The following is a 72,089-nucleotide window of genomic DNA, read 5'->3' on the forward strand; positions in this document are numbered from 1 at the left end:
CATACTTTGGCTAAACAAAAAAAGAGTTAAAACCATCTTGCGGGGAAAGAACATTACTTGACTCACCTCAAAGCCTATTAGAAGGCCCTGGACAATATCGTTCAGTCGGGCATGGACGGACCGAACACCTCGAAGAACCGCACCCATAAGGGTGCGGTGCCCGTCAATAATAACTAAGTTGTTTACCAACTCCTCCATCGCGTTCGGCCAATCCGCCACCGCCTGGTTATTGGTGTCTGACGCGGGCGGCGGGACCTCAACCCTTCCCCATCGGAAGGTGGGACCGGCACCTGTGAGGGCCTTGGGGGCTCAGGTGCGGCCGGCTGGGAGGGTCTAGATGGTCTGGACTCTCCTCCCGCATTGGGTAGGAGAGATGCACCCTCCTGGTCTTCGGTGACCGAGGCATCAGCCTCGTCCATGACTGTGTCGCCCCCTCACCCGTGTTCAGGCGGGGAGGGGACCTTTGGGACAAAACCTCCGTGGCCTCTTCGGGGACAAGGGGCCATGCAGAGTGTGGTGCTGATCCGCTAGCCGCCAAGTCGGCGGGCGGAGAGGTCCCCTCCGAGGTTGGCTCGGTAGGGAGGCCGCGCGGTGGGTTGTGATATCACACAATCCATTTCTGTCAGTAAAGAACAAGTAAAAATGAAACAAGGAATGCGGAAGCTCATACCTTGTGGCGGGGGGCTTGACCATGCGGTCCTTCTCTGGGACCTCTTTAGATTCCACGGACTCCTCATCGGAGTCCGAACTGTCGGGCAAGACCAACTTGGGTCTGCACCGCCTCTTCTGGGCCTGAGAAGGTTTCACCTCCTCGATGTCCTTAGACGCCGCCCTCTTCTTGCAATGGGAGGAGGCGCTCTCCTCCTCATCTTCCTCCTCCCCCATCTTGGGCAGACGGGACCGCATTATCTCCGGACTTAGTGTCTGGACGGTCTCTCAAGCGGAGGCCTCCCTTGGTCTCCGAAAAATCCTTCTTCTTCTTTCCCTTCTTCATTGGAGCCTTGTAAGGCGCCTGATACGTTAGGTAGCATTCCACATCAAATTTTTTGTTTTTATCATTTACCTACATGAGGACGAGCATGAATTAAGCTTGGGGATGCTTGATACATCTCCAACGTATCTATAATCTTTGAATGTTCCATGCTATTATATTATCTGTATTGGATGTTTTATATGCATTATTATGCTATTTTATATTATTTTTGGGACTAACCTATTAACCTAGAGCCCAGCGTCAGTTTCTGTTTTTTCCTTGTTTTGAGTTTCACAGAAAAGGAATATCAAACGGAGTCCAAACGGAATAAAACTTTGCACCAGAAGAAACCTTGGACCAGAAGAAAACTGTACGACTTGGAGTCCAAGTCAGAAGACCCACGAGGCAATGACAAGGGTGGAGGGTGCACCCTAGGGGGGCACCCCCTGCCTTGTGGCCCCCTCGGGAGTCCCCTGACCTACATCTTCGTCCTATAAATTCACATATATTACAAAAACCTCAGAGAGAGCCACGAAAATACTTTTCCGTTGTTGCAACCTTCTGTTGCCGTGATATCCCATCTTGGGGCCTTTTCCTGCGATCTGCCGGAGGGGGATTCGTTCACGGAGGGCATCTACATCAACCCTATTGCCCTTCCGATGAAGCGTGATTAGTTTACCTCAGCCTATGGGTCCATATCTAGTAGCTAGATGGCTTCTTCTCTCTCTCTTTGATTCTCAATACCATGTTCTCCTCGATGTTCTTGGAGATCTATCCGATGTAATCTTCTTTTGCGGTGTGTTTGTCGAGATCCGATGAATTGTGGATTTATGATCAAATTATCTATGAATATTATTTGAATCTTCTCTGAATTCTTATATGCATGATTTGATATCTTTGTATTTCTCTTCGAATAATCGGTTTGGTTTGGCCTACTAGATTGGTATTTCTTGCAATGGGAGAGGTGCTTAGTTTTGGGTTCAATCTTGCGGTGTCCTCACCCAGTGACAAAGTAGGGGTAGCGAAGCACGTATTTGTATTATTTCCATCAAGGATAAAAAGATGGGTTTTCATCATATTACTTGAGTTTATCCCTCTACATCATGTCATCTTACTTAAGGCATTACTCCATTCTTTATGAACGTAATACTCTAGATGCATGCTGGATAGCGGTCGGTGTGTGGAGTAATAGTAGTAGATGCAGGCAGGAGTCGGTCTACTTGACACGGATGTGATGCCTATATGCATAATCATTGTCTTGGATATCGTCATAACTTTGCGCTTTTCTATCAATTGCCCGACAGTAATTTGTTCACCCACCGTATTATTTGCCTTCAAGAGAGAAGCCTCTAGTGAAACCTATGGCCCCCGGGTCTATTTTTTCCATTATATATTTTCAGATCTATAAACCAAACATACCAAAAATATCTTGCTGCAATTTATTTACTTTTACTTTGTTTTACATTTTAGCAATCTTCTATACCTATCTCTATCAGATCTCACCTTTGCAATTGATCGTGAAGGGATTGACAACCCCTTTATCGCGTTGGATGCAAGTGTTTGATTGTTTGTGCAGGTGCATAGAGTGGGGACTTGCTTGTACCTCCTACTGGATTGATACCTTGGTTCTCTAACTGATGGAAATACTTATCTCTACTTTGCTACATAACCCTTTCCTCTTCAAGGGAAAAACCAACGCAAGCTCAAGAAGTAGCAGGAAGAATTTCTGGCGCCGTTGCCAGGCAGGTCTACATCAAGCCTATTAAGTACCCATCATAAAATCTCATCTCTTGCATTACATTATTTGCCATTTGCCTCTCATTTTCCTCTCCCCCACTTCTAAAACGTTTTTAGAAAAATACAAAAATATTTGCCTTTTGATTTCGCCTTTTTTGTTTGCCTTTCTCTCATTCGATCTTATGTTTGCTTGTGTTGCCATGTGCCTTCTATTTGCTTGCATCTTCGCTTGCTAAAAATATATTGATATGCACTGGTACGCGTCGGTGCTAAACAAATGGTTTTAACCCCTTTCTGCGATGACATTTGGGACCGTCGCCAAGTGAGTGTGGGCGATAGAGTGTCCTTCCCACACGACCCAGAAACTGTCGGGGATATGGAGCAATGATCCAGAGGCCTTCCAAAATGTAATCGTGTGCGATGCAACACACACTAAATTCTTTTGCGCATGTGGTATCGGTGATTAAACGTTTCTAATAACGCAGTGAAACCATACGGTCTATCGTAATGAACCATTTGGGAAACAATATGTAAGGCACACGGGCCAACATATGAACTGTGTGCGATTTGTGCCCCATCGCACACGAGTTTTCTGCGTAACCCATCTGCCATACAAGACCCCATCGCACACGTTTCCCAACAATTACCATCTGCGATAATGTTCTATCACAAACGGTTCAGGAGCCTCTTCGCACGCATAAAAGTGCTGCAGACCGTTTGTGATTTGTTGGGTATCACCGACGGTTGCCGGAAGAGTGACGCGTGCTTTTCGTTTGGGATCCCACACATTTGCTAGAAAAATTACGACTGGGATTGTATTTTACACTGGGCACGGTTTACTCCGAGTTCTCATGTGTGATAACGCGATATCACAAATGGTTCTGGAGACCCTACGCACACGTAGAAGCGCTACAAATCATTTGCAATCTGCTGTGTATCACCGACGGTTCTGCTACGATTGACATATGCTTTCCGATGCGGATCGCACACACTCATTTAGTTGAACCGTGTGCAGAGCAATTTCCAGGTTAAAAAAACATATCCCATTTTGAATCGGCAGGCAAAAAGCAAATTCGCCACAATATTCAATTGAACAAATAAACCAAAATACCCCATTTTGAATCGGCACGCAAAAAGCAAATTCGCCACAATATTCAATTGAACAAATAAATAAAAATATCCCATTTCGAATCGGCACGCGAAAAGCAAATTCACCACAATATTCAATTGAACATTTAGTGTCCACAGGAAGAACATTCATCAGATTTTGCAACAATTGCAATTGAACATATGGTAGCTAAATTCCAATGATTTGTCCACACATATATGCATTACATAAGTAATCATATTGTACGAAATACGAAGACCTCATCAGATGGAAAACAATGGATCCATGTGTATATATGTTTAGCGGCTAACTCTTACTCAATGTTGCAGGAGAAGGCATCCTGAAATCTTCATTATCACCAGTGGGATTGATGTAGTGATTCAGGAAGAAGTCACTGATAAATCTCCGAACCATCAGCAATTCACCTGCCGGGAGCGGTTCAGGGGTCCTCGGTTTTAAGATGAGCTGCAGTGTTTTTAAGATCAAAATGTGCCATATGAGTGGAGTAGAAGATATTAATTAAGATAGACTTACTGTTACTAATTCGTGAGGATCGTCACTACTATGAGCATATTTGCAGATGGAGATCGTGTGTCTGCAAACATAGTATCCACAAAGGTTGGTCCCTGCTTCTTGCTGAGGACACTAAATTTTTTTGTATAGAATTAGTCATGTATTTGTCCTGTTAGGAACAACCTAACCGGTGTTAGATGTATTATTTTTTCTTTGGACGAAATAGAAAGAGGTTTATTTAGAAGCTTGAACATTTGACTAGCGTAAGAAAATGTATTTGCAGACTATTGGATAAATTATCCGAAAATAACGGATTTCAGTGTGTTACTGGGGAAACGATCTCGTGCTGCAGAGGTAGTTCCCTCTTGAACAGGTTCCCTGGTTTAGTTTTCTACAATGCGAGCACACTGCAAATAAAGATGAATTTTGACAACATCAATTATTGAACCAGATATGAATGCAAATTAATTTCAACATCACATAATTCAACACCTATCGATGAATTGCTGAAGATGCGTCAGATCCTGAGCGTTTGTTGACTCTCTGAGAGAATCGATGTAGTAAACCGTGTTCTTGTTTGGAACAATGAATACCAATATCCAGTGATTGCTACATATTAAGAAAGCCATGAACTTACGAATTATGTCGAAATCTGAAAGACAATCAGTGTATGCATGGTTGTTTACTTGACTTACCGTTCATGATATGGCCAGAGAAATGATTCTGCATGGGACGTGTTTTCGAAGAGACGGACGACCGTGTTAGCGGCCCAGTCCCGTAGGTCCTTACCATGTATTGTTGTGCCATTTGCTCATTCAAGATCTATGAAATACACACTCCATTTTTCTTCTCTGGGCGTTCAATCCCCTGAGAGGAATAAAATGCAGTTAGCTGTTTATTATTTACAGCCTTGTATGGAAAAGTTGATTAGAGTTTGTTAAGTACTTACAAAATCAGGCATCTAACAAGAGTGGCATCGAGCTCGTTGAAGTTTAAGAAGAGATGTAAATCCTCGAAACTCACATTGATGGAACCAGCATCGCGTCAGAAATGATCTCTGTTGTAGTGGACTAGCAAACCATGACGACCTTCTGAGATTAGATCCATGCAATGTTCATGTAACTCGCGGCAACTGGAGATGCACTCATCAAAGTATTCTCCAACAAGAAATGGCTGGCCATGGACGTAATAGCGTGCTTGAAGTACATCTGCTTTAATTTTAGCAAGCAAAAACCGTACTTCTTCATCATCCATGGCGCCAGAAATAATATTACTCCTCGATTCGAACAAGCTATTGTTAATTTGGTTCTGGGCGATGAGTGCTTTAAGTAAGAGGCAATCATTCTCTTTCCTCTTCACTTTCCCGCTGCGCTTCCTCGGGGGTGTAGCCTTTTTGGCCACTTCCTTCTTGGTACTTGAAGCATTTCTGGCAGAACGTCTGGTTGCTTGCAAGTTAGACTGCCGACCAGGCGGTGAAGCTTGGACGGACTGCTTAGCAGACAGTTTATCTATGCTGGATCACTGAGTTGGCGGTGCTGCTGTGACGGACTGCTGGGTTGTAGAAGCAGAGGCATCGGACTGCTGACCATGCATTGAAGCTATGTCGGGTTTCTGTGCAGGTGGTGCCAACTTGTCGGTGTGCTGAGGAGGCCATGCCAACGTGTTGGTTTGCTGAGCAGGAAGTGCTGACGCATTGGTATGCTGATCACGCGACTGCGGACCGACGGACTGATGAGCAGTCGGTTATGGACCTACAGACTGCTTCGCAGGCAGTTCTGAAGCATCAGACTGCTTAGCAGTCCGTTCCACCAGGTTGGTCTGCTGAGCATGTATTACAGCTGGGTCTCCCCCCGCTGCTTCAGCGGCCGACATCTGAACCGGTGGTGCATCTTCAGCAGTTGTTGTTGGGGAACATAGTATCTAATTTCAAAAATTTCGATCACACAAGATCTATCTAGGAGATGCATAGCAACGAGACGGGGAGAGTGTGTCCACGTACCCTCGTAGACCAAAAGTGGAAGCATTAGATTAACGCGGTTGATGTAGTCGAACGTCTTTACAATCCAACCGATCCAAGTATCGAACATACGACACCTCTATGTTCAGCACACGTTCATCTCGATGACGTCCCTCGAACCCTTGATCCAGTAGAGTGTCGAGGGAGAGTTCCGTCAGCATGACGGCGTGGCGACGGTGATGGTGATGTGATCCGCGCAGGGCTTCGCCTAAGCACTACAACGCTATGACTGGAGGAGTAAACTATGGAGGGGAGCACCACACACGGCTAAGAGAAATCTTGGTGTGGCTTTGGGGTGCCCCTGCCCACGTATATAAAGGAGGGGGAGAGAGGCCGGCGGCCAGGAGGGGCGCGCCATGGGGGGAGTCCTACTTGGACACCTAGCCCAAGTATGGTCCCCCCTTTTCCTTCCTCAACTGGAGGGAATAGGAAGGAGAGGGAGAGGGAAAGGGAAGGGGGCACCGCCCCTCCTCCTTGTCCTATTCAGACTCCCTAGGAGGGGGGCGCGCGGCCACCCCCCCCCCCCCCCCCCCCCCCGTGGGCTTCCTTCTCTCTCCCTTAGGCCCATGTTGGCCCAACATTTCCCTGGGGGGGTCCGGTAACCCCTCGGTACTCTCGAAAAATATCCGAATTACTTGGAACCATTCTGATGTCCGAATACTACCTTCCAATATATGAATCTTTACCTCTTGACCATTTCGATACTCCTTGTCATGTCCGTGATCTCATCTGGGACTCCGAACAAACTTCGGTAACCAAAACACATAAATCATAATAGAAATCATCATCGAACGTTAAGCGTGTGGACCCTACGGGTTTGAGAACTATGTAGACATGACCGAGACACATCTCTGGTCGATAACCAATAGCGGAACCTGGATGCTCATATTGGCTCCTACATATTCTTCGAAGATATTTATCGGTCAAACCGCATAGCAACATACGGTATTCCCTTTGTCATCGGTATGTTACTTGCCCGAGATTCGATCGTCGATATCCTCATACCTAGTTCAATCTCGTTACTGGCAAGTCTCTTTACTCGTTCCATAATGCATCATCCCGCAACTAACTCATTAGTCACATTGCTTGTAAGGCTTATAGTGATGTGCATTACCGAGAGGGCCTAGAGATACCTCTCCAATACTTGGAGTGACAAATCCTAATCTTGATTTATGCCAACCCAACAAACACCTTTGGAGACACCCGTAGAGCATCTTAATAATCACCCAGTTACGTTGTGACATTTGATAGCACAGACGGTGTTCCTCCGGTATTTGGGAGTTGCATAATCTCATAGTCAGAGGAATATGTATAAGTCATGAAGAAAGCAATAGCAATAAAACTTAACGATCATTATGCTAAGCTAATGGATGGGTCTTGTCCATCACATCATTCTCTAATGATGTGATCCCGTTCATCAAATGACAACACATGTATAGGGTCAGGAAACTTAACCATCTTTGATTAAGGAGCTAGTCAAGTAGAGGCATACTAGGGACACTCTGTGTCTATGTATTCACACATGCACTAAGTTTCCGGTTTATACAATTCTAGCATGAATAATAAACATTTATGATGATATAAGGAAATATAAATAACAACTTTATTATTGCCTCTGGGGCATATTTGCTTCAGTCTCCCACTTGCACTAGAGTCAATAATCTAGTTCATATCGCCATGTGATTTAACACCAATAGTTTGCATCTTTATGTGATTAACGCCCATAGTTCACATTGCCATGTGACCAACACCCAAAGGGTTTACTAGAGTCAATAATATAGTTCACATTACTATGTGATTAACACCCAAAAAGTACTCAAGTGTGATCATGTTTTTCTTATGAGAGAAGTTTAGTCAACGGGTCTGCCATATTCAGATCCGTATGTATTTTTCATATTTCTAAGTCTACATTGCTCTGCGTGGAGCTACTCTAGCTAATTGCTCCCACTTTCAATATGTATCCAGATTGAGACTCAGAGTCATCCGGATCAGTGTAAAATCTTGCATTAACGTACTCCTTACGACAAACTCTTGGTCACCTCCATAACCGAGAAACATTTCCTTAGTCCTTGATACGTCTCCAACGTATCTATAATTTTTTTATTGTTCCATGCTATTATATTATCTGTTTTGGATGTTTAATTGGCTTTACTGAGCACTTTTATATTATTTTTGGGACTAACCTACTAACCCAAGGCCCAGTGCAAATTGTTGTTTTTTTTGCCTATTTCAGTGTTTCGCAGAAAAGGAATATCAAACGGAATCCAAACGGAATGAAACCTTCGGGAGAGTTATTTTTGGAACAAACGTGACCCAGGGGACTTGGAGTGGACGTCAAGAAACAAACGAGGCGGCCACGAGGCAGGGGGCACGCCTACCCCCCTGGGCGCACCATCCACCATCGTGGGCCCCTCGTAGCTCCACCGACCTACTTCTTCCTCCTATATATACCCATATACCCCGAAAAAATCCAGGAGCACCACGAAACCCTATTTCCACCGCCACAACATTCTGTACCCAAGAGATCCCATCTTGGGGCCTTTTCCGGAGCTCTGCCGGAGGGGGAATCAATCACGGAGGGCTTCTACATCAACACCATAGCCTCTCCGATGATGTGTGAGTAGTTTACCTCAGACCTTCGGGTCCATAGTTATTAGCTAGATGGCTTCTTCTCTCTCTTTGGATCTCAATACAAAGTTCTCCTCGATCTTCTTGGAGATCTATTCGATGTAACTCTTTTTGCGGTGTGTTTGTCGAGATCCGATGAATCGTGGGTTTATGATCAAGATTATCTATGAACAATATTTGGTTATTCTCTGAATTCTTATATGTATGATTTAATTGTCTTTGCAAGTCTCTTGGAATTATCAGTTTGGGTTGGCTTACTAGATTGATCTTTCTTGCAACGGGAGAAGTGCTTAGCTTTGGGTTCAATCTTGCGGTGTCCTTTCCCAGTGACAGCAGGGGCAGCAAGGCACATATTGTATTGTTGCCATCGAGGATAAAAAGATGGGGTTTATATCATATTGCTTGAGTTTATCCCTCTACATCTTGTCATCTTGCTTAATGCGTTAGTCTGTTCTTATGAACTTAGTACTCTTGATGCATGCTGGATAGCGGTCGATGTGTGGAGTAATAGTAGTAGATGCAGAATCATTTCGGTCTACTTGTCGCAGACGTGATGCCTATATACATGATCATGCCTAGATATTCTCATAATTATGCACTTTTCTATCAATTGCTCGACAGTAATTTGTTCACCCACCATAATACTTATGCTATCTTGAGAGAAGCCACTAGTGAAACCTATGGCCCCCGGGTCTATATTTTATCATATAAGTTTCCAATCTATTTTATTTCACAATATTTACTTTCAATCTTTATCATAAAAATACCAAAAATATTTATCTTATTACTATTATCTCTACCAGATCTCACTCTCGTAAGTGACCGTGAAGGGATTGACAACCCCTTTATCGCGTTGGTTGCGAGTTTCTTATTTGTTTGTGTAGGTACGAGGGACTTGCGTGTAGTCTCCTACTAGATTGATACCTTGGTTCTCAAAAACCGAGGGAAATACTTACGCTAATTTACTACATCACCCTTTCCTCTTCAAGGGAAAACCAACGCAGTGCTCAAGAGGTAGCAAGAAGGATTTCTGGCGCCATTGCCGGGGAGATCTACATCAAGTCAAGACATACCAAGTACCCATCATAAACTCTTATCCCTCGCATTACATTATTTGCCATTTGCCTCTCGTTTTCCTCTCCCCCACTTCACCCTTGCCGTTTTATTCGCCCTATCTTTCTGTTTGTCTTTTTTCGCTCGCCTCTTGTGTCCTTGTGTGTTGGATTGTTTGTCGTGATGGCCTTACCAAAAAGTTTTGATCCTCACCTTAGAAGGTTGGAAGAAATTGAAAATAATGTTAGAAGTTTTATGTCCTTGCAGTTTGAGCATAATAATTTCTTTAGAAACGAGGTTAAAGAACAAAGAAGTTTTATGGGGTACATGAATAAAGAGCTCGATGATATGTCTAAAGAATTTTATGGTCTGAAATCTCTGTTCGCTCATCTTGAAAACTTAATAGCCCAAATTTCGGATAAGCAGGCCACCTTAGTTAATAAGATGGCTGCCAAACCGGAAGAACTTCATGATAATAAGGATGAAGATCTAAAAGTGATTGATGTGTCCCCTATTAAATCTTTGTTTTGCAATATGAACCTTGATAATGATGGGACTAGAGATGAGTCAACTTTAGTTAAAAGGCATCCAATGATTCAGAGTTTTTAGATCATAATGCTAAAATTGGTAAAAGTGGGATTGGAGAGGTCAAAACTTTACATAGCAATGAACCCACTATTTTGGATTTCAAGGAATTTAATTATGATAATTGTTCTTTAATAGATTGTATTTCCTTGTTGCAATCTGTGCTAAATTCTCCGCATGTTTATAATCAAAATAAAGCTTTTACTAAACATATCGTTGATGCTTTAATGCAGTCTTATGAAGAAAAGCTTGAATTGGAAGTTTCTATCCCTAGAAAACTTTATGATGAGTGGGAACCCACTATTAAAATTAAAATTAAAGATCATGAATGCTATGCTTTATGTGATTTGGGTGCTAGTGTTTCCATGATTCCAAAAACTTTGTGTGATGTGTTAGGTTTCCGTGAATTTGATGATTGTTATTTAAATTTGCACCTCGCGGATTCCACTATTAAGAAACCTATGGGAAGAATTAATGATGTTCTTATTGTTGAAAATAGGAATTATGTGCCCGTAGATTTCATTGTTCTTGATATAGATTGCAATCCTACATCCCCAAGCTTAGGGTCTTGCCACTCCTTATTCCCTTATCCATCACGATCTCACTCAAAACTTGAAAACTTCAGCACGCAAAACTCAACAGAAAACTCATGAGATCCCTTAGTATAACAAGCAAATCAGAACTTTAGGTACTGTTTGTAAACCCATTTATATTTTATTATTGTGTAATACCTATTGTATTCTAACTTCACCATGACTTATACCCCCCCCCCGATACAATCCATAGATTCATTAAAAGAACCAAACAATGCAACGAAAATAGAATAGATCAAAAATAGAACAGTTTGTAATGATCTGAACAATGACCATACTTCTGTAAATCCAAACATTATGAAAAATTAGGAAAACGTGGGAAATTTGTATATCAATCATGTGTAAACAATTTAGAATTTTATCATGTTCCGGTGAATTTAGAAAATTATGTTACTTGGCACAAAAGTTTCTGTTTTCTCACATAACCAAAGCAACTATCATCCAAATCACCCCAAAGGCTTTACTTGGCACAAACAATAATTTAAACACAAAAACACAACCATAATAGTAGCATAATTGTGTGCACACCGAAAAACAAAAAATATTGGGTTGTCTCCCAACAAGTTCTTTCTTTATAGCCATTAAGATAGGCTTGGGATATTAATGATGCTCACGTAAAAGACAAGAACTAAAGCGCAAAGAGAGCATCATAAAACATGTCACCAACACATTTAAGTCTAACATACTTCATATGCATAGGCATTTTATAGGAAAACAAATTATCAAGACAAGCAATTTCTAGCATATGCAAATAGGAAGAAGGAAGCATTAATAATTTCAACACAAAGAGAGGTAATTTAGTAACATGAAAATTTCTACAACCATATTTTACTCTCTAGCTAACATGTATAAAAAATGATGAACGGTGGCTGAGCCACAAATACTATGTCAGCTATATTACCATGCAAAGCAATATGACAATGATGATATGTGTCATAAAAACCGAACGGTGGAAGTTGCATGGCAATATATCTCAGAATGTCTATGGAAATGCCAAGGTAGGTAGGTATAGTGGCTATTTTGAGGAAGATATGAGGAGGCTTATGTGTGATAGAGCGTATCATATCACGGGGTTTGGATGCACCGCGAAGTTTGTACCAACTCTCGAGGTGAGAAAGGGCAATGCACGGTACCGAAGAGGATAGCAAATTGCGGAAATGTGAGAGTGCGTATAATCCATGGACTAACATTAGTCACAAAAGAACTCATATACTTATTGCGAAAGTTTATTAGCCCTTGAAGCAAAGTACTACTCGCATGCCCCTAGGGGGATAGATTGGTAGGAAAAGACCATCGCTCGTCACCGACCGCCACTCATAAGGAAGACAATCAATAATAAATCATGCTCCAACTTCTTAGCATAACGAGAGACTATATGTGCATGCTTGGGGAATCACAAACCTTAACACCAATATTCTTACTAAACCGCAATCATTCACTAGTACCTCCCACATATTACCATCTTAATTTCACAAAACTACTGGAAGGGGTGAAACTGATCATATTCAGTGATCTACATGAAAGTTTTTATTATATCCCTCTTGAATACCTATGTTATTAGGACCAATTTCATAACCCGTGCATATTGCCATTACTATTTACCAAACTATCAAAATAATATAAGTTGTGCAACTATTTCTTTAAATTATAACCATCGTCGTGCTCTAAAGAATACAAGTGAAGCACTAGAGCAACTGCCTAGCTCAAAAGATATAAGTGAAGCACAAAGAATATTCTAACAAATCATGAATGAGTGCGTGTCCCTCTCAAAAGGTGTGTACAACAAAGATGATTGTGGCAAACTAAAAAACAAACAAAGCAAAGACTCATATAATACACAAATCCAAGCAAAACTCATATTATGTGATGAATAAAAATATAGCTCCAAGTAATTTACCGATGGTTGGTAGAAAAAAGAGGGTTTGCCATCCGGGACATCCCCAAGCTTAAACGCTTGGGTCTCCTTGAATATTACCTTGGCGTTCCTTGGGCATCCCCAACTTTAGGCTCTTGCCACTCTCAATTCCTTCATCTATCGTGATCTCACTCAAAACTTGAGAACTTTAGCACACAAAACTCAACAAAAACCTTCATGACATCCGTTAGTATAACAACCAAATCACAAACTTTAGGTACTGTTATGAACCCATTAATATTTTATTATTGCATAATACCTACTGTATTCCAACTTCTCCATGACTTATACCCCCCGATACAATCTATAGATTCATCAAAACAAGCAAAGTACGCAACGAAAACCTGTCTAAAATAGAATAGTCCATGGTAATTTGAAGAATGATTATACTTATGCAACTCCAAAAATTCTGAAAAAATTGTAAAACATGGGAAATTTGTATATTAATCATGTGTAAAACATTCATAATTTTATCACGTTCCAGTGAATTTAACAATTCTGCTACTAGGCGCAAAAGTTCTTATTTTTTCCAGAATCAAAGCAACTATCAACCAAATCATCCCAAGGGCTCTACTTGGCACAAACACTAATTAAACCACAAAAACAAAACCATAATAATACCAGAATTGTGTGCACACTGCTACTTATGAGCTGCGTTGAGATTTCCCCGAAGAAGAGAGGATGATGCAGTACAGTAGAGATGAGTATTTTCCTCAGTTAAGAACCAAGGTTATCAATCTAGTAAGAGAACCACGCGACACCTCGTTAGCAGTATCTACACACAAAATAACAAATACTTGCACCAAACGCAAACAAGGGGTTGTCAATCCATTGGCGATTAATTGCAAGGATCAAATCTCGTAGTGATAGATAGTTAAACAAAAACATAAAATAAAGTAAAGGTAAATAAATTGCAGCAACGTATTTTTGGATTTTAATATATGATAAAGATAGACTCGGGGGCCATAGTTTTCACTAGAGGCTTCTCTCTTGAGCATAGCATGCGGTGGGTAAACAAACTACTGTTGAGCAATTGATAGAAAAGCGAATAATCATGACGATATCCAAGGCAATGATCATGTATATATGCATCACGTCCGAGACAAGTAGACCGACTCTTGCCTGCATCTACTACTATTATTCCACACATCGACCGCTATCCAGCATGCATCTAGAGTATTAAGTTCATAAAGAACGGAGTAACACCTTAAGCAAGATGACATGATGTAGACAAAGTAAGCTCAATCAATATGAATAAACCCCATCTTTTTATCCTTAATGGCAACGATATAAATACATGTCATGTCCCTTTCTGTCACTGGGATTGAGCACCGCAAGATCAAACCCATCACAAAGCATCTCTCTCATTGCAAGATAAATCAATCTAGTTGGCCAAACCAAACGGATATATCAGAGAGAAATATAAAGTTATAACAATCATGCATAAAAGAGTTTAGAAAAGACTCAAATAATATTAATAAATAATTTGATCATAAACCATAATTCATCGGATCCCAATAAACACACCGCAAAAAAAGATTACATCAAATAAATCTCCAAGAACATCGAGGAAAACATTGTATTGAAGATCAAAGAGAGAGGAGAAGCATCTAGCTACTAGATATGGACCTGTAGGTATGTGGTAAACTACTCACACATCATTAGAAGGTCAACAAGGTTGATGTAGAGACCCTCTGTGATCAATTTCCACTCCGGGGAGTGCCGGAAAAGGCCTCCAGATGGGATCTCGTATGAACAGAGCTTGCGGCGGCGAAAAAAGTATTTTGGGTGGCTCTCTTTTTGTTTTCCGATTTTAGAGAGTTTATAGAGTTGGAATTAGGTCAAACGAAGGAACGAGGGGCCCACAAGGTACATGGGCGCGCCTACCCCTAGGCACGCCCATGTGCCTTGTGGCCTACTCCTTCACCTTCTGGCCTCCTACCGAAGCTTCTAGGGTCTCTTATGTCCAAAAAAATCATCAAAAAGTTTCGTGGCATTTGGACTTCGTTTGGTACAGATTTCCTGAAAAACCAAAAACAGACAAAAAACAACAACTGACACTTGGCACTAAGTTAATAGATTAGTCCCAAAAAATGATATAATATTGCATATAATTGTATACAAAACATCCAAGATTGATACTATAATAGCATGGAACAATAAAAAATTATATATACGTTGGAGACATATCACAATATCACTAAGCACTTGAGCAATAACCTCATCAACAATACCTTATCCCCTTTTAATAGTATTGGCTTTCCTAAGGGACTCAATGTGATCTTGTATCACTAAACCAAAAATGAAGAGTCTTGGAGTAGCCAATTCTTGTCCTTGACATTTTGAGGGATCCACATCCATTAGTCCTTGCCATGCCAATCATTGATTTTTTCTGAAATCTATCATCAATGTTTATTAGCTCAATGACATTTATGTTGTTATTAATTACCAAAACCACCCCGGGATTAGTTGCACTTTCAGTTCCGGACTCGGCAAACCCATTCGACCTCTACTATGGTAATAACTATGTCATCGCATGGTCCAAGGAGCCAAGGTTGGTGGAAATATGCCATGAAGGCAATAATAAATGTATTATTATATTTTCATGTTCATAATTAAGTTTATGTTTTTGTGCTATAATTACATCGGTTCTCGAATGTGATATTCAGAGGAAAATTCCTTTGTATGTGTAAGGTTGGTGGAAATAGGTTGAGTAAGCCACGGTTGTGAATGAACGACTTTCACCTTTACTACATCCTAGTCCAAGGGACAGCGATCAGGTTGACGTTGTGGTCGAGAGTCGGTCGTATCTCTGACTTGGACCCAACCAGATGCGTACATGACCAAACGACTACTCCTGAACAGGGGGGTCGCTTGATCTATACATTTAAGTTTCAAGCCACTAGGGGAATACCCCCTAATGTCATGGCGCATAGCATAAACAAATCCCCCAAGTGAGCTACCCCTATGTGCAAGTATAAGTGGTGTGGCGAATGTAGAACCAACTTGTGACTTCTACATAGTATGCAACTACAAGTAATGGTGGAGGGGCCCCATAAAACACCCGCGTATGGTTAGCGCGCTCATTCGTAGAACAAAATAGCAAGATCCCGCTCTAGGGGCTTGAGTGGAACAGAACACCAAGGCATATCATGCATGCGCCTGACTATGTTTGGCTACATGTCGAAGACAACCTTATTGCCTCCCTTTGGCAAACCCCAGATCATGTCAACGCTTGCAGCATCAATTGGAATCTTTCCCCTCTTTGGAATAATAAACCGGGACAACTCTAGGCCATAGCACTTCGTGATAAACTTGACAAGGTCACCTTTCATGGTGCTTGTGCCAATGTCAAGCACACCTCCAAAACTCATGTCTATGATGGCATCCTCAAGAAAAATGTTTAACTTGAATGGCCTTGTTGGTGATGTCTTGTTCCTCAGTGATGATGTACTCCTCCCAACTGGCAACCACAAAAGAAATAAAAAAAGCAACTACTATTTTGGGTTGGGCAACTCCCTCTAACCACAAAAGAAATATGGATACACACATTAACACATATATACATTGCAAAAAAAACTATTATTGTGGGTTGGGCAACTCCCTCTATCTTCTGATGCAACTTATTTTGCTGCTTGTGTCGTTCAGAATATAAAAAATGCCAATGTGCCAAGTTTTTTTTACTGCAATAACGTCTACTAACAAAAAATCATGGGATATATAAGATGGGCCAAGGGTTTCACTATTAGCCACCTAGAAAGGAAAACCATCCACTATTTCAAAAATCCTATTTATTTTGGGTGTGCCTGCAATGACATTCATATTTCCTCTGTTTATTCAACAACTACTGACCTCGATTGACCAAATCCATCTATATTGAGATGAAACTACCTAACCCCCTGCCCCTATTGTTTCTACTTTTAGAATTACCTCATGTTGGCCTTTCTTCGCCCGTTTCGTATGTCTTCCTTCTTCAACTTCATCGACATCATCCGCATCCCATTTTCCTACGCGTACCGCGGTTTGAATTCCATTTCGTGTGCCCACCCTTGTGTCCGACATTGCTGGTCATTGGTGCCACCTAATTATTTAAAAAACGTAAAAAGTAAACAAAACACGTGCTTAATATATGACCCCCCAAAAGAAAAAGAAAATGTAAAAAGAGTACCTCCTGCTTTGCGAGATCCTTTTACTTTTGAGTGTCATTATGTAGAATCAAAAATTGAGAGAAATTTTAGTACCTGCTAAAAAAGAACAACTATTGATGGAGAAAATAAGAGCAACTCTTGCTCCTTCTTTAAGCAGTTGTCTCAATTAAATAACCCCGACCCAAAAAAATCCATCAACACACAAGCAGTCGTTGTCATCATGAGAGCAACTACTGTCAGCAACCGCGTTTGTGAAAAAAACTCACCCCAAAACACCCAAAAGCCCAAAACATTCGAGCAACTATTGATGATTTGAGACAAATTCCTGCTCGTATTGCAAGCAAAAACATCGCTGAAAAAACCCGAATAACCTTAATTTCATATATATGTTCAAACCATATTACCATTAAGTTCGCTACTGATATAGAAAAAGAAGGCATGCTCTGGTATACGAAAAATTTGCTGAATTTCTAACCTCCTAAACTCCTATAACTTATACCGGGGGCACATCCAAAAATCATCCAGAGCTCATCTACTCTCCTAGAAGAAGCAACTAAAACTACAAAGATGTTGCATCCAAAAATAATATATTGGTCGCAAAAAATGTTCAGAAAATCAAATTCATATTTCCTGAGCCGTGAAAAGATGGAGCACTGTAAGGTACACGACCTACATCAGAACAAAGCACACGGAAAACGAAAAACATGCTGGTAGAACATGTAGCCCCCCCTAAAAACACGCGAGCGACTAGCAGACGAAAAAAAATGAGCAACTATTGCCCTATTTTTGAGCTACCGTCTTTGTGAAAAAACAACACCCCAAATCCTTAAAATCCCAAACGCGAGCAAATATTGGACAAAAAAGAGCAACTATTGCCATATTCTAAACAACTGCCCATGTGAAATCGAAAACCTCACCCAAAGTACCAACACAAGCAACTACTTATGAAAAAAAATAGCAACTCATGCGCCTATTACAAGCAAAATTTTATCATTGAACAAACAACCTTACCAAAAAAAACCCAAAATCTCAACACGAATTGTACCACCCCGCTCCCTCCTCTCTCGTCTAGTTCATGCCCTTCCACCGTCGGCAAAAACCACCTGACCGCACCTTACCCGACTGGGACGCCCGCTGCACCCCCAGATGAACTAGGTATTCGACCCAAAAATGAACGAGCACGACGTCACCATAGACATAGCTGTCCTTCGCTTCATACACGCGTCGGCGAACCCCCGGCCCACCCCGGCGATGAGCACCACCTAACCCTAGCCCCATCGAACACGCACCCCAGAAACAGATGCGAGTGGATGCAAAAAGAGCATGTAAAGGATGGGGGATTACCTCCGGCTGTCGCCGCCGACGCGCGCCCATGGACGGCCTCACGCGTCGGTGGATCTCCGGCGAACCCACGCCCAAATCGTGTCGTAAACCACTGGGGAAATGGAGGGGTGGAGAAAATAATGCGTGTGTGTGAGAGAGATATAGATAGATAGGAGGAGCAACGCGTCTCTCGAAATTTCAAACCAAAGGAGCGAAGAAGAAAGATGATATCATGTGAAATTACTGTTCGGGCCCACCATCAAGCGTACATAGGGTGCGTCTCTCTGTCGCCACATGTGTCGAGACGCTTAATCGTTCCACTAGACGCGGAACCGTCCATTGACATCGGACGGCTCACGCGTGTGTGCTCAATTACTGCAGCTGCGTTTTCAAGCATCCGGGATTAGGCCTCTTTTGGTTTAGAGGAATTTCATAGGAATTCTAGAGGATAGGATTCTTATAGAATTTTTTCCTTTAGAGCCCTTTGGTTCATAGGAATGGATTCCTATTCCTACATAGGATTGGTTCATATCCTCCACATTTTATAGGAAAATAAAAAAGAGCCTAGACTCAATGGAAAAATTTCTTTGGTGTCAACCAAATGACATCTTGTTTTCTATTTCTACTCATAGAATTTGAGATACACGTCATCTCATTTCCTACAAAATTCCTATTCCTATGATAATCCTATCCTATGAACCAAAAGAGGCCTTAAAGTCTCATGGTCGGCAACGCATATCCAGCCATTTTGACCAGCTCACCATTCCTTTAGACCAAATTACACTCCGCCCATTCCAAAACCACCGCAGAACAGCACAAGCAAGCCAGCCAGCCAGCCAGGCGGCAGCACAGCCGCCCCGGTCGTTGTGTACGCCTGCGAGTGTTGGAGGCGAAGAAAAATCTCGCTTCGTATAAAACAAAGCGAAAAATGGAAGCATGAGCTGCTCCACACCCTCCCCCCTCCGCTGATCCCCCGCAAACCCTAGCCCCGGCCTAGCCACTCCCTCCTCCTCGCCGGCGACCGACCGGCCGCGCGCCCGAGCCCGAGCCCGAGCCCGCCCCTGCGGCCGAGATGCCGCCGCACGGGGATCTGGACCGGCAGATCGCGCACCTGCGCGAGTGCAAGCACCTCCCGGAGGCGGAGGTCAAGGGGCTCTGCGAGCAGGCCAAGGCCATCCTCATGGAGGAGTGGAACGTGCAGCCCGTCCGCTGCCCCGTCACCGTCTGCGGCGACATCCACGGCCAGTTCTACGACCTCATCGAGCTCTTCCGCATCGGCGGCGAGTCGCCCGACACCAACTACCTCTTCATGGGCGACTACGTCGGTACGCCTCGCCTCCTTTCGCCTCTCGCGTGTGTTCGGGTGGCCGCTATCTCTGGGGGTTGCTGCGGCAAAATATGGCTTCTTTATAGTAGATCCTACACGGAATTCAGCCGGGGGTTCTTCTTGTCGGGAGAATTCGTTTCGAGAACTGTTGTGCTGGTTATTAGTATGTACTCTATGTAGCTTCTATTACTTCTCTAGGTTCCCATGGCGGTATCCTGTGCTGGTTACGTGTCTTATGTCTTGTTTGGACCTATAGCTTACAAGGATTTTGTGCGAGTCCTATCTTTAGGTCCTTGTAGATACCGCTATAAGGGCTGTAGGCTTGTAGCTAGAAAGAAGTTAAGAATTCTCATTAAATGATACCAGGTGCTTGAGAACGACCAAAAAAAAGGTTCACACCATCTCTGTTCGGTGTCAAAAATTTCCTCAAGACGTGAAGATTTATAATTTTGTTGGCAATTAAATGTAGTTTTAGAAGCACTTAATGATACCAGGTGCACTCCATCTTTAGTTTTAGATGCACTCCATCTTGTGGCATTCCCAATATGGATAAATCTATAATATTGCTCTTAATGCAGATCGTGGCTACTATTCGGTGGAGACTGTTTCACTGTTAGTGGCTTTGAAAGTTCGCTACAGAGACAGAATTACGATATTGAGAGGAAATCATGAGAGCAGACAAATCACCCAAGTGTGAGTTTATGCCCTTCTAGACCTGGATTGCTGTTTTCAGCTCCTTATTATTGAGTACTTCCCCATATGAAGTAACAACTATCAAGTGATGACATTCGACATGTAATCTTTTGATCGTTTCTAGCCTGTTTAATCCTGAATTAACTTTGTCTAATTGACTAAATCTTGGAGGTGATGTATTTTGCCACATCGAGTATCATCTGATGCACTATGGCTAAGGCAATGCTCGACCTTTAGAATTTACAAAGCAGCTTGTCTTGTTACTGGAACTCAAGTTATTATTGCATAACATTAAAAAGGAGCAGAACCCACCTAAATGTGTTGGTGAATTTATGTATGCATGAGATTGTTTGAAGTTGTCTTCTATGGGTAACAAAGTAGCAAAAAACTTTGAGCATAGTCTTGGTAAAATTTAGTTATGAACTTATGATCTACCTACTTTCTAGACGTATTTACGTGTTGATCACAGCAAAACTTCCAGCTAGATCATAAAATGACTATAGTTTTCACATTTATGCTTTTTGAGTAGTACTAATTTTCATATAGATGTGTTAGTAAAATTTTGGGGAAATTCATGAAGACTATAATTATACTATTCGGCAAAATGTTCACCGGTTGTGCTACAACTTAGTTGTTGACGTTGACTATTTTGCTGCAGATATGGCTTCTATGACGAGTGCTTGCGAAAATATGGGAATGCAAATGTATGGAAGTACTTTACAGACCTGTTTGATTATTTGCCTCTCACGGCTCTTATAGAAAACCAGGTTTGTTATTCAAGTAATTTTGTACGACTAGTGCAGGCGTATTTAATATATATGCCTGACATATGGGAAACACCTATTTGTAGGTGTTCTGCCTTCATGGTGGTCTCTCTCCATCATTAGATACATTAGATAACATTCGTGCTCTTGATCGCATACAAGAGGTAAGCAGCAAAGTTGTCGCTGTCTTTATGAACTACTCCCTCCGTTCCTAAATATTTGTCTTTCTAGAGATTTCAACAAGTGACTGCATACGAAGCAAAATGAGTGAATCTAAACTCTAAAATATGTCTATATACATCCGTATGTGACAGTCCATTTGAAATCTTTAAAAAGACAAATATTTAGGAACGGAGGAAGTAGTACTCTTTTCTTGTTTCCCATTTAGAAGCATGCTTGGGTGGCGATATTTGCTATTTGTATTACCTAGGCACTAGGCAGGTATATGCAATGAAAACTGTTCTGTGATATCATCGATTTTCCTGTTTTTTGATTCACATCATGTGGATGTTAATTCAGATAAAATATCAATCCGGAAAACTTGATTTAGTTCAATGAGGTGGCATTAGGAATTCTCATGGAGTTGTGGTGGTGGATCTATATGATGTCATTTACCATCTTTTTTTATTAGAATACTGAATAAATGAAGTTTTTTCTCTTCTGAGGATTAGAGCTCTACAGTTTGTAATGTTGAGTTGTTGACCATGAAGTGGATGGCTGTATATAATTGTATTTCTAACAGATACCTGTTGTGCTTATGAAGGATATCAATGATATCTGTTAAGTCTCGAGTCGTGACTTGTTTCCATGACTACTGAGGAAGAAACTGGACTTACTGCAAAATGTTTATTCGCAGTTTAATCACATATTTCTCATAATGGTTGCAGGTTCCTCATGAAGGGCCCATGTGTGATCTGTTGTGGTCTGATCCAGATGATCGATGTGGATGGGGGATTTCACCAAGAGGAGCTGGTTATACATTTGGGCAAGATATTGCGCAACAGTTCAACCATACAAATGGCCTCTCTCTTATATCAAGGGCCCATCAACTTGTAATGGAAGGGTTCAATTGGTGCCAGGTTGGTGTTCAGAACACAGCATTGGACAAAATATGATTTGATTATTTTATCTTGCAATTAATTAACCAATTGTAGTCATTCGCGGAAAATACCTACTGAAAAGTCTGAGCACCATCGTTCTGTCAAAGTTGCTTTAATATCTAATGAACAAATTCGAAGTACAATTGTTAACTACTCCCTCGGTTCCTAAATATAAGTCTTTCTAGAGATTCCAATATGGACTACATACGGAGCAAAATGAGTGAATCTACACTCTAAAATACGCCTATATACATCCGTATGTAGTCCATATATAGAAATCTCTAAAAAGACTTATATTTTGGGAACGGAGGTAGTATTTGTTTAGGAGACATGAATCTGGAATTTTCCAGTTCTTTGGTTAAAAGTTAATTAAGGTTACATACCATTGCGCTTATAATTGTGTTAAATTATAAACTGATGCGTTTACATATTCCTCAATATGCACAAAGCCTCCCTGAAAAGATTTTTTTTTACTAAAACGATTTTATCTAAGTTTCTGGAGGGACCAAATCAATCTACTGCTTAATCATATAGTCTATATAGTCTGGTTCTCTGTGTGGGCCAACCGGTGTAGATTACTGAGGTCCATGTTGTGTATGTAAGGGAACACAGACAAAGGTGTACAGTAGAGGGAACATATAAGCCCAATCCTGCATCAAACAGGATCACAAGGCAGATTTTAATTCTCTGTCGACTGCATTTTCCAATGGAATTGAGCAAAGTATCACTCATCCTATTTTAACGTATCATAAAAAGATATCAGGGAACTTGATTAAAATATTGGAAACTGCATCATCCTTTATGTGCAAGCCTTTTGCTTTGGTGCTTACATAAGCAGAAAACCTTCAAATAGCGATTTGCTTTGTTGTATCTTGTAGCATAACCTGTGGTTATTAAATTAACATTCGTGACTGCAAATTTTCATGCATTCTTGCGTCAGGCAAGGTTTTATACTCTTCTGGTGGCATACATAGGAAGGTTAAATAATTACCACGTTCTGATTTGCTCATGCAGGATAAGAATGTTGTAACGGTCTTCAGTGCACCAAACTACTGTTACCGATGTGGTAACATGGCCGCGATTCTTGAGATTGGGGAAAACATGGATCATAACTTCCTCCAGTTTGATCCAGCGCCTCGGCAAATCGAGCCTGACACAACACGCAAGACCCCCGACTACTTTTTGTAATTGTGGTGTTGACCTCTTTAACTACCGGTGCTGATGCTCCTTTCCTCCGCAGCGTCGGAGTCTGTAGATCTTGTGTCCTTAGATACGGGCTCCATGGGGCCCGAGCTGTATGTCAATTCTTTTGTTTGGAGATCCTTTTTTGCTGCTTCTCGATCTTTGCACGAGATGTTAAAGTTGCATGCTCTGATTTTTTTTTCCTGACGTGCTTCCATTTTGTATTGTTGGTACACAATGGAGGGAAGCTGCATTGGGATTTGTTATGTTAGCCTCTGTTATTGTTTTTCCTTTGGGTCCGAGCAGGATGCTTGCCTGAAGGAAGGTCTTCTCTGCATCATCTGGATATAACTGTTTCATTTTCATATGGACGGGGAGGCCCTACTGGCGATACTTGCATTCGCCCCTGTGTATGTTGGTCGGTGTATTATAATGTGTTTGATGTCCTATAAATGGGAAATATATGTTTGTACCTGAGTATTGTATCGGTTGTTTGTCTTATAAATGCTAGATAGGCCTTAATATCCGTTTTGAATTGTGCAAACATCTGATCTATATTCATATCCCAGTAACATTTGCATCCTTTTTCATATCCACATTTTTAAATACACACACACACACACACACACACACACACACACACACACAAGGTGGGAACGCTACCCAATATGCAACCAGTCTGTTTATGACCTTTTTTTCTTGCGAGGAAACGCAAAAGATTTTGTGTTTCATTTCATCGAACAGGAAGGGAATAGTAGGGACACATCATCGCCTTGTCCAGCCTCTAAGACCTTGTACAATGCTAGGTGTTTATGGAGATGTTTAAAAAAATAACTTGGGTTTTTTTTTGAAGCATCGGTGTCTATTTTTACAGGAGAGATGTCTAAGTAAGCGTCTACCCTGGACAAATAAATATCGATGCTTAAGAAACGCCTAGTTTATTTCTCTAAACACCTTTCCTAAGCATCTTGCATTGTACAAGGCCTAACCATGAATGGCGAGGTAGCTAGACTCAGAGCCTCAAGGCTGCGTCACAACCGTTGTCAGTCGGTAGGTAGATGTCAGGACCTAGCAAGAACTAAAGAAGCCATCGTCTTGTACATGTTGGCGCTGACGTACATTACGCCTTAGACGCCCACGTCCTATGCTGCAGCCCACATCACAACAACCGCAATGCTGGCTAGCCTTGTCGGAAAGACCGGGAGGCCACCATCTTCAGCTGCCACAGTGGGGACTTCAAGTGCAACCCAAGCAGCGTCTTCAAGAAGGGAAAGGCGCCGAGACGCTAACGCTACCTTGTCCAGCGAATTGGACCAAGGGTTTCCGCCCCGTGCTTGAGGAGAGGGTCCACTCAGGACCATGACAACGCCTCCATGGAGGTAACGGCACACTCACGTGTCGCCGTTGTCAGCGCAGGGATTTCGCCCAGGCATAGCCGCAGCCTCCGCCCCCAGGATCCGCCGAGGCATAGCCGCAGCCGCACCCCCACAGGGTCGCGCCACGCTGCTCACGTGCTCGCCACGCCAGGTCTAGAGGCCCGACTCTGGATATTGGATCGCCATCACAAGACCCTAGGCCCGGAGAAGCTCTGCTACGCCAGCCTCATCAAGCCGCCACGCTCGAGGAGGAAGCCACCGGGGAGCAAGGTCCAGCCGCCATCGGATCCGCCCAGGCTTTGCCCGGCGGGGGCACTGGCGGCGGCAAGGAAAGGTAAAGGTGAAGGATAGGGGGTGCTCAAGGGGGGTCACGTCGCCCCCCGAGTCGCCCGTAGGAAGGGTGATGCGGGGATTGAAGGGTAAGTGTTCAGGTGTTAGCAACATGACACGTTGTATAATGGACTCGTGAGTCATGACACAAGACAAATAAATACTGCCAGATATCTTTCATGCAAAGAAAGTACTCCGATCTTCTCAAAATGTAAGGCATGCTTGATTTTCATGCAAAGAAAGTACTCCAATCTTCTAAAAAATGTAAGGCATGCTTGATTTTACACGGTATTTGATGCACAACTTTGAACATGAAAGTAGTACATGGTTTGTTTGGATACGAATATATTTACTCTTTTTTAGAGGTAAAGCCTTGCCGATGGTTTATACTTAAGCTAATATAGAAATAAAGCACTAGCGCGGGGTCCTCATGCAAGTGTTGTGGGGACCAACTATGTCCAGCTAAAGTATCTGCAGCCACATTGGATACCTCCCCAGGACAATGCTCAAAGCAAACCCTAGTAAAATCCTCTTTTTAAGTTTGGTCCAGCCATGTCGCTCTATTCCCTGTCTTGATTGGTTCTAAAGTACTTGTCAAAAAATGTCTCACATTATGAGACGGAGGAAATAGTCTTTTCTTTTTCTTTTGAGCTGTCGATCACTGTAGTTAGTGGCCAGCGCTGCAATAGACGGTGCCTGTATCATCTATAAATCCAACACTAGCATCTGTAAATCGGATTGTTCAAAAAAGAAAAATCTGTAAATCGGATGCTTAGGGCTCCTTTGATTCAAAGAAATTCAATAGGATTTTTTAAGGATTGAAATTATTTGGAATTTTTTCTATGTTTGTTCTTTGATTCATAGGATTAAATCTCATAATTTTTTTTCTTTGGAATCTTTTGCACTACATTTTATAAAAAATCTGACATCTACTTCAACCTCTTTGTACAATTCCTTTACTTTTCATATGAAATCAAATACTCCTTACTAATCCTATAGGATTCAAATGGACATGACACTCCAATCATATACCTTTCCTATTGTTGCGTTTTCAAAATCGATCCTGCGAAACAAAGAGGCCCTTAGAGCATCTCTAGCCACGCCCCCAACAGGGCCTCCCCAAGTGTTTATGCCGCGCCGGCGCCCAAAATTCGACCTAGTCGCGTCCCCAGTAGCCCGTTTTTCGCTGGCTTGGGCCGAAACTGGTGGGCAGACCCGAGCCGAACCCGGCGCGCTGGGGCGCGCCTGGGGGCGCCGGCACAAGCGAAAAGGGGCGTGGGGCCGCTCTGTCGGCGAGTCGAGAGCCTCTTCCCGCCGTTTCTTCCCGCCCTCGCCCCCCACTTCCCTCTCATTCTCTCCTTTTCTCCCGCCAATCTCCCTCCCGCTCGCCTCCCAGTCGCCGCCATGCCGCCGAAGAAGTACGTGATCCCCCGCGCTGTGACCACCGCGACCGCCTCCGTCGCCCAGCCGAAGCAGAGGAAGCCGAGGGCGCCGTCGTTCAATCCACCGGGCATGACAAACGCCGAGTGGAGGGCGAAAGTTCAGCGACAGAAGGCTGTCACCGCCGACCATCGGAACAGGGCAATCGCCAAGAAGGCCTGTGACAACGCGGCACGTGCCGCTGCGGCTGCGGTGGACCAAGCCGAGGCCGAGGCGACTCGCTTGGGGATGATGAATCCACCCGGCCGTCACGCCCAGTACGCGCCCTGGAGCCAGCAAAGCGTCGGCTCTCCGTCCGGCTTCTTGTCGTCGCCGCAGCCATGGGGATGCACACCGTCGCTGGGCTACGCCGACGGGAACGCGGACGGTGGGTTCAACCCTAACGTCACCTTCCCCATGGACACCCCGCCCGCGCATGCCCTCGCCCGCCTTCACCGGCGTGCAGTACCCTTCATACAACTACTCGCCGCCGGCTTACGCGTGCTCCCTGACGCCCCCTCTCCGCCGTGGCGCGCTGCCCTTCTCACAAGCTTCCACGTCGCACCTCGGCGACACCGACGAGACCGATGCCGACATGGACGACATCATCGCGGCAGGCTCGGCCGCGGCCGCCGCGTCGCTCGGGTTCGCTACCCCGGACGACACTGTGGATCTCAACGGTGGCATGGACGGCGAGCTCGACTACGGCGAGGAGGAGCCGGAGGAGGAGTAGGAACCGGCGACCGTTCCGGCGAGGAGGCGCAAGAAGAAGAGGGGGGCGGCCAGGACCGGCGAGCCGCGCATCAAGTGGGCGTCCAAGGAGTAGGAATGCCTCACCGAAGCGTAGAAAGTCGTCTGCCTCGACCCGACCACCGGCACGAACCAGAGCATCGAGACGTACTAGGAGCACATTAAGGCCGAGTTCGACGAGCTTCCCTACTTCAAAGACGTCTACATGCAGGGCGGGGCGAAGGCAATGGCGAAACACTGGGGGCTCATCCAAGCGGCGTGCAACAAATGGCATGGGGTCGTCGAGGAGGTCGCGGCTCGCCCGGAGAGCGGCGCCAACGTTGAGGATCAGGTATGGCACGCCGGTCTCCCGCTTCTCTTCGCCGTGTGCACCCGCCAACTGTTTGTTCCTCCGCGCAGCTGGTGCGCATGTTCGCCTTGTACCGCCTAGGCAACCGCGATCAAGAGTTCAAGTGCCTCCACGTTTACAAGCGCATTGACAAGTGCGAGAAGTGGGCGGAAGTCCGACGCACCCTCGACAAGGCCAAGGAGACCTACAAGCCGTATGCGTCGACGTCGGGCGCGTCAGAGGGGCGGCCGGACGGCAACGAAGGGGCCAAGAAGGCGAAACACGCCGACGCGGCTACCGCACGCGTGCAGGAGTCCATCTAGCATTGCCTCGCCGACGCACAGGCCCGGGACGTCTTGCATGAAGAGAAGACCGAGGCGCGGTGGTCGGCGTTGATGACGAGCAGCGCCGTCAAGCTCGACCTACTCCGGACCAACGTCGTCGCGAAGAAGAGGAACACCGACCTGGCTTTCCTGCTGGGCGGGGCGGACATGCTCCAGAGCAACGACGAGGAGGTCAAGGCGTGGTACTTGGCGGAGCGTGGTCTCATCCTAAACCAGCTGCCGTCGACGGCGCCGCCAACTCCCACACCCACGCCGCCGCCACCACCAAGCTCGAGCGATGATGCCTCCATGACTCCCCCCAGTACAGAAGCCACGCCAACGCCGCCCAGCACAGAAGAAGCTCCGACCCCGCCAAGCCCGCGCACGCCGACGCCAGAGGCCGACCTCGCCGTCTGATGCGCTGCACGCGCTCCATTTCTTTTTGTACGTCGAAATTTTCATTCGATCGCCGAACTGTGACCGCATGATCGCCGTCTATTTTATGAGCGGGAATGACTACGTTTAAATTTGCCGCGGGTTGGAGGGCGCCTCGGGGCATGGCTGGGAGCTAGATCACCCCCAGGGGCCGATCTAGCGCCAGTTCGCCCTCAAGCCGCTCTTTTTTGGCGCCCTGGGGGCTGAACGGCTGGAGATGCTCTTAATGTCCACACACATGTTAATTCAATGCAGATGTGTTTACTTGTCATATTGATGTTTCCTCTGATACAAAGTGCCGGAAATCTCCATATTATGTTTGGTTGCTTTATATTGGGTATATATAATAACTACTCCCTCTATCCCATAATATAAGACGTGTTTTGACACTAGTGTTGTGTCAAAAAACAACTTACATTATGAAACGGAGGGAGTAGCTCCGATGTTTATATCTGGATACAGTTGAGAAGAGGCCAAAGGACTCATCTTCTATATCTTACAGTAGTTCCCAACAGCGTACAAAAGAGCACACCAACCTTTCATTGATCTAACTATTTGTATCTTCGCCGCCACAGCAGCATAGAAAAACATAAGCAAGTCAGCAGAAAGCTTCGCAGCAGGATGCCTGAGATATCGTCGAACCCATTCAGCTTTACCGGCACAGTGTTCAGAGTATCCATTTCGGCGTTACAACATGTCATAAGCCATCTGGTTACCTACCTACAATGTTCAACCTTGAACGGGGTCAAGCCTGCTCGTACCATGTCAGGGAGCTAGCGATTAACAGCCTGCTTGGCAGGTCTCCTGGGCAAGGCGCGATGTACGTCAGCTTCTTCCTGAAATGCATGCAGAATGTTAGGTCCCAGGTGAAACTTCAGGCAGGGCCACAAGTTGGTTTCGTGGTGTTAGTGTACCTTTGGATGTCAACATCTGTGACATGGATGAATCCCGCAACGTTGCTGCACAGAATTTCAATCTAGGTATTAGCAAAAAAGGGGAACACAAACTCAACAGTTTGCCTAGTGGGAATGAAGACTTGAACAGATTTTGGTATGCTATAAATCTGTGGCAGTCAGAAAACGCACACATGACACAAAGTAAAAAGTTCTAATCTATAGTATATTAATGTCAAACAACAAAAACAACTGTGCCCCTACCACCTTCTCCTAGGACAGTAACAGTTGCCAGTTTGCCACTGATTGAACTACTTGAAAAGCTCGCATGAGAATCAAATGAGTCACTAGATGAATAAATAATTACACTATCCTCTATAACTATGAAACTGAAAATATCATAGCGCTTAGAAACTTGTAAGACAAGCAAATGAACAATTTGCTGCCAGGCTTAGGTTGAGTAGTGTTTGACACTTGTGATCTACTTCTAGTCGGGGCTACGTTTGCATTAGTCCTTGCTTGTATAGTTATAGCCCTAGTCCATAGCCACCATGGCTAAAATATGGGTAGCTTTCAATTTTTATCGCCAATGGTAGCAAGACCTATGGGTAACCCGATTAGGAATGGACCGGGTATGCGTATAAATTTTTGGGAAAACTTTGTTTTTGCCACTCTAGGTTTTGCCAATTTTGCTTATGCCACTCTAGAATTTGACATTTCACTCTTGCCACTCTTAGCTTTTGACAATATATCACTTTTGCCATTCCATGGCAAAAGCAAAATTTTCAGAGTGGCAATTGTGATACATTGTCAAAAGCTAAGAGTGACAAAAGTGAAATGAGAAATTATTGTTTTTGCCACGGAATGGCATTTGTGATGTATTATCAAAAGCTAAGAGTGGCAAAAGTGAGATGTCAAATTCTAGAGTGGCATCAGCAAAATTGGCAAAAGGTAGAGTGGCAAAAACAAAGTTTTCCCATTTTTTTTTGTCCAAAGGTCACCCAATTAATGTTACTACCTGTGTAAAGAAATATAAGAGCGTTTAGATCACTACTTTAGTGATCTAAACACTCTTACTAATTAAAAAGTGAATTTATTCCATATGACATGTGCCTTCAGAGATGTCAGTTTGTGAGAGAAACTGTAAACTTGTATACTTGAATTGCTGAGTTCATTTCTTATTTCCCATGATATTATTTGTTTATTGTGATTATTTGCTGTGTTCCAATGTTACTCATCGGGTTTAGACTTCGGCATGATTTTCCGCCCATATGGGATTTTCATGGGTGGGCGGCGGGCAGCATCTTGAGTTCAGGCATGTGTCTCACGTAGCTTGGCCCATGAAGAACCCAGCCCTTGCCACCTTTACGTGGCTGTAACACTTAACCACTATCTTGGAGAACGACAGTTGGTATTACCTCGAAATTATTTCATCAGGTTCCTTCGCATAAGAAACAGCAAGCACTGTGTGGACCATATCAGTGCTGATGTTGACAGCAACAAGCCGAGTAGGATCTGCCACAGGCTCTGCACCAATTGGTAAAGCTGACCGTGGAGCTTGATGTCCACTACCAATTCTGAAAACAGAAACGTCACTGAAGTTGACTACATTTGAATGTGGTGCCAGATCGTTTGCAATCCCGTAAAAGTACTCCTGCAGACAGGAATAGGATTTAGCCTGAGACGGATTAAGAGAAAAATGCCAACTACGACTGCAAGATCAAAATCATAATTGGGCATAAAGGAGAGTGGCATAGCGCAAGGATGGATAAACTCAATTTTCTATAGAATTAATTTGATGCTAAGCCTTGCAGTGAAAAAAAAGGTTATTAACCAAACAAATACTAAAGTGAAATGTATCTTTTAAGCACTAGAGATCCTTACGAACACCAAAATCAGAACACTGCCCAGACACACAAAAATTACCTTGATACGAAAGCTCCTAGTCTTTTGACGATATTTTGAATTCCTTAGGACAACACCCTCCGATTTATGAAGTTTTACGACATCGATATTGGGCTTACTTTGTACTGCATCTTTTAACATCTTCCATAACTTCTCCTGCAGCAGACAAGTCAGATCATTCCAAGCTTCAGGATCATTTGATCTCATGTTTATCCATGAATCCACATTTCAAGGCAAACATGACAACAAAGACAACGTCAAGCACACTGTATGAAAGCTAATCCTAACAAACGGCTGGTTCATCTTTTATGGTATCAGCAGTTTTGCATCCATGTGGCTTTGTGTTTATAAAACAAATTTTGCAGACTCTGTCCGTTAGCATAGACTCAAGCAAGCACCTCTTCGAGCTGTATTTGCCAGAATTAGGAGTTGGAATGATAATCTTCAGTATTTCTCAGCTGTTGAGCTTTCTTATCGACCTATATTCTCTTTGTTCAAATTAAATATGTAATGAACTTCAGTGAGGATGGTTTTATGCACTAACATATTTGTGCTACATACTGATGTTGATGATCGTTTAGACCAGAGGGCAGATTAACTGCTCTTGCCAGTTACCACTGCCGATATTTCTACTATATGTCACAGTTTACTAGGGATGATTTGCCCCATGAATGTCTCAATGGGGGCAGATTAACTGAACCCAAGAGGGGTGCCGGGGGGGGGGGGGGGGGGGGGGGGGGGGGGGGGGATTATTAAATGGTGAAGTAAAAAAGTGTGGGTTATGATCTAATTTATCTGCGGTGTTAAACAAATGTCTTATTCTTACAGGCTTAAGATCTCTAATTACCATCAGTTGGATGCTCTGACACATTATTAGCACAAAAATGGAACATAATACAGAGTGATAGAAAGAGTTGACGAGTATGAAATAAATGTTGAGTCGTCTACACTAGATAAACTAGTAACATTCAGACTGAACATAGCAGTGTAGCACTTGCCTGTCCCAATACCAGCACTACATTAGCCTTGAAGATTTCAATTGCATTAAGAAGTAACTGCACATCATTTAACCTGTGTTAGCACGCACTATTAGCGATTAACATGCTTATTCAAATAGCTAATTATGCTTATAAGCAAATAATACCTCATAGCCAAGGCCTTCAACCCACCCCATTGTGTTAATAACCATACCAGCCGCCCTAGATTCAGCATTCCCAGAGAACTGTGTCTCTAATGTTTGAGCTAGCTCTCTCATGAGTGCTTTGTAAACATCTGGATTAATACTGTCAGCAACATAAAGAAAAGTAGAAAACTGAGGCACCGAATCAGCAGAACAGAAAAGGAGCCACACAGAGCAGTGGGTAGAACCACCAAGAGGGTAAACTGGAAAGTTACCTTGGATTTGGATGGCCATAAAAGTATGCAAGCGGCATCTCCAAAGGAATCCCATCAACTATATCGATAGGCTTCTCAATTGGTGTAGCAGAAATACATCCAGGTATGGTTATCGAACCCTGGCCAATATCTAAATCCACATATGTAGGCTTCCATCCCAGTTTGGCAGCCCAGCTAAGGAGCATTTTGCACAGAGTGCTTTTTCCAGAATCAGTTGGCCCCACAACAATCACTCTAGGTCCCTAGACAACCAAGAGTTGACAAGTTCACTGATTCAGTCCAAAGCATAACAATTCGTTACAGCCATCTTCACAATGTTCCACGATGAATGAAACAGAGAGTAGTCACCTGTGAGGCCTCCAAGTCGCCTCCCTGCGCTGCCCTCGCCCTCGCCCTCCGTGCGTCGAGAATCGCATGTGTGTTCACATAAATCACCATCGGCGTCTGCAATTGAAAGCAGAATCACCTCACCACTACAGCACATTCAGGAACGGACAGAGCACAACGAAAACGAGGATGTTTTGGCAGAGGAAGGAAACCGAACGCCGCCCCACCTCGTCGGACGTGTACTCGCTCTCGCTGACCCCGTCCAGCTCCACCGTCGCGCCGTGCCACGTGAAAATCTAATCGTGGGAACATAAACAGCAGGTCAGAACTGTGTGCCGGCGGTGGCGGCAAGCTGGGCAAGGCGGGTTTAGGCGGGGGACGGGGAAAGCGCGCGTACGGCGATCTTGGAGCGGGGCGGGATGGTGAGCCAGCCCTCGGGGGGGAGCTCGGTGCCGAAGATCTCCGCCGTGCCGGAGACGAGGCGCACGCGGAGGGTCGCGTCCGGGAGCACCTCCACGCGGAGCTCGCTCTGCGGGTCGAGCTTGAACTGCCGCAGCGGCTGCACGGCCGCGGGCGCGGGCGCGGCAGCGCCGGTGGCGGCCATAGGGGGGGTTCTGGAGAGCGGGCGAGGGTTTGGCGTCGCCGAGACTGGCGTGTTGGTGCGGCAGTGGGGAGGGGGAACAGCGGGAACGCCAAGGAGTTTCGCGTAAACGGGATCGGATCGGATTGGTACTGAAATGAATGTGACTTGAACCAAAGAATTTTACGCTGCGTTTGGATGTACTCCTATGTATTGGAGGCATTCGTATTGAATTGGTTTCAATATCAATTTGGTGAAGAAACTGTAATAAACATTTTTTTTGCGGAAAGAAACTGTAGTAAACATGAATATGAATTCGCTTGTTTGTATGCTCACGGAATTGGTTGATGTTTCAATACCAAATCTTATTTAGACAACAGATTATGGCATAATGTTTTGTTCTATATACATCTCAAAATTTATACAATGTGTGACTATAATCTAATGGTCGTATAGCAATTTTTTTTATAATGCCCATCTGTCCTTGAATAAAATTCAGCAATAACATAAATCTACAGTCCCCTAAAGAATATCTTTCTCTCAATAATATCCTCACGTGCCTCATGTTGTTGCAGCTACCTTCTATCTGGTTTCTCTCTTCGCTCGGACACAGGATATAAACAACCACGAGAGAATTTGGTGTTGCGTACAACTAATGCAGCATTTTCTTCTCTATTTATTTGTAGACTGTTACAACAACTACACATCCTAGTCCAGCCAGGATTTGAGCTAACGGTCGTGCCATCAACAACCACTCTCACGCAAGCGATGGCGAGATGGTGAGGGCCAGGCCGTGGTGGCCATGGCCAGAGGAGATGCGGCGGGGACGAGGAGGAGATATGTCTGAGGAGATAATAAGGACCAACAACGTGGAAGAGAAGAAGGGCCGACAAGGAGTGGAAGCGCCGGCGGGTGCTTCCTGGACGTTGCCTCCTCTCATCGCGCAGGGTGAGGGAATGGCAGCTTCGGTCGAGCGTGGGGAGAAGAAGATTGGGCTCGAATCGTTTTCTTTTCCGGGGTCGTTCAATTCATGCCAAATTGGAGGTGTTGGGCTCCGTATTGTGTGAGGCCTCGGCTAGTGGGATCGAGTTTGTCATTGTATTGACTGATTTCAGACCGTTGTTTCCGTGTGCATGCCAAGCGCTCGATTTGGTGAATTGGGAATACCAAATCCAATTTGTAACCCTAATACAGACATCCACTTAACAAAGTCCAAGAAAAAAAAGGAATTTAAAAAAAATGAAATTTCACCGGAAACTACCAGTCTTTTCTTTCTTTTTCTGTAAATAGCGTGTGATTTTAATTTTTTTTCTTGCTTCATAAAGAGCACATATTACACATATTGGATACTAAGAAGATCATATTTGGCCATCTTTGTCTGAATTGCTTTCAATGCCTTGTGGTACACTAGTTGTTCTGATATATGGCAGGTGTGCTACTAATGCCGAAACACATGATAGAGAAGAAAATTCATGAAATAATCAATCTTTATCGATTTTTAAATTGACCGAATTATAATTTTAATTTGATAAAGTGACATTTGTTGCACTTTAGACCATACTAGCACAGTGCCCGTGCGTTGCTACGGAGTTATTAAAAAAAAGAGATGCTAGGCCACTGACTTAGAAGATGATCAAAAGATTTTAGTACCTTGCAGGAGTCATGATAAAAATGAGAGCAAAAATACATTAAAACGGATGAGGTAGGCGTCCAAAAATTTGATGTGACCGTAGTAGGTCCTTCGAAAGATTTATAGTGAGACAATATTTTGAATTTGAAAACATGGGAGAATGGGCATTGCAATTTGTTCACTCTCCTATGGCATGATATAAAACTTGAAAATCTTGTTGGGAAGAGATAATCAAAATTGTGATTTTGAGTTGGATTCGTATTTTGATTACGCTCAATCTTTAACGGAACAAACCCATGCAAAATCGGGAGCTTTTTGATTTCCACTATAACATTCCTATGTCCATAGGCGGAGCGGTCGAGCGACTCATCTGTCAACGCATCAATAGCAATGGAGCTATCGGGCTGTATCATTATAGGAAGCTCCGACCATTGTATGATACCCTGCACATTGTTGTGGGAATAGTTTGCTACTTCCTCCAATCCATATTAATTGTTGCCGCTTTAATAAAACTTATATATTTAGATGAAATTGAAATATTAATATTTGATTATTGTATAGATGTAAGCTATTTATGGAATACAAGTATCGTAGTATTCCCTCTGTCTCCAATTATAAGTTGTTTTAACTTTTTTAATCGAATGTATATAGATGCGTTTAGTTTTTTCGCTCATTTTAATTTATATGTAGTTTATATTAAAATATCAAACAATGTCCTGATTAGCAGCACACCCGCAGTCCATGAGGCGAGCAGAAATGAGTTTGGTGCTGGAGCTCCATAAAGCCCGTTTTTCCGGAAAAACAAAAAAATGTTTTACTTTTTTTAAGAAAATACACATTGTCATACATATGCACTGTATATTGTATGTGTGCAAGAGAAAACACAATGACATGTGAGCCAAAAAATGATAAATTGGTGATTTTGAAAATAGTGAACAATTTGGGCGACATAAAATCATTTTTCTCACTTTTTTTGTGTGTATTGTATGTGTGCAAATTTCGATGAGAAAACACATTGACACGTGAGCTACAGAGGAGTGACAAGAAAATACAGTAGTAAACAGTATGTTCACTGTTCATTAGTTATAAACAATGATTTTCACTTTTTTGTGTAGCTCGTGAATCAATGTATTTTCTCCTGAAAACTACACACGTGCAGTACACATCAATATGTCAGCGTGGTTTTTCTTTTCTTTTACGATTTCTGTGGAACTTTGAAATGCGATTTTTGAGTGTTTTCAATGTGATTTTGGGAACTTGCATTGGACACTAAACCGCCGCGCTCCGGGAGGGAGGCGCTATGTCACCTGATCGGTTGATCACACCCCCCGATCCGTTCGGCATTCTGACCTTCCCCGCCGGACCACCACCCTACCCGCCGCCGCCGCCGCAGTCGAACCCTCCATCGGGCGAAAAATGGGCGAACCTCGCGGCGATCCGACGGTGGATTCGCCGCCGACGCACCAGACGTCGAGTACAATCACTTCCGACCCCATGTCTCTCACAATCAACGAGGAGCTCCCCGAGAGGCTGCGGCTGTCCTGCTTCCACGACGCCGGCGGCGAGGGGCAGGCGTCGATCCGCGCCGAGTTGGGGCGGCCGATGCAGATGGACATAATGCGCTTCTACGAGGAGGCGCTGGGAAGGCTCCCCATCGCCGACATGCCGGAGGTTCTGCCGTGCGTGGAGCGCGGCGGCCACTGCATCGGCCTCCTCGATCCGGTGTCCAACATCATTCTCAACGCCCTCAACCTCCTGTGCCGTCGCAGGTGCAGCGGGAACGTCAAGGGGAAGCGACCTTCCGCGGCGCAGGCCGGCGGCAAGAGGAAGGAGGAGGGGGAGGCGCCGCCCACCCAGCCCCAGCCCCCGGTTTTTCTAGCTTTTCGTTCCTACGACGGCCTCCTTGCGTTCATGCGGATCTACTTCCGGTATCTGTCCGAGGGGCAGGCCATGCGCTACCTCCGCCTGGGCGGCGCCGACCTCGCCGTCGCCGTCCAGCTCGGCGAGAACCAGCAGTTCGGCCCCGAGGACCGTCACACCACCGGCGCCCCCGACCTCCGCTGCGGCAGGACCCAGTTCGCCCTCAAGGTCGCCGCGGCCGTGGCAGGGCACCCCGTGCCGGACGACCTGGTGCGGCTCGCAAAGCTGCTCGTCCCCTTGAGAGACCACGATCGCACGCCTCTCGCTGCTGTGCTCTAGAAGGGCCGGCCCCTCAGCGTCGGCGACGTCGACGGCATCCTCAGTTTCCTTCGGCTGCAGCACCACGCGGCCTCCCCTGCCGTCAAAGTCGCCTTCCGGCGCAGCCCTCATCCGGCTGACATGGAGATCGGGAGGAGCTTGTTTGGACTAGAAGCAGCAGGAGGGCAGGCGCTAGAAGCTGGTGAGCGACCTGCCCGCTTCTTCTGCCCCGTCGGCGAAAACCACGTCGCCGAGGTAGTCGTCTCGCGCCGCCGTGATGGACATGTGTCTAGCATCTGCGACCTGCGGACTCCGGACGAGATGAAGCAGATGTTGCTCGACTGTCTGGATGCTGCTGCCACCACCATTGGCAAGCACAGCCCTCCACCCATGGGAAGGGAACCTTCCACCACTGCATGCCAGTGTGACTGAGCGCACACCAGGTATCTGAAGGTGTGCCTCGCCGACACCATCCACGCTCTCTACATCAGGGCGGTGTCGCTGCTGCCGCAGGACGCGCTCCACCGGCATCTCCGCGGCATCCTGGTTGCCGGGCATTGCTATGGCCCCATGGACCCCGTGTCCAACATAATTCTCAATGCCATATGGTATGACAGTGCATGCCCTCTGCTGGAGATAGATGCTGTGGCTGAGCCGGACATTCTTGACACCCAATCTATGCTTCGCATGGTGGCCCGCTCCCTCGACAGCCTTGTTGCCATGGTCTGCACAGCCACCGGTTTTTCGGACCACATGGCCGTGGAATACCTTTGCCACAAGCAATGTGACCTATCTAAGGTTTTACAGACGGCAACGAAGGAGGTGTGCTATAATGCCTATGTTTCTGCTGGTCAAGCTGGAAGGCACCCCAAACATTTGGAGCTTGCAACATTTCTTATGTCCATGGCTGATAATGTCCCTAAAGACAGCCTGCTGACCCACGAAGCAATGGGGAAAGGCCATGTCATTTCTGATGCAGCTCTGGAGCAAGTGTACAAAATAATGGAGGATCAAAGCTCATCCACTGCACCATCAGATGATCACCCTAGGCTATGCCCATCGGCCTGGATGACCCTGGCATCAAGGAAGGGAGAATACGTGCAGAAGCAGAACTTCCTTGGTCAAGCCTTGGAACAATTGCTGCTTGATTACTCGAATCAGCATCCTTGGGTAATTATAGCTCAACTCTCTATTGCTTCTTGTAGTAGCTTGGACAAATTCTATTGTTACCGGGGGAGGGGGTGTTCTTTCAGAAATGTATGTCATCTGAATTAAGTTTCGACAGGGTTTATTCTTAGAAAAACTTCTAGAATTGCTTGTTGGGCTATATATTCCATCCCAATTAAGCTTGGACAGTCTATTCTTAGAAAAAGTGTGATTGGACTTTTAATTTCATCTGGATTAAGCTCAGACAAATCTATTCATAGAAAAAGCTTTGAATTGCTTCTTGCAGGAACATATTTCATCTCCATTCGTCTAACTATCACAGGTCCTTGTTCAAATATCCTTTTTAGAAGAAAAAAAGTCGCAACAAAGTGCTTGCTTTAAGAGCACATGCCATCTCTTGATTGTTTATCTGGATTCTACAAACTACTCCCTCCGTCCCATAATATAAGAGCGTTTTCTATACTACACTAGGGTAAAAAACGCTCTTATATCATGGAACGGAGGGAGTATAACCTTGCTATGCTCCACTTACCTCAAATTGATTGCTGTAGGAACCTGTTCCGAGGCTAGATGTCATATGTGGTGTGAAGAAACAGGACCGCGGGCATCCAAAGTTCTATCATGCCAATTTCTTGGTGCATTATGACGATGTTTCTTCAGCGCGTGTGCTCTTCTTCGCTGAAGTGTGGCAGTCGAGCTTTCGGGCCAAACAAATTAGATCGAAACCTAACACATCTGTGAATCTGGTTACTCGACCGTGCACTAGATACAGTCGCCGAGTTGAATCTAGTGCACAATTCATCAAGGTTTACAGTAAATCTAGTCGGAAGGAAGCGAAAACATCATTTTGTTGTCCGCTGCCTTATTACAGTCCGGACCATCCATACCTTGGTAAATGCATTCTATGAACTTACCGGAATGTAATATTTAGATTGATTTCCTTTAACGAATCGATTATAACAGATTTGAGGTCATTGCTAGGCCTGCTTCATGCATGTCCTAATCTCCTTTTATCAATATGCAGGACGTTGCTCTATCTGTGAACCTATTTTGAGCAAAATTGTGCATCCACCATCCGGGAATCATATTGGGGCAGATAGCAGCCAACTTGGGGAACTCTTGGAATATTTGAATATCCGGGATTATAATCCTTCTGCTGCTGATAGCATAACGGAGTCAGATTTTGTATACTTTGATTGCCATAGGGATGCCAAGTTTGCAGAAGTTCTCAATGAGAGACGCTCTTCGGAGGAGAAGAAGCCGATCATCCGCTGGTCCTAATTATGACAAGTTTCCAGAAGTTGCAACAGGAGAGGTATCTATAGCACAATGCTCTGATTCCGACTTTCCCTCGAATCCTCGTGCTTCAGTGATGGGTGCCAGTGTTCTCAAAGGCAGTCAGCAAGAGTCAGAGATCATTAGCATTTGCAAGCAGATTAATAATGAGACTCTACAGATAACAAGCTGCTAGTTTGCAAATTCATATCCAGAAAGAAATTCGACTTCATAAAAACTTACATCATATAGATCTCCACCCAGCTTATGACAAGAAAGGAGATGTTTTAGGGCCTTGCAAAGATTAACAGGATGACCCTCTTTCACAATTAAAATATGATAAATGCACTACCCAGCTTATTTGGCTGAATTTCTTCGGTGTACCTTTGTCAAGAGCAGGAACTGAAACACCATGAGGAATGCACATAGCTACTCTGTGTTAGCTAACTGTGATCTCCACAGATAGGTTCAGTGGATCATTCTTTTTAGAAACTTTATGCAAGGGCAGGGGTTCCTGCATTTCATTAAGAAGAGAGCTGGTCCAGTTCATAAGAAAAACCGGACCAAAAAACCCAACATTCTCGGTTAATCAGGGAAAACCAAAGGAAAATCCAAAAAAAGGGAAAAGAAGGCACTAGAGCTTGGGGATAGGGACAAGATAAATGCAGTATCAAGGGACATCGTCAGAACCAAACACCAGAGCGCCTAGGCCCAATGCAGTTAGGCGAGGCTCAAGTGCAACCAAACTGACCACCACTCGCCGAAGAGTCCAAATCATACGACTCTTCTCTCTCGGCCTCAGAGTATCATATGCTAATATTATTGTGTGGAGAACATCCTCAAGGTCCAACTTTAAATTGTGGATCATGAAAGCAATAACGTTTGTTATGTTGACATACTACTACATGTTATTCAAAGAGCCAGAAACCAATATCAGACCACCATGCAAGATGAAAAATAGTTTCCTGCCGCATACCTTTTCCTTTTGGATGAATGGTCCTGCTGCATGCCTTGAATAGTAGTTGTATCATTTTCAAGGTGAAAATTTACAACGGGATTCATGCAAAAAATAGTTTTTTAATCTTTCTTACATGTTATGTCGCTCGATTGAGACTTGATTATGTCTTATCGACTGAGACTCAGAGTAACGCCCAAAATGCGGCTATATCTCCCACGTGTCGGGACATGACTTAGAAGCATAACTGCATTTTGGTTTTGTCGCAAGAAGGGTCATCTTCACACAACCCCATGTAATGAATAAGGAAAGGATAAATAGTTGGCTTACAATCGCCACGTCACACAATGATCAAATAATTCATACATCATTCAGAGTACACACATAGTCCGACTACAGACAAATCCAAATGAAAAGAAGATAACCCCAAATGCTAGATCCCCGATAGTCCCAACCGGGTGCCACTACTGATCATCAGGAAACGAAACATAGTAATGACCAAGGTCCTCGTCGAACTTCCACTTGAGTTCGGTAGCATCACCTGCACTGGTATCATCGACACCTGCAACTGTTTTGATAGTATCTGTGAGTCACGAGGACTCAGCAATCTCGAAACCCGCAAGATCAAGACTATTTAAGCTTATGGGTAGGATGTGTTTATGGGGTGGAGATGCAGCAAGCGCTAAGCGAATATGGTGGCTAACATACGAGTACAAGAGTAAGAAGAGAAACTACTCAACGGTCGCGAAACTAGAAGTGATCAAGAAGTGATCCTGAACTACTTACGTTCATACATAACCCCACCGTGTTCACTTCCCGAACCTCATCGGAAAGAGACCATCACGATTACACACGCGGTTGGTGTCTTTTAATTAAGTCAAGTGTCAAGTTTTCTACAATCGGATATTAGCAAATTCCCATCTGCCACATAACCGCGGGCACGGCTCTCGAAAGTTTAAAACCCTGCAGGGGTGTCCCAACTTAGCCCATGACAAGCTCACGATCGGCGGAGACAATCCTCCATCGCGGGACACCCCGAGTATTCTCGGAATCCCGGTGCACAAGCTCTTCGAAGAAAGGAAAACTATCCCAATGTGACGCCCCAAGACCGGTGCTCCAGATGCCTTCCAGGGATTTCGAGTTTCGTCATGTGTTTTGTTTGGTTCGTTGCATTCATCTTTGCATCATTTGCATTGCATCATGTCTTCATACCATCATTTTCTCAAACTAACAAAAACTCAACTAAATAAATTGCATGGATCTTCGGTCCATTTAAACCAAGGGAATTCACATGATGATTCTCTTTATAACATAGCCTCCTAATAATTATGGAGCTATTATAAATATTCCATTCTTTTGGAATTAACCATAACACACATGCAAAAACAATTCCCATGCCTATTCCACTTCGAGTTTGACCTTCAAATCTTGTCCACAATTCTTATCACTTTTATCGAGGTTCCTTCAAAAATCCTCATCATTTTTGGCACTTCAAAACCCTAGTCCTAGTTCAAACCATTCGATTAAATTCAAATGAGTTTGAATTTAAACTTTGTAATACTGGCCATTCCTATTTTCTCGGAGCAAGCACATTTTAGTGAGTCCGGGAAAATAATCCGCGTGCCCAAATCCTTCCTCTAATCCTTTCTTTTCTCTTCTTTCTTTCTTTGCGGTTTTCTGATTTCTAAAAAGGTTTTTTAAAAAGACTTAAGAGAGAGAGGAGTTCAGCCGAGCAGGCCTCCTGGCCTTTTTCCCCTCCCCATCTAATTGGCCCAAGGCCCAGCCGCCGGCCTCCCTAGCCCTCTAGGCCCAGTCGGGCTCCCGAACCCTAGCCTCAACCACCCCGATCCCCATCTCCCTCGATCTCTCCCTCCCGCTCGCCGCCTTTCCTTCCCTCGTCCTTCTACCGACGACATCACGCCAGGAGCCCGTGCCTCGCTCCGCTGCATAGCGCAGCCGCCGCTGCCTCCCCATGCCCTTGCAGCCCCACGCCGTCCTGCCGCCGTCGGCGACCACTACCTTGACCCGCCGAGCGCCTCTCCCACCTGCACCTCGTCGCGCCTCTGCTGCCGCCTCGCCGCCACCCGGGCTCCTCCTGCACCTCAAGCCCGACGCCCGATCCCGCGACCTCCGCCACCTCGACATCCCATGGCGCCTCGCCGGCCGATCTGGCCCCGTCGTCCGAACTCCTCCATCGCCGCCCTCGCCGGAGAAGCAAGCCAGGCCGGAGCCCCGTTGGTCGCCCCTCGCCTTGCCGCCGTCGAGCTGCGCCGCAGCGTCGACCAGCGCCGGCCTCGCCCTCTCCCTCACGCGCTGTCAAGTTCCTGGACCTGTTGCTGCTCCGTGCATCGCCCCGCGCTCGCTGGTGCCTTCAGCCACCCGAGGAGTCCGTCCATGGCGCCGCCCCTTCCCCGCGCCCGATCTGCTCCAGTCGCCGCCGGCTTCTTCGCTGCTGCTGCTGTTTTGCTTCTGCTGCTGCATCTCCGGCCATCCCCGTCGTCCGCAGGCAACCGCGCCCGTTGACTGCGATGCCTGCTGCTGCCGCTGTTTTCCCCCTATCAAACGAACGAGTAGCGCCTTCCGGGGTTTTGGCCAAGTTCCCGCTCCGATGAACGTTTTGGAATTGCCAAGTCAAACTACAACGCGAAGACCATGTACAACTACTGATCCTGTGGATGTTAGGAAGTACCTTTACCGACAACCTGAACATCTACGTAACGTGTACCACCACCTTCGTCTTCGAAATCGCTAAGAACGACAAGTACCTTGACGCCCGATGCATAGAACAACTACCATCGCCGACGACCCGGGTAGCAGAAATGCCAAGTACCCCTTCAAGCTGACGAGGCCGGCAAGTTCGAAGACCCCAAGTACCTCTTCGAAACGACCGAGTACCACTACCGTCGACCCTCGAAGACCCCATGGACGTCAAGTTCCTTGTTGTGACCCCGAACACATACGGAGTGTGTACAACTATGAACATGAATGACTACCGTCGCCACGAGAACGACTACTTCCCACAACGACCCGTGAACGACTATTTCCCTTGATGAACTCGATACGCTTTGAAAACGCACGCTTCGAAGGTATAACCCCGAGACGACCGTCCGATAACGATTGCTTGTGTTGTATGAGGTGCACCCTTTGTTTGCACCGTGTCTGTAGTGTCTCTCGCTTCCATGCCATCGACTCATGGGAACCCGGAATCCGGGATCACCCCACCGTTCATCGCATGACACGCTCCTGTCACACTTTCTTTTGCACCGGCATCTCAATCGAGTTACCGGAACCGGAATGTTGCCGTGGCACCATTTCCGTTGTCGTTGCCGTGGCACCCCTTTCGTTTCTGTCACGATGATAAATGCTTCATATCATGTTCATGTCAACCTTTTCATAAATTTGCATAACTTTCACATGTCATCCGCATCATGATAATAACACCAAGAATGTTTTAAATTGTTGTTTGCATTAAATTGCTAAATGCACATGGGGATTTACCGGAATTGTTGTTTGATATTTCTGGCCTCATTTAAAATGCCTAACTGTGTTTTTTTACTCATGCTTCACCCTCTTGCCATGTTTAAACAACATTTAATATTGTTGAGTACGTAACGAGAGAGAACTAAACAAATGTATGTGGTGTTTCGTCAATATGCAACTCGTTGCATATTGAGCTCCACTTAATTTGTAGTATTGTTTGTGCACTTTGCCATGCCATGCCTCTTTAAACTGGACATGCATCATTCTTGTTTGTGCATCATGCCATGTTTATGCTTGTTGGTTTACTATGTTGATTGCTTCTTTTCGTTTTGCTTCTCTCATTAGCTTTAGTTTTGTTCCAGAGTTGTGAGGATTCGTTCGACTACGTCCGTTTGTCTTCATGGACTCGTTCTTCTTCCTTGCGGGATCTCAGGCAAGATGACCATACCCTCGAAATCACTTCTATCTTTGCTTGCTAGTTGTTCGCTCTATCGCTATGTCACGCTACCTACCACTTGTTATATCATGCTTCCCATATTGCCATGTCAAGCCTCTAACCCACCTTCCTAGCAAACCATTGTTTGGCTATGTTACCGCTTTTGCTCAGCCCCTCTTATAGCGTTGTTAGTTGCAGGTGAAGATGAAGTTTGTTCCATGTTGGAACATGGATATTGTTGGGATATCATATTACCTCTTATTTAATTAATGCATCTATATACTTGGTAAAGGGTGGAAGGCTCGGCCGTATGCTTGGTGTTTTGTTCCACTCTTGCCGCCCCTAGTTTTCCGTCATACCGGTGTTATGTTCCTTGATTTTGCGTTCCTTACGCAGTTGGGTGTTATGGCAACCCCTTGACAGTTCGCCTTGAATAAAACTCCTCAGCAAGGCCCAACCTTGGTTTTAACATTTGCCACCTAAGCCTTTTTCCCTTGGGTTCTGCAGACTCAAGGGTCATCTTTATTTTAAACCCCCGGGCCAGTGCTCCTCTGAGTGTTGGTCCAACCTGTCAACCGCCGGTGGCTACCAGGGGCAACTCTGGACTGGCCTACCGAAAGTTTGGGCAGTCCTGTGTGCCCTGAGAACGAGATATGTGCAGCTCCTATCGGAATTTGTCGGCACATTCGGGCGGCTTTGCTGGTCTTGTTTTACCATTGTCGAAATGTCTTATAACCGGGATTCCGAGACTGATCGGGTCTTCCTGGGAGAAGGAATATCCTCCGTTGACCATGAGAGCTTGTGATGGGTTAAGTTGGGACACCCCTGCAGGGTTTAAACTTTCGAAAGCCGTGCCCGTGGTTATGTGGCAGATGGGAATTTGTTAATGTCCGGTTGTAGAGAACTTGATACTTGACTTAATTAAAATGAATCAACCGCGTGTGTAGCCATGATGGTCTCTTTTCGGCGGAGTCCGGAAAGTGAACACAGTCTTGTGTTATGCTTGAACGTAAGTAGTTTCAGGATCACTTCTTGATCACTTCTAGCTTCACGACCGTTGCATTGCTTCTCTTCTCGCTCTTATTTGCGTATGTTAGTCACTATATATGCTTAGTGCTTGCTGCAGCTCCACCTCACTACCTTATCCTACCCATAATATTAAATAGTCTTGATCTCGCAGGTGTGAGATTGCCGAGTCCTCATGACTCACAGATACTTCCAAACAGTTGCAGGTGCCGATGATACCAGTGCAGGTGACGCAACCGAGCTCAAGCGGGAGCTCAATGAAGATCTTGGTCATTGTTTTGTTTTGTTTCCTTTTGATCAGTAGCGGAGCCCTTTTGGGATGATCAGGGATCTAGCATTTGGGGTTGTCTTCCTTTATTTTGGTTCCGTAGTCGGACCTTTGATTGTACTTTGGATGATGTATGAATTATTTATGTATTGTGTGAAGTCGCGATTGTAAGCCAACTCTTTATCCCTTTCTTATTTAGTACATGACATGTGTGAAGATTACCCCTCTTGCGACAAGCCTACCATGCGACTATGCCTCTAAGTCGTTCCCCGACACGTGGGAGATATAGCTGCATTGTAGATGTTACACCCAAGGAGATCTCCCAGTGAGTTAGATCCGTGTCTAGAGCTGTGCGCTCTCTATCTACGGACTCATCCGTCTATGCGAAGTGGACGATAGCCAAAGAGCGGCACCGCCGACTGCTAGGTAGGTGGACCAACACTCATGTCGAGCACTGGGCCGAGGGTTGATTAAGAGTCCACGGGTTAATTACTCCCTATGCACAATTTTAGTTGTTATTAGGCAAATGGTAAAACCAATGTTGGATCTCCTCGGGAAAGCTTTACTTTAGGCGAACATACAAGGGGGGCTCATAACACCCTGATCGTGTTAGGAACGCAAAATTCAAGGAACATAACACCGGTATGATGGAAACTAAGGCGGCAAGAGTGGAACAAAACACCAAGCAAAAGGCCAAGCCTTCCACCCTTTACCAAGTATATAGATGCATTAATTAAATAAAAGATATTGTGATATCTTAACATATCCATGTTCCAACATGGAACAACCTGCACTGCACCTGTTGGGGAACGCAGTAATTTCAAAAAAAAATCCTACACACATGCAAGATCTATCATGGTGATGCATAGCAACGAGAGGGAAGAGTGTTGTCCACGTACCCTCGTAGACCGTAAGCGAAGGCGTTATGACAACGCGGTTGATGTAGTCGGACGTGAAAGTGCAACTATCCCTGGGTGGTTTTGGTAATTCCTAACAACATATAGCTCATTCAGCTAATACTATTTCAAGATAAATATTTCAGGAAAGCTCAATGATTGGCATGGCATGGATTAGAAATGTGGACCCCTCAAAATGCTAAGGACAAAAGATTGGCTCAAGCTCTAAAGCTCAAGACTCTACATTTTACCTTTTAGTGATCCAAGATCACATTGAGTCCATAGGAAAAACCAATACTATTAAAAGGGGATGAGGTGTTGCTTAATGGGTTACTTGCTCAAAATGCTTAGTGATATGCTCCAAAACCCTCAACCACTTTCTCATATCCACATATGTCCCAAACCAAAAGTCAAACTCGGCCCCACTGAAACTTTCTATCCGGCGCCACCGAGTTCAGTTGACATAGCCACTGCCACAAAACCCTAGTCTTTTCGGTCTCACCGAGATGGGATTGTAAACTCTCTGTTCCCCTTCGTAACATTTCGGTCCAACCGAAATGAGCGATCGGTCCCACCGAGTTCGCAATGCAAACTCTCGGTTTCCCCTTCGTAATGTTTTGGTCTCACCGAGATGAGCAAATCGGTCCCACCAAGTTTGCCTGACCAACTCTCTGGTTAGCTTATTACCAAAGTCGGTCTCATTGAGTCTGTGTAATCGGTCTCACCGAGATTACGTTATGCCCTAACCCTGATGAAATCGGTCTCACCGAGTTGACATGCCGGTCCCACCGAAAATCCTAACATTCACATTTTGAACTAAATCGGTCCAACCAAGTTTCATTATTCGGTCCCACCGAGTTTGGTGATTTGTGTGTAACGATTAGATTTTGTGTGGAGGCTATAAATACCCCTCCACCCACTCTTTATTCGTGAGGAGAGCCATCAGAACATGCCTACACTTCCATCATACATTTTTTTGAGAGAGAACCACCTACTCATGTGTTGAGGTCAAGATATTCCATTCCTACCATATGAATCTTGATCTCTAGCCTTCTCCAAGTTGCTTTCCACTCAAATCATATTTTCACCAAATCCAAATCCGCGCGAGAGAGATTTGAGTGTTGGGGAGACTATCATTTGAAGCACAAGAGCAAGGAGTTCATCATCAACACACCATCTATTACCTTTTGGAGAGTGGTGTCTCCTAGATTGGTTAGGTGTCACTTGGGAGCCTCCGTCAAGATTGTGGAGTTGAACCAAGAAGTTTGCACGGGCAAGGAGATCACCTACTTCGTGAAGATCTACCCTAGTGAGGCAAGTCCTTCGTGGGCGATGGCCATGGTGGGATAGACAAGGTTACTTCTTCGTGGACCCTTCATGGGTGGAGCCCTCCGTGGACTCGCGCAACCGTTACCCTTCGTGCGTTGAAGTCTCCATCAACGTGGATGTACGATAGCACCACCTATCAGAACCACGCCAAAAATCTCCGTGTCTACATTGCGTTTGCTTCCTCCAAACTCCTCCCTTTACCTTCATGTGCAATGTTTTACATTCTGCTGCTATACTCTTAGACTTGCATGTGTAGGTTGATTGCTTGACTAGTGCTAAGTTGCTAGAATCTGCCAAGACCTAAAATTGGGAAAAGGCTAGATTTTTATTTGGTCAAGTAGTCTAATAACCCCCCCTCTAGACATAGTTTTGGTCTCCATTTACCTTGATTTCCATAGCTTTTGGTGATCATAGCCTTGGTTTCACAACCTAGGAGAGTATGGTGTCTAGCGATGGAAATTACCACCATAGAGGTCCTTACTTTGATGGTACTAATTTTGCTAGTTGGAAGCATAAGATGAAAAATGCATATTCTTGGACATAACCCCGCCGTTTGGGCTATTGTGTGTATTGGCTTGCAAGGTGAATTCTTTGATGGGAGAGAACCAAACTGTGAAGCTACCGTGGAAGAGTTGAAGATGCTGCAATACAATGCTCAAACTTGTGATATTATCTTCAACGGATTGTGCCCCGAAGAATTCAACAAAATCAACTGTCTTGAGAATGCAAAGCAAATTTGGGATACTTTGATTGATACGCACGAAGGTACCGACTCCGTCAAGGAATCCAAATTGTATGTGCTTCAAAGTCAACTTGACAAGTTCAAAATGAAGGATGGTGAAGGTGTCGCTGAAATGTACTCTAGTCTTGCTCTCATCACAAATGAGATTACCGGCTTAGGAAGTGAAGAGATGACCGATAGATTCATCATCAAGAAGATCCTAAGAGCCCTGGATGGAAAATATGATACCGTGTGCACGTTGATCCAAATGATGCCCAATTACAAAGATCTCAAGCCAACGAAAGTCATTGGAAGAATTGTTGCTCATGAGATGTCACTTAAGGATAAGGAAGAGCTTCACAACAAGTCAAGTGGTGCTTACAAAGCCTCATGTGATGCTCCCACATCATCAAGTGAGAAACAAGCCTTCAATGAAGAATTGAGCCTAATGGTGAAGAACTTCAACAAGTTCTACAAGAGTAGAAGCAAGGAGAGAAGTTCCAAGTCAAGGTCCTACAATGACAAAAGATCTTCGAGTCGTGAACGTAATTGCTACAATTATGGAAGACCCGGGCACTACTCCAATGAGTGTATGGCTCCCTACAAAAGAAGAGAAGATTCTCCCAAAAGAAGAAGTAGAAGAGAAGAATCACCACCAAGAGAGAGAAGAAGTAGAGATGATCGTTATGAACGAAGAACATCACAGAGAAGCAAGGATTTGGAAAGGAAGGACAAATCATCAAGGATCTACACAAAACGAAGACATCAAGCTCATGTTGGTGAATGGGTATCCAGCTCCGACTCCAACAATCATTCCGAGAGAAGTTATCACTCCGACTCCGAATATACTCAAGATGAAGGTGTTGCCGGTCTAGCAGTTGTGTCAACCAACTCCTACGACATATTTGAGTCACCAAATGAAGGAATTGGAAGATGCTTCATGGCTAAAGGCCCAAAGGTATCACACCCTGAGTATGTTGATTTCAATAGTGATGAAGATGATTTGCTAGGTGATGATGATTTACTTGTTGACAATTCTAGTGATGAAAACTATGATGAACTTGCTATTAATCATGCTAATCAAGATAAAACGAATGACGATGATACGAAGGAGATTGAGCATCTAACTAAAGAACTAAACACTCTAAAGTTACCTCATGAAACTACCTTGGAAAATCATCGAGAGCTTTTAAAGACTCATGAAAAGTTACGTTTTGAAAAGCTCAATCTTGAGCAAGAGCATGGGTTCTTAAAAGCGATCAATGATGATCTTCGCAACAAAAGTTCTTCTTACATTGCCAAGCATTTACTCTTGTCTACTTACATGCCACAAGTTAAATCTAGCAACAAGAGTAAGAAAGATTCTTCTTCTATAGTAACAATAATCATGCTAAATCCAATGTTGTTGCTTCTAGTAGTTCTATTGATTCCACTAATGATTCTCTTAGCCAAGTTACACTTGAGCAAGAAAATAGCTTATTGAAGGGAATTATAGAGAAATGTGTTTACAAGAGCCTTGCCGGAAGTAAGCAATTTGAGGAAATTGTACGCAAGCAAGGAAGACACCGGAAGAATCAAGGAATTGGTTTTGAACGAAGGTTCAATGCCAATGGAGTTGAGTGGGAAGAAGATCAATACCTCAAGACGAAGTTTGTTCCTCAACAAGAGAAGTATGATCCTACTTCTTTCTAAGGAACACAAGCTCAAGATGATCTTCCATCACAAGACCACAAGCAAAAAGGCAAGGACAAGCTTCAAGAGGAGATTGATGCATTTGAAGAAGCTCCCAAGGCCTTGGTCAAGTGGGTTCCCAAGACTACATCAATTTCCACTTCATCAAGTACGACTACAACTCCAAGGATTCCCATCAAAATGGTGTGGATCCTGAAGAAAAAAACTAGAGAGTTCTTGAGGGTGACTCCGCCAACATACTTCACTCATATCTTTTGGCAAGGACATGTGCAAACAACTTCCATATCTTGCACTAGTTCAAGGAGTCACAAACCCTCTTGTTAGTAAGACAAGGGACAAAGTAACCTAATGCTTTCATGGACATCATCTTATGTGAACATCACTCTATGTCTATGGATATCCTTGTTTGTTCCTTGTGGGACTAACCCATGTAGGTATTGAAAGTGCAACTCACTCCAATGGATTGCTCCAAATGACCTACATCAACATTGAGCATCTACATCTTCAACACCTACATGAAGTCGTCATCGACAAAACCCAAGGTTAGTTCATCCCTCTTAGGGGGGATATCACATCTAGGGGGAGCTTTACTCTAATCAATTGAGCTAAAGCAACTCTAATGGTGTGAACACAATAATGCTTTATGTAAAAGTGGCAACCCCACTTGTGCTTAAACGATGAGTATGACCTACGATCAAATGTTCTCATTTGACTCCTCAGTCAATATACTCATATATAGATGACCTAGTTATCGCCAATTGCTTGATAGATGCTAGAGTGTTTGTGCATGCTTTGCCACACATTTCATTTGCCATTTTATTGTGTGAGCATGTTGGTTGCATATTTTACTCATTCGAGGACATCCACTTGTTGTTTTGATTGTTTGGCGTTTTTCTCTTTTGCCAAGTGGATGGACAAGTGTTGGGGATATTACCACCGGGCGTAAACCGGGTAGGAGAGGCCGGATTATCCAATGATGGTTGCTTTATTCAAAGGCCCATGAAGACAAGGATGGTGGCGCTTCAGGAAGACCCAAGGCCCAAAGGCCGGTTAAGGCCTGTAGACATGAACCGGCATGAATATGTAACTTGTATTGTAAGTTAGAAGGAATAGAGACCGAGCGGGACACGTTTATGATCCGGCCTCGGGACTCTGTAAACCGGCGGGCGTCAACCTATGTATATAAAGGGACGACCCGGCGGCGGTTTAGGGACAACAGACAACAACTCGAGAGCCAGGCAAAGCGGATTCGCTCCCTGGTCATCGAAACCCCTGCAATTCCACCACAACTAGACGCAGGCTTTTACCTTCATCGAAGGGGCCGAACTAGTATAAAAACTATCATGTCCCTTGTCCGGTTTAACCCCTTTAAGCTAACCCGTAGCGATGGCTCCATGACTAAGTCCTTTCACGAGGACATCTGCCGTGACAAAACCACGACAACAAGAATGCCTAAGAACCCCCTCTAGCTATCTATGCTTTCCTTGTCTCAGACTCTATTCATGCTACATCACAAAGTTTGATCAAGTCAGATTCGAACCACTCCGTGTGAGGAGCACTCAGAGTCCCTGATTCGTCATAGACTTAAACTTCCAAAATCTCTTTGTGCATTTCGGTATGACCGAGTCATCCACTTCGGTCACACCGAGTTCACTAAGTTCATCTAGGTTTTCCATCTCGGTGCAACCAATTTGAACCTTTCGGTCACACCGATTTGCAGTAACCGCTTGCGATTCTGCATCTCGGTGCCACTGAGTTGTTCCACTCGGTCACACCGACAGGGTCGGGATATATATACCCACGGGTGAGATTTTGGAAATTTCTTCAAACTCCTCAGCCCGCGTGTCTGTCCTGCTCTGCCTCCTCAGGTCTCCGAATCATCTCCCCGCCGCCAGCGACCTCCCGCCGCTGGTTTCCATCACCGTCAATGGAAATCTGCTCCGCCGTTGCCGCTGTAGCGAACCTCTGCCGAACTAGGGTATGGGTTCGACTCCATGTGCTAATTCCTTAACTCTGATTCATAGCACATTGCTTTGCCATGATCATGACCACGTATGCAAACAATCCATCCACTAAAAACTTCCTTTAGGTTAGATTGGATTTGAAAATTTAGGGTTAGGTCTCCGCCGAACTCATCTCGGACTGACCGAGTTGTAGAAATCGGTCTCACCAATTTGGCTTAGGCCATAGCACATGCATTTTCGGTCTGACCGAGAATTGCAAATCGGTGTGACCGAGTTCGATTCTCTGTAATCCTAGCAGTCTCGGTGCCACCAAACTGTGACTCGGTCTGACCGAGTTCACTAGTTTAGGTTCCAAAAGCTGCTTCAGTATCACCGAGTTTATCAAATCGGTAGCTCCAAAATGCTTTATGTGGAGAACTAAAACTAAGTTTTCGACTTATCTATTTTGAAAAAACTCTACACTTTGTGATGATCATCCACTTTACCTCATCTAAATCTATTCACAGGGTTTTCTGTCAGTGATTGCCAAGATGTCTGACCAGAGTGACAGTCAGAACAGATCTGAAGAACATGTGCAATTGAGTGAGGGTTCAGATCCCTCAAGCAACTATGACGAGGGCAGTAGAAGCACACCTAGTAACTTGCCCAAGGCAGCCACTAGAGCAAGGAAGAAGAGAACCTCGGACTCTGAGGATGAAGATTATGTGGCTGTTGAGGATGAGGCCACCTCAAAGAAGAAAGTCTTGAAGAAGGAATATGGGTCAGCTGCTACAACAAAGCTAGGCTTGAACAAGAAGGCACTAGCAAAAAGGATCCCTATGTCTAAGGCCAGAGCCTCCACTCAAGAAATTATGGAGTTCACTCTTGAACCCAAAGAGGCTAGAGAAGGCAAGAAGAGAAAGGAGAGGGTCAAGAAGACCACTACCAGAGTCCTAGGGAGATCATCCATGTTTAAGGATGCCGCAGAAGAAGAGGAAGAGGAAGAGGATGCTCCAACACCCAAAGCTGAGAAGCTTATGGGAGATGCAATCAAGTCAGGGGCTGCAACATCAAAGCCCTAGTCTGCTCCCAAAGCTCAAGCTCAGAAGTCAAAGCCCAAGAGAAAAACTAGAAGTATTCCTGCAGAAGAGAAGAACAAGGCCCCAGTGCCTCAAGCTGAAGAAGAGGATGATGCGTCTCTTGTTTTGAGGAAATTGAAACCCAAGATCCTCTACCACAATGATGCTCATCCAGTGGCTGAAGACATGCACATCAGAAAAGATGCTGGACTGAGATTGTGGAGACAGTCTGATCCCTATGCTGTGAGGAGAAGGACTGCAGTTGATTACAGATTTCATACCAAAGAACAGCAAGACTTCTATGAGACAATTTTTGAGACAATTTTGCTTGACAAGAAGCCCATTGTTTGTGACATGAGATGGGTTGATTGGGAATACATCAAGGAGAATGAAGATCACTTCCCAGGAGTATATGACAGCTTCAAAGCATGTGGAGTAGATGAGTTTGTTGGAAAAAAGCTTACAAAATGAAATGATGAGCTGATCATGCAGTTTTACTCCACTACTCACTTTTACCCAGATGGGAAGATAGTTTGAATGTCTGAAGGTACTAGGTACCAATCCACCGTTGAAGAATGGGCCAAGCTGATCAATGCCCCAGAGGAACATGAGGATGACTTGGATGTTTATGCCAAGAAGAAGAAAGACCACAACTCCATGGCAAACATGTACAAAGAGATCCCTGATAAAGCTTTGGAGACTCACAAGCTTGGATCTGTACATTACTTGTTGTCTGGTCTGCCTACCATCAACACCATCCTAAGGCACACATTGCTACCCAAATCAGGAGATCCCAAGATGATCATAGGACATTCCATCAACTTGCTGCAAATCTTTGATGTCCCTTAAAAGTTTAAAGTCATGAGCCTGATTGTAGAGACAATCAAGAGGACAGCTGCTGATCAAAAGAGAAGCTATGGGTATGCTCCACATATCCAGGAGCTCATCAACTCAAAGATGGGCACAGGAACATACTTGTTGGACAAAGAGCACTTACCCTTGCTTCCAGAGTTTGAAGATAATGAAGTCGTAATGAATGAGGATGAACCATCATCAACTCAAGCACAAGAGAAGAGAGCCAAAGCTAAGGCAGAGAAAGCTGCAAGGATGCCAAGTGCAGAAGAAGCATCTCAGGTATACCTCAAGTCAAAACAAGATCAATTGGGCTATCTGATTCAAGCTACACTGAGAATTGAGAAGGGCTTGGCCACCCTGATTCAGAATCAGGAGAGCCTGGAGAGGATTGTTGAATCAAAGTTTTATGATCTTGACCTCAAGGTAACTGAGATACGAACTACAGTTGAGCAGCTCCAGGAGGAAGCAGAAGAGAGGAGAGGGAAGGAAACTACTGATGCTTTTCAGCGAGTACCAAGGAGTCAGAGGTCTGCTGCAGTGCCTGTACCTGATTCTAGAGCTACATCATCTACACCAGCAGCTACAACATCAGTGCCACCTCCAGCAGCCACTCCAGCATCTCCAACTACATCGACAGATGCCTTCGTCCTTGGAGTTATCTCTACACCACCTCCCGAAGACCAAGCCTGAGAGACGCATAGCACGATGCATTTTCAAACTTTTTGGTAACTTGTTGCCAAAGAGGGAGAAATATGTATAGATCATAGGCTTCGAGAGAGAGTGTTTTGCCTTTTATCTCTCTTGTTTTTGGTTGAACCTTTTTTATGCGCTTGGTTGATACACTATGTCTTTGTCTGTGTGAGATACTTGTTTGATCATGTGATTGATCATATGATACCTTAATGCTTTCTTGGATGCTATTATCTATTATATCCCATATATGATCATTCACTTTGCTTGGTGATGAGTGCATGCTTTTAATTTCCATCATTTTGAGTGCTCCACCAAGATGTATGTGACATGTAAGAGTGACCCATGATCCTAATCAATTGTGCATTTGCATTCAAAATCAAATTTTAAATAATACACAAATTTAGGGGGAGCTCTTGCTTATCACATACTTCTCAAAGCGACGATGTATTTCAATCTTATAATCATTTGTCGAAGCTTTGATCCATATGTTGTCATCAATTACCAAAAAGGGGGAGATTGAAAGTGCAACTATCCCTGGGTGGTTTTGGTAATTCCTAACAACATATAGCTTATTGAGCTAATACTATTTCAAGATAAATATTTCAGGAAAGCTCAATGATTGGCATGGCATGGATTAGAAATGTGGACCCCTCAAAATGCTAAGGACAAAAGATTGGCTCAAGATCTAAAGCTCAAGACTCTACATTTTACATTTTAGTGGTCCAAGATCACATTGAGCCCATAGGAAAAGCCAATACTATTAAAAGGGGATGAGGTGTTGCTTAATGGGTTACTTGCTCAAAATGCTTAGTGATATGCTCCAAAACCCTCAACCACTTTCTCATATCCACATATGTCCCAAACCAAAAGTCAAACTCGGCCCCACCGAAACTTTCTATCTGGCGCCACCGAGTTCAGTTGACATAGCCACTGCCACAAAACCCTAGTCTTTTCGGTCTCACCGATAGGGATCTCGGTCTCACCAAGATGGAATTGTAATCTCTCTGTCTCCCTTCATAACATTTCGGTCCAACCGAAATGAGCGATCGGTCCCACCGAGTTCTCAATGCAAACTCTCTGTTTCCCCTTTGTAACATTTCGGTCTCACCGAGATGAGCGAATCGGTCCCACCGAGTTTGCCTGACCAACTCTCTGGTTAGCTTATTACCAAAGTCGGTCTCACTGAGTCTGTGTAATCGGTCTCACCGAGATTATGTTATGCCCTAACCCTAATGAAATCGGTCTCACTGAGTTGACATGTCGGTCCCACCGAAAATCCTAACGTTCATATTTTGAACTAAATCGGTCCAACCGAGTTTCATAATTCGGTCCCACCGAGTTTGGTGATTTGTGTGCAACGGTTAGATTTTGTGTGGAGGCTATAAATACCCCTCCACCCACTCTTCATTCATGAGGAGAGCCATCAGAATATGCCTACACTTCCATCATACATTTTCTGAGAGAGAACCACCTACTCATGTGTTGAGGTCAAGATATTCCATTCCTACCATATGAATCTTGATCTCTAGCCTTCTCCAAGTTGCTTTCCACTCAAATCATCTTTCCACCAAATCCAAATCTGTGAGAGAGAGAGTTGAGTGTTGGGGAGACTATCATTTGAAGCACAAGAGCAAGGAGTTCATCATCAACACACCATCTATTACCTTTTGGAGAGTGGTGTCTCCTAGATTGGTTAGGTGTCACTTGGGAGCCTCCGTCAAGATTGTGGAGTTGAACCAAGAAGTTTGTACGGGCAAGGAGATCGCCTAGTTCATGAAGATCTACCCTAGTGAGGCAAGTCCTTCGTGGGCGATGGCCATGGTGGGATAGACAAGGTTGCTTCTTCGTGGACCCTTCATGGGTGGAGCCCTCCGTGGACTCGCGCAACCGTTGCCCTTCATGGGTTGAAGTCTCCATCAATGTGGATGTACGATAGCACCACCTATCAGAACCATGCCAAAAATCTCCCTGTCTACATTGCGTTTGCTCCCTCCAAATTCCTCCCTTTACCTTCATGTGCAATGTTTTACATTCCGCTGCTATACTCATAGACTTGCATGTGTAAGTTGATTGCTTGACTAGTGCTAAGTTGCTAGAATCTGCCAAGACCTAAAATTGGGAAAAGTCTAGATTTTTATTTGGTCAAGTAGTCTAATGACCCCCCCCTCTAGACATACTTTCGATCCTACAGAACGTCTTCACGATCCAACCGATCCTAGCACTGAAAGTACGACATCTCCGCGATTTGCACACGTTCAGCTCGTTGACGTCCCGCGAACTCTTGATCCAGCTGTGTGTCGAGGGAGAGCTTCGTCAGCATGACAGCGTGATGATGGTCATGATGAAGCTACCGGCGCTGGGCTTCACCTAAGCACTACGACGATATGACCAAGGTGGATTATGGTGGAGGGGGCACCGCACACGGCTGAAAGAAATCTACTTGTGTGTTCTAGGGTGCCCCCTGCCCTCGTATATAAAGGAGCAAGGGGGAGGCTGGCCGACCCTAGGGGCGCGCCAAGGGAGGAGGAATCCTCCTCCTAGTAGGAGTAGGATTCCTCCTTTCCTAGTCCTACTAGGAGGAGAAGGGGAAAGAGGGAAAGGAGAGGAAGAGGAGAAGGAAAGGGGAGTCACGCCCCCCTCGCTAGTCCAATTTGGACTCCCTATAGGGAGGGGTAGCGACTGCCCCTTGTGGGCTGCCTCCCCTCTTCCCTATGGCCCATGTAGGCCCAATCTTTCCCTGGGGGGGTGTCGGTGTCAAAACCGGCGGATCTTGGGTAGGGGGTCCCGAACTGTGCGTCTAAGGTCGATGGTAACATGAGATAGGGGACACGATGTTTGCGCAGGTTCGTGCCCTCTCTATGGAGGTAATACCCTACGTCCTGCTTGATTGATATTGATGAATATGAGTATTACGAGAGTTGATCTACCTCGAGATCGTAATGGCTAAACCCTAGATGCCTAGCTTGTATGGCTATGGTAATGAATATCTCCTCTCTGGACTAAGTCCTCCGGTTTATATAGACACCGGGAGGATCTAGGGTTACACAAGGTCGGTTACAAAGAAAGGAATCTACATGTTTGATCTCCAAGCTTGCCCTCCACGCCAAGGAGAGTCCCATCCGGACATGGGGTAGCCTTCGGTCTTCATGTTCTTCACAGCCCATCAGTCCGGCCCATGGCTAATAGGCCGGACGCCCGAGGACCCCTTAGTCCAGGACTCCCTCAGTAGCCCCTGAACCTGGCTTCAATGACAAGGTATCCGGCGCGTAGATCTGTCTTCGGCATTGCAAGGCGGGTTCCTCCTTCCGAACTCCAAGATAGTCTTCGGACGTATTGATCATGTCCGGACCTGTAACACACACATGACACGCAACCGCAGAGAGAATATAATAATCCACGTGTCCAATCTGCTGACAACTTTTTACAGCATGACATCACGTCTGCCCGGTCATAATTTCGAACCTTTCTTCGTATGCCGCTCCAAGTTTCGAGATGCGGTTGCCATTGCTACGTCTTGTCGAAGCAGAGATCGTGTTCCCTTATTGCGGGATTTTCATCAATGCGGGCGTGGGTAACACAACCGTCCCGTCTACACAACCCTTGGGAGTAGGCGAGTTTTGAGGCGAGTGGGGAGGCGTTCAATATTCAATGCCCTTATAATGAGATAAGAATCCCCTTTCTTCTCCCACGCCTTCTCTCTCCCTCAGCCCTTCCACTCTTGAGCTCCAGCACCCAAGTTCTCATATTTTTCCCACTCGAGCAAGCACTCAACCATGTCCGGATCCGGAGGTCAAGGCAAGTGGATAGCCTCCTCCGTCAAGGAGGAGGACATCGCCGAGCTTCGGGCGGCCGGCTACCTGGCGAAGGAAAGCGCCCACCGTCTTCCAGCCCAGGGGCAAATCGTCCCCACACCAAGGCCCAGCGAGAGGGTAGTATTCATCCCTCATTTCTTCCGCGGGCTAGGGTTTCCACTCCACCTCTTCGTCCGCGGGCTTATGTTCTATTACGGGCTAGATTTCCATGATCTATCCCCGAACTCCTTCCTCAACATCTCGGCGTTCATCGTCGTGTGTGAGGCCTTCCTCCGCATCCAACCCCACTTCGGGTTGTGGCTCAAGGTCTTCAACGTAAGCCGAAGGTGGTGGATGGCCAGCACGCGGAGTGCGGAGGCGCCATAGTGAGCAAGCTGGCCAATGTCTCCTAGCCAAAAGGCACTTTCGTGTAGACTATAAAAGAATGGCAGAAACATTGTTTCTAAATCACAGAACCCCGCGGCGCCACCTGGGCCGCAGCTGGCGAATTCAACTCCGGCGCTCCCATGCGACTCACCTCCTGGGTCGAGAAGAGCCCGAACTGGCGTTCTCCAGACGAGCTGACAGCGCTGCAGACGTGCATTCAAAGCATGGTGGACAAAGATGTCAAACTTGTCGATGTAATCCAGATGATGCTAGTTCGCCGGATTCTCCCTTGCCAAAGCGGAAGTCACTCTCTATGAGAGTTTAATCCGAAGAAGCACTAAACCCTGGAGAGGCTCTTCGAAACAACCCACGAAGATGCCTGGAAGTTGCTTTTCAAGGGCAACAAGACACCGCCGGCCCAGACTTGGACCGCGGGTACAACATTAATCGCCCCACCAACAAGGTAAATCTTTACCGCATCCTCTACTTGCTTGTTTCAAGGATGATATCTAAGCTTTCATTATTACGGCTTCTTCAGGACTGGATGGAGAAGGTGAAACGGATCCAATGTCCAGCTCCGCTGCCTGAAGAACCAGTCATCCCGCGTTTAGCGAAGATGCTGGTGCCGGCGCCCTATAAGGCACCGGAGAAGAAGGCCATAGGGAAGGCCAAGGGGGTCCGGAGTGGCCCCCGCCGTAAGGGCACTTCAGACGTGATATCTGAAGACAAGACCCGCTCCTCCGCTGCTGAAGACGACGACGATGAGGAGGAGGAGAACAACCCTCCCCCTAATGAGGGAAAGAAGAAGAGGGCGGCCTCCACGAACCTGGAGGCAGAGACACCCAAGAAAGGGAAGGGCTCCCTGGCGGATAACTCCGCATGGGAGGTCGACAGCAGTCCAGAAAGATGCCCCCGCAATAAGCCTCGGGCTGCATTGTAAGTGCTAGGACTCATACATGCCCATAAATCTAGCCTCTCCTCTTTGTTGTATTGTCATGATTAATTATGCTATTGCAGTCCGGCCCACGACAAATCCCAGTGATCCTCGTCACGAGGTTCGTTGGATTCAAAGGCGATGGCCAGCGAGTGACCGCCGGCCACTCACTCCCCCACGGCCAAGGACGACGCGGAGGTGCTGTCCTGAAGGACTTTCCCAGGCCGGGGAGCGGCTCAGGAGGTGCCAAAAGGTGATGCCTCCGTCGCCGGACACCAGGGGGAGCCCATCCCCATGGAGACTAGTGGTGAGGAGGGCTGTATTCAGTTTGGCCCTCAGCCGGACTCGATTTCGGAGACCGATGCGGCTCCGGAATCTGGCTTGCAACCTTCTTCGAAAGAAGGGGGTATGCCTATTCCACCAGTGACCCCTGTCCAACCAGGGGCACCGGATAATCTGCTAGAAGCGCTGCGAGGTGCTTCCATTGTGGATGAGCACCGTGTTCTTATGGGCACAGTGATTGAAAGGGTTCAGTCTGCCAAGAGCGGACTAACCGAAGCCTGCAGGAGCCTGCTGACAGGTTTTGAGGTAAGCGACGCAAAAAGAGAAAATCCCCATATAGACAGTAGCCCCTGAGACACTGTCCGGCGTTCGGAAAGAAAAAGCCGGATAGAGGATCAATCCTTTATCGCAGGGAACTAACTAAATTGTCTGAAATGAATACACAGGCGTCGCTGTTGGCCGCAGCCTCACATACTGTCGAGGTCTCCGAACTGATGCGGAGACTGGAGCAGGGCGAGGGGGAGCTCGGCCAGGTGAGGAGGCAGCTCCAAGAAAAACAAGGTATGTGATAACCCGTTATGTATTTGAAAAAGGTAAAATGATATGCATTGACCGAAGTGTCATGATATGTATAGAAGCGACGACCGAGGTCGAGGCCCTAAGACAAGCCCTGGACGAAGCCGAGGAGAAGGCTGTCAAGGAGCAGGCCGCCCGTAAGAAGCTCAAGGCCCGGGTCAACGAGGTCCAACAGGAGCTTCAGGACGCGGTAAGGCAATGCAAGACCTTGGAGCACAATGCGTCGGCGCAAGAGGCCGAACTTGCTAAGGTTCGTCAGAGTGCGGAGACGGCCCGGAGTGAGGCCCAGGGCGCCCTCCAGGAGATCCAGGAGGCCAGGAAGATCGTGGCGGGTAAGGCATTCAATATGCAAAGCAAGAATGGGAAGATGAAATATCTTTTTCTAACCTGGATTCGGAGTTCTCCAGGGGCTTTTGCTGATCTACCATGCAGTGTCACCAACGCCGCGGAGTTCTTCCGAGCCGAAGGGAGCTCCACGGAGAAGCTGTTCTGGTCGCAATATCTTGCGCCAGAACATCTGGTGCCCTTCAGCGATCAGCTAAAACAGTTGGTCGAGCTGCACAGGGTGGTCGAACTGGCCATGAAGGATTTAATAATCCGGTTGTGGCCAGCCGAAGCTATACCCATCAGTTACTTCGGCCTCGTGAAGAGGTTGGTGGATGCATGTCCTCGGCTGGACGTCGTCAAGCGGTCGGCCTGCATTGAAGGTGCACGCATGGCCTTCGCCCGCTGCAAGATGTGGTGGGAGAAGATGGACGCCGTTGAGCTAACCAAGGGGCCGCCAGAGGGCAAGGAGCAACGCAGTGTGGGCAAGACATTATTTTCGAATGAATGCATTCATGTTGTCTTTGCCTTGTATGATGAGAAAAAACTGTTATGTAATATAATGCTTGTTATGTTTGAAATTTTACCTCCTATGCGGCCGTGTTGTATGAAATATGAGGGTTAACCAGTCGTCGGCTTTTTCCCCCATGTAGGTACTACGGGGGTGTTCAGGATGGAATTTAAACAATCTTGATCCAATTATATGGTCCTTGAAGGAGTTGTTTAGCGCAACGAAGCAGGCAACCAGACTATGCGGCTTTAACGCCCTCACTTAGCCATAGGAGTTCGACAATAAAAACATGGGCGCAACCCCTAGTATCTGAACTAGAGTGCTATAAGCGTTTGATCAGGAAGTACCGAACCTTCGTGTAATGCGGAAGAAATCTCCAACGATTTGCAACCTTCGAACAGCTGACCGGCTCTCGCCGCATCATGACAGTCAGTTTTCGGCCTTCTCTACTGAGGTGCTCCTTTGGATAAACCAATGCACAATCACAGTAGTTCTCCCTTTAGTACCTCAGCCGATATAGCGGAACGTAAGGTAGCAAGCACAGGAGCCAGGCAACCCAACTATTGACCAAAGACATGATTCAGAGCCAATGCATATAATGCTAAATTCGGGGTGCCGAACTATACTATAAAAAGTGTTCGGACTTTTGTTGTCGTAGTGTGGGGTGCTATGAAGCCCCTGGCAAACATCAAACGTACCAAAGTGTACGGGTGCTACTTGATAAAGTTACCAGAAAATGAAAGACAAAACAGGAAGAAAGAGAAGAACAAGTGAAATTTGAGCCGCAAACTGTTCTTATTATAATTTCATTGGTGCGTTAAAGCGCATTTATACAAGTAATGCAAATAAGCAGGAGGCTAGTTACTATGCCTTAACCAAGGGAGAGCTGCACGTGGGTCTTGAAAAATAGGTAGAGTAATCGTTAACGAAACCACCTAGAGAAGTCCCTCATTGCCTGTGCTTCTTGCCGCCTTGGTGTGTTTGTCCTTCAAGAGTACCGATGATCAGGCCATCAGATGGGGCCTGTGGGATTGAAACCTGAAAAGGAAACGGATAAAAGTGAAAGTATGTGTGTATCCGGTGTCGGTTGAGCCGTACTGTGGATCACAATCTAGCTATGCCTTCGTCGATGCCCATGGAATTTTGAGTGCATAGTTATGTACGCGCGATACGAATGCCACTATTTGATCGGGACTGAGAGGGAGGCCGGATTGCTAGTTGAGCTCCTGGCGAGCCGAGCTATCCTGCTGCGGGGTAGTTCGGACCCTCTTGATGGTGTCCGCGGGCTCGGTAGTCGAATAAAGGTTCTGCTTGAGAAGGCCACTTTGTACTTCTGCTACTAAGGCAACTGTGTGCTCTTCTGTATGAAGGGAGCGTTCCGTATTTCCATTGACTGTTATGACGCCACATGGACCGGGCATCTTGAGCTTGAGATAAGCATAGTGTGGCACTGCGTTAAATCGAGCGAATGCGGTCGGTCTGAGCAGTGCGTGATAGCCGCTGTGAAAGGGGACTATGTCGAAGATTAACTCCTCGCTTCAGAAATTGTCCGGAGATCCGAAGACGACTTCTAGTGTGATTGAGCCCGTATAGCGGGCCTCTACACCTGGTATGACTCCTTTGAAGGTAGTCTTTGTGGGTTTGATCCGTGATGGATTAATGCCCATTTTGCGCATTGTATCCTGGTAGAGAAAGTTGAGGCTGCTGCCACCATCCATTAGGACTCGCGTCAGGTGGAACCCATCAATTATTGGGTCCAGGACCAGTGCGGCTGAACCGTCGTGACGAATACTGGTCGGATGATCCCGGCGATCAAAAGTGATCGGGCATGACGACCACGAATTAAATTTTAGGGCGACTGGTTCTATCGCGTAGACGTCCCTGAGCACGCGCTTGCGCTCCCTCTTGGTGATGTGGGTAGCATATATCATGTTCACCATTTTGACATGAGGGGGAAACTTCTTCTGTCCCCCTGTGTTCGGCGGTCGGGGCTCCTCGTCGTCGTCCTAGCTTTGCGATCCCTTGTCCTTGTTTTCGGCATTTAACTTGCCGGCCTGTTTAAAAACCCAACAATCTCTATTGGTGTGATTGGGTGGTTTGTCTGGGGTGCCATGAATCCGGCACGGACGATCAAGTATGCGGTCCAAGCTAGATGGGCCCGAATTGTTCTTTTGGAATGGCTTCTTCCGCTGACCAGACTTAGAGCCACTGAATCCGGAATTGACCGCCGTATCCTCGGTGTTGTCATTGTTGTTTCATCGCTTGTATCTGTTGCGTCGAGACTTGTCTTTGCTACTTTTAGCTTCAGGGGTGCCGGTGTCGCTTGCATTGTTTTTGCTACGGGCCAGCCAACTGTCTTCGCCCGCACAAAATCCGGTCATGAGTGCCGTGAGGGCTGCCATGGACTTTGCCTTCTCTTGGCCGAGGTGGCGGGCGAGCCATTTGTCACGGATGCTGTGCTTAAAGGCCGCTAGGGCTTCAGCATCCGGACATTGAACGATCTGGTTCTTTTTGGTTAGGAACCTAGTCTAGAATTTCTTGGCCGACTCTCCAGGTTGTTGAACTATGTGGCTTAAGTCATTGACGTCTGGTGGCCGGACATATGTACCTTGGAAGTTGTCGAGGAAGGCTTCTTCCAAGTCTTCCCAGCTGCCGATAGAGTTTTCAGGCAGGCTGTTTAACCAGTGCCGAGCTGGTCCTTTGAGCTTTAGAGGGAGGTATTTGATAGTGTGGAGGTCATCTCCGCGGGCCATATGTATATGGAGAATGAAGTCTTCAATCCATACCGCGGGGTCTGTGGTTCCGTCGTATGATTCTATGTTCACGGGTTTGAACCCTTCTGGGAATTCATGTTCCATGACTTCGTCGGTGAAGCAATGAGGGTGTGCGGCGCCTCTATATCGGGCTGTATCGCGACGTAGCTCTGATGGAGTCCGTCTGCGGCTTTCGGCCCGCGCATGACTAGGTTTGTTGCGTCCGAATAGATGGTTGTTGTTGCGTGTCGGGGCACGTCCTCGTGATCCGTAGATCGATCTGGTATGTCCTGCTTTATTGTTCAGGTCCTGCCGAAGGTCATATGTATGGTCGTGGGCTAATTTACCTCTGCCTTTGCGATGAGGCGGGGTGGGCTGGTGTTTGGCTTGAGTTGCCGTTTTGTCCCGATCACGTGGTGGTCGGTCAACCGCATTGTGTGATGGTGGTATGTATTCTGGCGCCTCATCATCGAACTGAGGTAGAAATTTGCGCTTCGGGTAGCTTTTGGTTGGGCGCTTGAGGCCGTATTCTTCGGCTGCTAGGACATCGGTCCATTTATCATTGAGCAGATCTTGGTCAGCTTGAAGCTGCTGCTGCTTCTTTTTCAGGATCCTTGCAGTGGCTATTAGCTGGCGCTTGAAGCGCTCCTGCTCGAGAGGTTCCTCAGGCACGATGAAATCCTCGGTGCCGAGGCTCGCCTCCTCCTCGGAGAGCGGAAGATAATTATCGTCCTCCGAGTCTTCGTGCGTGGCCTGTTTACCAGGGCTAACCTGCCCATCTTCCCGTTCATCATGTTCAGTGGCTGTGTCAACGGGGTCTTCGTTGTCTTAGGCTCCTTCTAGAGTGTTATCTTCTCCTATGCCGGTGTTGCTGTCTTTACTGCGGCGTGACTTAGAACGACACCGCTGACACCGCGCTTTGATTGTACTTCGAAGGTTTATCCTCTACCGGATCTTCCTTGTCATCGCCGCTGTTCTCCTTTGGTGCATCCACCATGTATACATCATACGAGGAAGTGGCCATCCAGCATTCGGTGAACGGCGGGTTCTGGGCCTCTTCTTCTCCGGCATCGTCATCCATACCATCGATGTCGTCAGAGCCGTAATCAAGCATGTTGGTTAAATCCTCGATAGTGGCTATAAAGTGGGTGGCGGGTGGGAAGCAAAATTCTCCATCGTCAGCCCCTAGTTTGAATCGAACATAGTTCGGCTGTGAGTCCACCGCCAAGGACATGTTCTTTAATGAGTTTAGCACATTGCCCAAAGGCGAGTGCTAGAAGATGTTTGCGGTGCTAAATTCGAAGATCGATAAACGATCAAGTTCGGCGTCCGCGGGCTCACATGGTTTGGAATTTATGACTGGAGACGAGTCCAGAGTTCTGGTGACACAAATATCGTGTGAGGTTAAGTCCATGTGCGGCTCCAACGCCGGGGAATCTACGGCCTCCGTGGCAGGGTTGAGCTTCCCGTCCTTGGATGGCGCAGTCCGCTCCGGATCTAAGGCCAGAGCGGTTACAGGAGCTGTCTCCTGGATGCTGTCCGATGACAGATTTAGGTCATGTCCAACAGGGCGACCAGGAGTGGTTGTTGCGGTCTCCACGGATCCTGGTGGCCAGGGGCATAGCTATCGACCTGCTCCAGATGGCCAAGCGAGTTGGCCCACAGTGCGAAGCCGCCGAACACGAAGATCTATCCAGGGAGGAAGGTCTTAACTTGGACAACATCGTTGTTGACGATTGAGGGGGCCATCAAACCTCTTGACGACGACACAGTGGAACTCTCAATGAAAGCACCAATGTCGGTGTCAAAACCGGCGGATCTCGGGTAGGGGGTCCCGAACTGTGCGTCTAAGGTCGATGGTAACAGGAGACAGGGGACACGATGTTTACCTAGGTTCGGGCCCTCTCTATGGAGGTAATACCCTATGTCCTGCTTGATTGATATTGATGAATATGAGTATTACAAGAGTTGATCTACCTCGAGATCGTAATGGCTAAACCCTAGAGGCCCAGCTTGTATGGCTATGGTAATGAATATATCCTCTCCGGACTAAGTCCTCCGGTTTATATAGACACCGGGAGGATCTAGGGTTACACAGGGTCGGTTACAAAGAAAGGAATCTACATGTTTGATCGCCAAGCTTGCCCTCCACGCCAAGGAGAGTCCCATTCGGACCCGCGGTAGTCTTTGGTCTTTGTGTTCTTCACAGCCCATCAGTCCGGCCCATGGCTAACAAGCCGGACGCCCGATGACCCCTTAGTCCAGGACTGCCTCAGGGGGGGGGGGTTCCGGTAACCCTCTGGCACTTTGGTTTTCTCTGAAATCACCCAGAACACTTCTGGTGTCCGAATATAGTCGTCCAATACATCAATCTTTATGCCTCGACCATTTCGAGACTCCTCATCATGTCCGTGATCATATCCAGGACTCCGAACTACCTTCGGTACATCAAAACACATAAACTCATAATACCGATCTTCACGGAACGTTAAGCGTGCGGACCCTACGAGTTCGAGAACTATGTAGACATGACCGAGACTCATCTCTGGTCAATAACCAATAGCGGAACCTGGATGCTCATATTGGTTCCTACATATTCTACGAAGATCTTTATCGGTAAAACCGCATAACAACATACGTTGTTCCCTTTGTCATCGGTATGTTACTTGCCCGAGATTCGATCATCGGTATCTAAATACCTAGTTCAATCTCGTTACGCAAGTCTCTTTACTCGTTCCGTAATACTTCATCCCGCAACTAACTCATTAGTCACAGTGCTTGCAAGGCTTATAGTGATGAGCATTACCGAGAGGGCCCAGAGATACCTCTCCGATACATGGAGTGACAAATCCTAATCTCGATCTATGCCAACCCGACAAACACCATCGGAGACACCTATAGAGCATCTTTATAATCACTCAGTTACGTTGTGACGTTTGATAGCACACTAAGTGTTCCTCCAGTGTTCGGGAGTTGCATAATCTCATAGTCATAGGAACATGTATAAGTTATGGAGAAAGCAATAGCAGTAAACTAAATGATCATAGTGCTATGCTAACAGATGGGTCTTGTCCATCACGTCATTCTCTAATGATGTGATCACGTTCATCAAATGACATCACATGTCTATGGCTAGGAAACTTAACCATCTTTGATTAACGAGCTAGTCTAGTAGAGGCATACTAGGGACACTCTGTTTGTCTATGTATTCACACATGTACTAAGTTTCCAGTTAATACAATTCTAGCATGAATAATAAACATTTATCATGATATAAGGAAATATAAATAACAACTTTATTATTGCCTCTAGGGCATATTTCCTTCAGTCTCCCACTTGCACTAGAGTCAATAATCTAGTTCACATCGTCATGTGATTTCACATGGTTCACATCTTTATTTGGTTAGTTCACATCTTCATGTGACCAATACCCAAAGGGTTTACTAGAGTCAATAATCTAGTTCACATCGCTATGTGATTAACACCCAAAGAGTGATAATGTTTTGCTTGTGAGAGAAGTTTAGTCTACAGGTCTGCAACATTCAGATCCGTATGTATTTTGCAAAGTTCTATGTCTACAATACTCTGCACAGGAGCTACTCTAGCTAATCGCTCCCACTTTCAATATGTATCTAGATTGAGATTTAGAGTCATCTAGATCGGTGTCAAAAGCTTGCATCGATGTAACTCTTTACGATGAACTCTTTTATCACCTCCATAACCGAGAAATATTTCCTTAGTCCTCTAATGATAATTTTGACCGTTGTCCAGTGATCTACTCCGAGATCACTATTGTACTCCCTTGCCAAAATCATGCTAAGGTATACAATAGGTCTGGTACACAACATAGCATACTTTATAGAACCTATGACTGAGGCATAGGGAATGACTTTTCATTCTCTTTCTATTTTTCTGCCGTGGTTGGGTTTTGAGTCTTTACTCAACTTCACACCCTGCAACACAGACAAGAACTCCTTCTTTGACTGATCCATTTGGAACTCCTTCAAAATCTTGTCAAGGTATGTACTCATTGAAAAAAATTTATCAAGCATCTTGATCTATCTCTATAGATCTTGATGCTCAATATGTAAGCAACTTCACTGAGGTCTTTCTTTGAAAAACTCCTTTATGCTTTACAGAAAATTCTACATTATTTCCGATCAACAATGTGTCATTCACATATACTTATCAGAAAGGTTGTAGTGCTCCCACTCACTTTCTTGTAAATACAGGCTTCACCGCAAGTCTATATAAAACTATATGCTTTGATCAACTTATCAAAGTGTATATTCCAACTCCGAGATGCTTGCACCAGTCCATAGATGGATCGCTGGAGCTTGCACACTTTGTTAGCATCTTTAGGATTGACAAAACCTTCTGGTTGCATCATATACAACTCTTCTTTAATAAATCCATTAAGGAATGTAGTTTTGATATCCATTTGCCAGATTTCATAAAATGCGGCAACTGCTAACATGATTCAGATAGACTTTTAAGCATCGATACGAGTGAGAAAATCTCATCGTAGTCAACACATTGAACTTTGTCGAAAACCTTTTGCGACAATTTGAGCTTTGTAGATAGTAATACTACTATCAGCGTCTGTCTTCCTCTTGAAGATCCATTTACTCTGAATGGCTCACTGATCATCGGGCAAGTCAATCAAAGTCCATACTTTGTTCTCATACACGGATCCCATCTCAGATTTCATGGCCTTAAGCCATTTCGCGGAATCTAGGCTCATCATTGCTTCCACATAGTTCGTAAGTTCATCATGGTCTAGTAACATGACTTCCAGTACAGGATTACCGTACCACTCTGGTGCGGATCTTACTCTGGTTGATCTACGAGGTTCAGTAGTATCTTGTTCTGAAGTTTCATGATCATCATCATTAACTTCCTCTCTAGTTGGTGTAGGCATCACAGGAACAGATTTCTCTGATGAACTACTTTCTAATTCGAGAGAAGGTACAATTACCTCATCAAGTTCTACTTTCCTCCCATTCACTTCTTTCGAGAGAAACTCCTTCTCTAGAAAGGATCCACTCTTAGCAACAAAGATCTTGCCTTTGGATCTGTGATAGAAGGTGTACCCAATAGTTTCTTTTGGGTATCCTATGAAGTCGCACTTCTCCGATTTGGGTTTGAGCATATCAAGTTCAAACTTTTTCACATAAGCATCGCAACCCCAAACTTTAAGAAATGACAACTTAGGTTTCTTGCTAAACCATGGTGTCGTCTCAACGGATTTAGATGGTGCCCTTTTTAACGTGAATGCAGCTGTCTCTAATGCATAACCCCAAAACAATAGTGGTAAGTCGGTAAGAGACATCATAGATCGCACCATATCTAATAAAGTACGGTTACGACATTCGGACACACCATTACGCTGTGGTGTTCCAGGTGGCGTGAGTTGTGAAACTATTCAACATTGTTTCAATTGAAGGCCAAACTTGTAACTCAAATATTTCGTCTCCGCGATCAGATCGTAGAAACTTTATTGTCTTGTTATGATGATTCTCCACTTCACTCTGAAATTCTTTGAACTTTTCAAACGTTTTAGACTTGTGTTTCATGGCAGCTTTGCCAACCGTAGGATATACGGTGAGGATCAACCCAGACCCATTTCCTGCAGGATAAACCACAAATTGTTGACCACCATGCGATATCGATAGTTGTTTAGTTTTGGCTCCAGACCCGTCAGCTACGAAGACCCAGTCTTGGAATAACCTTACCAAGATGAAAGGACAAAAGAATTGAGGAAAAGGTTATGCCGTTACCGGAAGAGTTCAGAGGAGAAATTTTCTCGAAGATCTAAGAAGACCGACACTGTCAAGAATAAGGATGGAGTATATGAGTTTTGATGGAACAGTAACCATGCTTTTAAGGGTGGTAGCATCCCAGACCCCTGTGATGATCGATGGATTTTGAGGAGACCCCCAAACCCTAACCTATTTCTTGCTAGCCTCTCCGAATCTCGAGGACGAGATTCCTTTTAAGGGTGGTAGGTTTGTAACATCCCAAAATTCTAAATTTTGGAATGTTATAATAAATAGATAGAATTGATTGATTGTTTGATTGATTGACTGAAAGTGAGTGAATTCGAAACTTTTTGAAAGTTAAATGAGAGGGAATAAAAGGACTTTCCCAAACTTCCATTTTGTCTTTATGCTCTCCGTGAATTCAAATCCTTTTCAAACACAAAACCCTAGAGAGAAGATGACATGACTTCTTCCATTCAAAAAATGAAAAGGGTGTTTGAAAAATAATTGAATTTCATTTGGAAATATTCCAATTCTGAAACTTTATGCGACTCAATGATTTTCACGAGAGAAGATAAAATGACTTCTTCAAATTATATGAAATATGAGTTGGGAGTTCAAGGAATTAAATTCAAAGTTCTTTTGAATTTATTTTCAATTTGGAATGTTATGCATTAGATCATCATGCATATCTTATTGCATTTTGGTCGATCCTAGAAATTTCACGCAACTCAAGGACCTTCGGAGAGAGTTGGAGATTTCGTTATTTTCATATTTGAGAGTTTTCTCGAATTTGAAAAAAGGGATCATTTGATTTATTTAGTTTATCTTCAATAATTTTTCCGTTATCAAAAATATAAGAGAGGGAATAATATGACTTTCCCAAAATGGAGGAAAAATGAAGATTTAATAAATAGATCAAATTTTGGTTTTGCCGGTGTTTGTTTGCGTTTGTTTGGATAGGGAAAAATGCGCGTTTTCGAAAATTGCATTTTAGGCCCGGAGAAAAGTTCATTTTGTTCGGCTCATTTTTAGGAGTCGGGAAAAAATTACTTTTAGAATTTTGGAGTCCGTTTAGTTTAGTTTTATTTTGTTTTTCTGCGCCCGAAATCAGTTAAAAAAAAGCGACTGGACCAAGGCCCAGCCGGGCCAAGGCCCAGGCCAGGCCGCTGCGCCCCAGCCTCGCGCGCGCCAGGAGCCAGCGAAGGGAGCTGGCCGCCGCCTCTTGCTCCTGTACCGAATCCTAAAAGGATTCTAGGGCGCCCCTTGCCCCTTTTTCCTTATTTCGTTATTCCTATTCCTAGTCTAATTCTTGTCCCCTACCCCAAGTAAACCCCCCTCCCCAATATAAATACCCAAGCACCCCCCTCTAAACATCAAATCAAAACCCCTCTCTCCACCACCCAAGCCGCGCCTCACCCCGAGC

The 72,089-nt window shown here is 45.3% G+C and overlaps 2 protein-coding genes across 2 annotated transcripts; one reads left to right on the plus strand and one right to left on the minus strand.

The window, feature by feature from the left end:
• Positions 1-19,406: 19,406 nt before the first annotated feature.
• LOC125512454 (serine/threonine-protein phosphatase PP2A-3 catalytic subunit) lies at positions 19,407-24,144 on the plus strand. Its single transcript, XM_048677546.1, has 6 exons — positions 19,407-19,918; positions 20,499-20,613; positions 21,272-21,380; positions 21,464-21,541; positions 22,265-22,456; positions 23,492-24,144. Exons 1-6 carry the CDS (start codon positions 19,666-19,668, stop codon positions 23,663-23,665), a joined length of 921 nt encoding a protein of 306 aa, XP_048533503.1. The 5' UTR covers positions 19,407-19,665; the 3' UTR covers positions 23,666-24,144.
• A 4,933-nt stretch (positions 24,145-29,077) lies between these two features.
• LOC125512456 (protein CLP1 homolog) lies at positions 29,078-33,852 on the minus strand. Its single transcript, XM_048677548.1, has 10 exons — positions 33,538-33,852; positions 33,368-33,436; positions 33,162-33,257; positions 32,814-33,055; positions 32,563-32,701; positions 32,417-32,473; positions 31,440-31,574; positions 30,932-31,167; positions 29,535-29,579; positions 29,078-29,456 (listed from the first exon to the last, which is right to left on the minus strand). The coding sequence occupies exons 1-10, from the start codon at positions 33,742-33,744 to the stop codon at positions 29,366-29,368; spliced, it is 1,317 nt and encodes a 438-aa protein (XP_048533505.1). The 5' UTR covers positions 33,745-33,852; the 3' UTR covers positions 29,078-29,365.
• Between the last annotated feature and the right edge of the window lie 38,237 nt (positions 33,853-72,089).

Source organism: Triticum urartu, chromosome 6 (genome assembly GCF_003073215.2).
Source record: "Triticum urartu cultivar G1812 chromosome 6, Tu2.1, whole genome shotgun sequence".
Lineage (NCBI taxonomy): Eukaryota > Viridiplantae > Streptophyta > Magnoliopsida > Poales > Poaceae > Triticum > Triticum urartu.

Coding starts and splice junctions, on each gene's coding strand:
- LOC125512454 (XM_048677546.1), top strand. CDS start 19,666: ATGCCGCCGCACGGGGATCTGGACCGGCAGATCGCGCACCTGCGCGAG. Junction 19,919..20,498: donor CTTCATGGGCGACTACGTCG/GTACGCCTCGCC, acceptor CTCTTAATGCAG/ATCGTGGCTACTATTCGGTG. Junction 21,542..22,264: donor CTCTTGATCGCATACAAGAG/GTAAGCAGCAAA, acceptor TAATGGTTGCAG/GTTCCTCATGAAGGGCCCAT.
- LOC125512456 (XM_048677548.1), bottom strand. CDS start 33,744: ATGGCCGCCACCGGCGCTGCCGCGCCCGCGCCCGCGGCCGTGCAGCCG. Junction 33,056..33,161: donor GCGACTTGGAGGCCTCACAG/GTGACTACTCTC, acceptor TTGGTTGTCTAG/GGACCTAGAGTGATTGTTGT. Junction 29,457..29,534: donor ACAGATGTTGACATCCAAAG/GTACACTAACAC, acceptor CATGCATTTCAG/GAAGAAGCTGACGTACATCG.